Here is a 72,089-nt window from a genome sequence, read left to right on the forward strand (position 1 = left end):
TTCTGACCTTTCCTACACAATCTCCTGCAGTGAAGTCCCATACTGAACCTGATAGGCATGTCTCTAGATGATAGTAGAATTGTGTTGTGTGCACATTCATTTTCAATCTAGCAGAGACAGGAGAGGCAGGAGGGAACACAAGTAGGAATGACATATATGGATATAGTTATTTAGTTTTATTTAGTTATATAACTCAAGAAAGCTGTTTACAATAAGGGTAGGGAGGGGATACTTCCTAGGAATGAAAAGCTTGACCTAAAGTAGCAGGTACTAAGATAACTAGGGCCCATCATTAAAGAAATTCAGTTACTTTGTCAATTTTACTTATTTACAGGCCAGAAGATTAATGAGTTCAGAGACAACAGAGACAGTAATTAGGTTTCAAAAACATGCTATAGCACAATCAATCATTGCTTGGAAGTGTAATGACATTAGGGAAAACTCCTGCCATTATTAGCATGTGACTGGTAAAGACAGGGCTCAAGCAGAGAGCAAGCACTTCAAGGAAATGTTTGTCGAAGCACTCAGGTTTTTGCTCCTTTCTCCTTTGCATGAGTGTCACGCTTGCTAGTTACTTTGGAAATTTAAGAAGGATACCATCTTAGAAAAACTCTGGTGTTTGTAAGCAAGGAGACCAATATATGGAACACAGCTAGGATGCATGTAAGGATAGACAGAGCATTACAGGGGTGTAGCTATGAGTGGGACAATATGAGGACATTGTCCTGCCAATAAGTATCCCCTTCAAGATATCTTCTTTCAATCCCTTAATTTCTATCTTAGCGGGAACTTAAAACTTCACTTAAACATTTAGAAATACAGTTAAGGCATCCAAAGACAAGGCAATGATCAAGGTGATGTGAACACAACAAATATATGAGTTCTAGATGTGAATGATTTTCAGTGTCTCATTCAGAAATGCAAAAAATTCAGGGAAAGAACAAAAATTTTGGTGGGGGAGGCAATACTATAGGAGCTTCCTCACTAGCAGATCTGAATTTATTTATTTATTATTTATTTACTGTATTTATACCCCACTCTCAGAGCAGCTTACAAATAGTTAATTAGACATTTCCTTCCCTCCGGTTTACAATCTAAAAAAGACATGAGACAAAAGGAGAAGGGAATGGCAGTGGGAAGGAGAATGAGTCCAGCAGTTCTTCTCTCCCTCTGAGACCTGGAACATGGCAAATGGACTGGAGGGATTGCTCTTCTTCTTACTTTAGGCCAGGCCCAGTGGCCAGCCTTTCTCTCCCTCTGAAACTAGGTGATGTCAGATGGCAAAGAGGGAGGGCTCTTCTTCATATTTTAGACCAGGCCTGATGGAGCTGGCCAGCCTTTCTCTCCCTCTGAGCCCACCATGTATATACCATCACTGTTAGCTGCATTATTTTACTGAGTATAATCTCCCTGAGATCTGCTTATATACAGGGGCTTAAAATAAATAAAAATGAAAACACAATTTTCTGCCTGGGCTGCACAACCTCAGTCTACTACATATTGAGACCCAGATGGAAAATTAATTCCATGCCGGAGAGTAGGCTAGAGTAGCAAACTCCCCTCTCACTCATATTCTACTCTCATTTATTGTTTCCATGCTGGAATCCCACCATCTCTACCACAATGCAGTTTAAGACACATCATTGAGAACTAGAATTTGCCATCTATCTATCTATCTATCTATCTATCTATCTATCTATCTATCATCTATCTATCTATCCATCCATCCATCTATCTATCTGTCAGGAGCATCAACACGGAGTCTTCGAAGATTATCACATGGGAGGCAAGTGTCCTCCTCCTGTTGATAAATTGTTTCATTGGCACAATTGGGGGGAAGATTATCACACACCCCATGCACTTATCCCATTCTTATCCTGTCAGTAAATAGTAATGGATGTGTCATTGGGTATTAACAGAAACTTTCCTCTGATTGCACGAATGAAATGATTTAATGATGGGAGGAGGATGCTTGCCTCCTCCATGGGATAATCTCCTTCCACCCTGGAACTCATTGAGTTTTCACCTCATCTCACTCTCCTCCCTGCCATGTATGGGGACAGCAGGGGTTTTCTCTCTCCCACTCGTTCTCCCCAAATTTATTTTAAGACTTCATTTATTTTATTTATTCAGTTAATTTATATCCCATGTTTGTCCCAGTATGGAACCCCAAATTGCTTACAACAAAAGTTAAAACGGAACATATCTATATGCTATAATCAAACATACTATTAATGTAAACTGCCCAATTAAAAATAGCACTATTTTTTTAATTAAAAAATATTCTGGCCCCTGCAGAAGGAATCGTCTAGAAGTTCTGTGAAAAAAAGCACATCTTCCTTACCACCTTTCAGCCATAGGATAGGTTAGGGGCAACCAGGATAGGTTAGGGGCAACTAGTGTTTAAAGATGCCACTGTAGATTGCATTTGGATTTTAATTAGGTACAAATACCCCAAAGGCACCAGATCCTTTCTGATCTTGAAATCTAAGAAAGGTCAGCCCTTGTCAGTACTTTCATGGACACCACCAATAAATGCCAAGTGCTGTGTCCTATATTTCTGAGGAAAGAATTACCAAAGCCACCTCTAAATATTCCTTGCCTAAGAAACCCCTATGAAATCATGGGTTCACCATAAGTTGACAGGCAAAGAAATCTACCCAAATACGTGTGCATGTGTGCACGTGCGCACATGCGCGCGCACACACACACACACACAAATTAATTCATTTAGAAACAAGAGTAAATTATTACTCTTATTTCTAAATGAATTAGAAATATTTATTCCTAAATGTTACTCTTACTCTTAAGAGTAACATTTAGAAATAAGAGTAATCTGAGATGCTTACTCCTGCACCCTATTAGTATGTAGGGAGTGTTCTGGATGGGTAGGTTTCATGATCTCGCATCTAAGCTAAATTGAGTCAGAAACTCTTTTATTAGTACACATTATATTAAGTGTAATAATTGTCATCCAAAGTATTCCTAAAGATAATTATTAAAAGTAGTGTCATATTATGAATGCATTGGCACCTCTTTAAACAAATCAATTTATTCTGGTAAGGAAGCGAAAACACATTTTGTTTGCTCAACAACATATGACCAAGCAAGCTCTGTAACACGAACAGATATATTTCACACATGGATTCAAGCAATCTTAAAAATCTAGGCATTCAGTATCGAAGATCCAGTAGATTCAAATCATACCTAAAAGCATGGGGTGGGAAGTGGGGAAAGAGAAACAGCAAACAAAAGTACAATAAAGTGAGAAAACAGACAGGCAAGCTGGTCAATATAATCAATTGTGGTAACAACAGTTGCCAATGCAATTACATTTTATATAATCAATGCATCCTTTTGCTAGTCAAGCTAGGGAAGGAAGAATAGAAGACAATTTCCCTCTCAGCACCAGACAGTTACAGATATGCTTCTACCAAATGCTGCTAAATAGAGCAAAGGGGGGAAACAGTGTTTTGTTGTCTAGGAGCTGAGCAACATTCAGTGGCTCAAGTTTCCTAAATATATAGCTTTAAATGCTTGGGCCTACATGGAGTAGATCTCCCACATGGAGACAAATTCATTATCAATGGGACCTGCAACAAGGGATTGTACTGTCACCTATCTTCCCGCATAGGGTGTTTCCATTCATGTTTCTTATCTAGCTCTCCTCTTCAAGCAGGGCATTCCACAACTTTTTCCTATGCTCCATTTATTTTAATGGTCAGCTCCGTGTTCTGTGACAAGTTATTGGGCATTTCTTTGTGGTGCGCATTGGACTTTTCTTAGTGGTGGTGCGGGGGTCCATGTGCATTTTTTTAAAAAAAAAGTTTGTACTCTTGCAAACTTCTACATTCTCCAAAGATGTTGAAACCTTTCTCTCATTTCTTAGGACATTACCACATGAGCCCTATTCTCGTCACAATCATCTTAGTTAATACAAATGGAAACATACCAGTTTCACAACAGTTATTATCACACGTCTTGTCACTCACATGACTGGGATTGCTTCTGCCATTGCACTTTCTTCCATACTCCGTCTTAACCCCATCACCCTGGCCTTATGAACTAATCAGCCTGTTTTGGGTTTATTTTATTGTTATTTTTAATGCAATTCCAGAGTTCTGCTAATGTGATTTAAATTTTTAAAAAGAAAGAAAAAGAAATAAGAAAAATAATAATATAAAATTAGCCTGCTTGGGAATCGAGAGAAGGAAGGGGGAGAGGAGGAGACACTGATACCACATGACTACCAGTATCACAACTGCTGTGCCAGTGACATTTAGCACCTAAAAACTAGTGTGATTGTCAGCTTATTGCAGAATTTCCACCAACAATGAAAAGGGACACTCTAGCCACAATTCAGAAACACAGAAGCTAGAGGTCAGAGGTGTCATCATGCAGTGTGTATCACCAAAGGCGCTTTGTCTCAACTGTAGTTATGGTTTAAAGCTGTGTGTAGTAATCTTCTTAGTAGTCCTGTTTTACAAATAACATTGTGGTTGTGGTTGTGATGTGCCTTAAAGTCATTTCTGACATGTGGTGACCCTAAGGCATATCCTCCAATATTTCACAGATAGAAACCAAGAGTTATGTGGCTAATCACACATTAATGTGCCAGAAATAATGAATGAGGAAAAAGACACAAGCTAGGAGAATGTGAAGTCAACACTAGGAGAGTTTGTAGCAGTCTGCTTTTCCCTGAGCCTACTGGAAAGAGAAATGTTCCTCCTGTTTTCTTTCCCCTGCTGAGTTAAATGAGTGCAATCTGCTTTTGCACATTGAACTCGGTTTGCAGCAACTGATGTAAACTGAGGACAAAAGGGAAATGTAGAACAAAAGGGGAAGGAGAAACCAGGACTTTTTACAACCAGCTGAAAAAGTGCAACAACAGGGGATTGTCATCAGTAAAGTGTCCTTGCCAAATCAGGACAGCTGGAGGGTATGCTACAATTTATTTGGTGCTTGTCACCTGAGTTCACAGTTAGGAGTGGTAATATGTACAGTTCCGTAAGAAAACCAAAGAATATAATCATATACGTAATCTGTTTTGAGATGGAAAGAAAGGTGGGTAATCAGAAAACAGATTTTTAAAAGGAAGCTATGTAGCATTACCATGGGCTGGAAGGTTATATAAAGTTACAAAACAACATTGGAAAATAAGTGCAGTTAACAGTTCCAGATGTATGGTTATGTACTCATGAACTACACTCTGGTTTGTTGTAAATATATGATCACTGGCCTCCAATTGTTTTGTTTATTCTTCTTGTGATTTATCAGAAATACAATGCAGTACTTGGCATGTGATAGCAAGACCCTGGAGCTCCTTGCAAACACTTGCAGGGCACATCACCTCCTCCTGGAGCAAAAGATTTCAGCATTGTTCCTTTGAATCCATCAAATAATTTCAAAGGAGTACAAATTAACATGTCCAGCGTAGAGGCTATCTATAAACCCAACTGTAGGTTTTCCAGTCCCCCCTCTTAAAATACACCCCAACTAAACAACAACAGCAACATGATTAGAATCAGACCAAATGGTACACAGTTTGGTCACTAGTGACCTAGCATTAGTTCACTAAGAGCGAAGGTGGGGAGAAACTGGCAGAGTGGCAGATGTATATATTTCTATATTCATATTGAAATGAGCCTACATAGTGGTTTCTAAAACAACAAGCATTCACCGCAATACATATTTTCAGTATTTCAGGAAGTGCCCCTTCCCCCCTCTCATAACTGTTTCTTCATTGCCCTCTTTTTCCTAGATGTTTTGGCCCTCTCTGCCATTTAGACATATTGATAGTAGTGACTCATATGACCCCCTGTCACTGCAGCTATGGTCGTGATAAAAGTCGGTTTGATGCCATAGCCAGGAGTTTAAATGACAGAGCATATGAAGCCATAGGCAGTGCAGATAAGGAGCGGGGGAGGTAAGAGAAGGAAATTGTAGATAATTTTCCAGCCAAAAGAACGAATACTGATGAATACCATTGAACAAACACATATGTGTATATAGTTTGTCAACAAAAGTGCCCCAGATCAGAAGTTCTTCTCAGTATTCCAAAAAACAGACTGAAAAGAAGTCCGAGTTTGGTTACCTGAAAAAGAGATGGAAATCTTCACACCCATCAGGGAATGGTCATTCAAAACTAAAAGTGCAAGAAACTCAGAATCCTTGTCCTCCCATGGGTTTAGTATATAAATCCCTTCTAGTACAACTATTTGCATGTAACACCGTGAAATTCAGTCTGCTTGAAATGTTCTGGCAATTCTTTCAGATGTTTTATTAAAGAGGATGGAGAGAAAAGGGCCCTCAACAAATCCATTTAAAAATTAAATACCAAAAATGAATTTTAGTGTTGTTTACACATTTCCTTTTCATACATCAAGGCTTCAGCTTCTCCGTCATCACAGCCTGGCCACACCAAAAGAAAATGGGAAGCCAGAGGCAGCTGCTACATCATTTTTGTCTTGTAGAATGTATGGGTCCACAGTGCCTACTGAGCAGGAAAGTTAAATTTTGAAGTCAATATTTCCATTGCATTTCCTATTCCTATTCCATATCCCATCATGGCCCTTTTTTATCATCAGCATTTGCATTTGTTCCTCTAGCCAAGCAATAATGTGAGTGCACCATATGGGAATCCCTCATTTGATATCTGGCTACATTTCATGTAGCAGTTACACTCTGTTTCTAAAATAAGCTCGTAGCAGTGAAACATTTCTCTGAGATGAAGTAGCTCTAATAATGCCATAGGCCTGACTCTGCATGGCTTTAAAAAAAATAAATAAGTAACTGAAACACTGTCACTGAAGCATTGAAAGAACTGTGTGTTACAAATCAGGGAATGTTAAAAAGATCATACAGTTCTGTAGAAGGAAAAACCTAATAAATTTGGGGGGATGAAATAGACATTGCCCTTCCGCAAAATGTATCCTTTCTCTGCCCTTCTGCTCCCCAATAGAGTTGCATTTAATGACAAATAAGAATCAATTGCATTATACATAGTGGCATAGTGTTGTTGTATCTGGCTGGGGAGTAGGCCATTGCTGAACAAAGCTGGCTTGACCATTATCCAAAGTGAGCAATGTAGGATAGCCTTGGCAAAACTGGGGTCCTTTTTATGCCAAAGATAGTTTTAGGGTCTTCCTTGGTCATTGAACTAAATTTTTTCCCCTGAAATTTGCAACAGCTGACAACACAATGTTTGCTGTTTCATCATTAGCACAAAGAATGCTTGCAGACAGTGGTAGAATGAATGTACCATATCACTAACTTGGCCTGTTGTGATTTATTGCAGAACATTTTGGGTGCACAGCAGTGGAGGGCAGACAGATGAGTGTCTGTGCATGTGTAGATTTTCATATTAACCTTGTTTAGTATGAAAATAACAACAAAGAAGAAAGTTTTGTTTATAACATGAATATGTGGATACTAATAATATGTCCTTTGCCTTTTATCTTCATGTCACCTGAATCAAATATATACTTGAGACCTATATTTTCCATGAAGAGCAAACTGAATTGTTACTGCCAATTATAATAGATCCACTGAATCAACAGAACTTACTTGTCTTGACTTGTCCATTTTCTATTCGTTCAGGGGGTTTAATCTAACTGGAACTAATCACTGAGTTTAGACCCATGAACTTCTACAAAAAAAAAAAGTTCAGTTCTATCCAAATGAAGAATCCACTCCCATGTCCTCATTGTGCTTTTCCACCAATCACTCCAAAAGTATCTGCATCAGCATGGATGTATTGTATTATGCCTTGTCTGTGTGGTTTCAGTAGCATCTGGCTGGCACTGAAGACTGAATGATATATCAGGGAGACCAATAATAAGGAATGTGTGACCTTCCAGATGTTGCTGGACTGCAACTCCCCACATCCTTCACTGTTAGCTATGTTATCTAAGGATGGTGGGATTTGTGGGTAACCATCTAGAGCAGTGGTTCCTAACCTGTAGTCCTCTAGATATTTTGTACTTCAGATCCCAGAGCCCCCAGCCAATGTGGCCAACAATCTGGAATTTTGGGATTGGAAGTCGAAAACATCTGGAGGACAAAAGTTTGGGAACCACTGATCTAGAGAGACCTAGATTCTTAAGAAGACATTTCTCCAGAAAGATGATTCAAGTATTTGAGGACTTCTGTGGTTCTACAGCTACTTAAAGCATTGAATCCTCTATTTCATCATTGAAGGCTCTAAAGGGCAGTTAGTGTTCAGGTCTGGGCTGCACTTTTCCTTGGTGCTTCCTACATCAAAGCATACACATTCAAGAACCCTATTACTCATCAGGATAATCAAGAAGGTGATTCTCCTTGTCTCCTTTTTTGTGGGATGTGTAGCTTAACAAAATTAGAAAACATTTGTAGGGCATTCCACTAAAGCTGCTGTTTTATGTTTTAATATTTTAAGCCAAGTTTATTATAACAAGTCAGTGACAGTGCTTTTAGTAGGTTAATAAATCATGGACCTATCGCATCACTGGGTGACAACTATGCATAACTCAGGAGGAAATCTGATATTATTTCAGCAAAAGAGCCTCTTGGTATTGGCTGCAAATACACTCCAAACGGCTGGATTTTTTTTTCACTTGGCTAAGTGCAATGTTTCATTACATCTCCTGTTTCATTTGACAGCATATGCTTTGGGTCCACCTGCTCAGTGAGAAGCTGCAAAGACCCTCATCTGCATCAGACATTTGTAGGTTTCTTGAATTATCTAGAATTTTTGGCAGCATGTGATACTTTATGTTGTACTCACTCTTGTTCTGTTTCTTGACATACAAGGTATAAAAATGACCATCTTGCATAAGGGATACATTGTCAAAGAGCATGAAATGTAAGAAACCCAGTATGAATAAGATGAACCAACCACCATCTTTTTCCCATGCTCTTTTTGGAGCAGGGTATATCTGCTAGATAACTCTATAGTAGTTCCAGTCAGTGTTCCTATAATTTGGTTTAGAAAGAATGACTTTCTTTTTGAGAGCAGGAAACCTTCCCAGGGCAACAGGTGATGAAAAAAAGGAAGGAAACAAAAAGTTAAATTCTAGGATAGATGACAGTGCACTGATGGCTCTGCATGAAATAATAACTCAATATAGAAAGTTATATATTAGACTTTTTGCTATCAAACTGGGACTGGAGAGAGAAATGATGGCTACTTTCCATTGGATGATTCCACTCATAGAAGAAATTTTGTCAATGGAATTGGAAGGAAGAAATCCCAATGCCTTCTAGTCCAACAACATCTGAAAAGCCACATGCAGTCAGCACAAGGATTTCAAATAAAACCTAGCATTAATGGTATATTTGATGGTACTGTTACAATAGTCTGTGAAATACACTTTCACAGGTGAAAACAATATATTCAATAAACACGTTTTTCAGTTAGAAGAATAAAAATGGGTTTTCTGCAAGTGGCACAAGGTTTGCACTACCAGAATGATACTACTAGATAATTCCACAAGAGTAGCAAGCCATGATCGAAGATTAAAAATGGATTTATACATAAAAAAAAGAAATTGAGGTGATCTCTAAAGATCACTATGTGAATTTTGTGTAATATAGGGGTCATTCCTACTTGCAGTTTAAATCGAACTAAATTGATTTCTCACTGCGCTTTGGAATTTGAGTCCAAAAGGTCCCTTGTTCCCACTATGAAAGTGTTTCCCCCCCCCTTACCCCAATGAAATTGCCCACGGCTGTAGTGCCCACTAGTTGCCCCACTTCAAAATACATGTCAATCATTAATGACATAAGCAGCAGCCCAGACTTACAAGCCTATGCGGGGGGCGGGGGGGGGGGCTGAAATGGAAGGCATGTCCTGGAGAAGGAAGACCCATGGGCTCGATCCAAGCATGGGAAGGGTGAGGGAGACCCCCAGGGGTCCTCTCCAGACCCCTGCCATGCTTGGATTGCCTGAGCCAAGCATACAGAAGTCTTTTTTTTAAAACAAATTCATCGAAAATTCAGTTGATTGCTTTAGCAACTACATGCCTTTGCAAAAAGCTGCAAAACCAATCAATCAAATAGGTGTTCTATTCATTCATTCATTCATTCATTCATTCATTCATTCATTCATTTAAAAAACAAATACAATGGCAGCCATGAGAGGGCGGGAAATGGTGGATCTGTCAAAGACTGATGGGGGATGATAAACACCCCTCTACCATTTGCCCTCCCCTTCAGAATGAATTGATTCTGATCTGTTGTTCCCACTTATTGAACTCGCTTCCGAATTGATTCTTCTGAAAAGAACCTCTTTCAAAGTACTCTCTGGAAACACTAGGTTTTTTGCCTTTGCTTTGCTTCATCACAACAGGATTTGATCAGATTGTGACAGGAACAGGTTTCAAATGGGAACAAGGGCCATTTACACTGAATGGCTATTCGCTGTATTTCATAGTGGGAACAAGCCCATAGAGTATGAAAAGTCACACAGGGCTGGGGGAAGAAATGTTCTGAATGTAAAATGTGCATTCAGCAAAGAGTATCTAGAATTCTATTGGCATCTGTTCTGTTTTGACATTTTAACAGACCTAAAGGACAGACTAGTATTTGCACAGCTAAACAACAAGAAATTAACAGGGAAGTGGTACCAATTAAAAGGAAAGTATACTACTATGTAGTTTTTTAAAGTACATACATTTATTCAACTTTCTTTTCCTAATGGCATGTTTGCTGATGGCTAAAGACTATTGGATGTTAAAGACTAGCAACTGCACAGAGGAGGAAGCAGATGAGAGATAAGAGAGCAAAGTGATTCTTTGGAAATTGACAAAGGGGTGAAACAGACCACCCAAAAAGGGAGGATCAGGGATGCCCTGGTACCCTGGCAACCACATGTGTGCAGCCCCAATCCATCCCACCACCACTGTTTCAAACCGGTCTCTGAAAATAAGTGTTTTTTCCTGCTCCTTTTCAGACCAGTTCTTTTTGTTTAGAGCAGTGTCAAGGTGGCTTCTGGTGGTGTTTGGGGCATGCATTGTCTAAACACCACAGCCACAATTCAGCTCGATGGCGTCCCCTTTGACCTGTCTGTTTCAGGCCAAAGTGAGTATATGGCCTGACTGTTCACAAAGGAACAGAAAGAAATAGTAATACATTTCTCAGTTGTGAAAGAAAAACATGTAAGACAACTAAATGACTGAAAAACTTCAGTGTCAATAGTGACAGCACTCTAGAACTCATTGCTTACAAACATTGTTGATAAACATGATTAGAAAGAAAAGTTGAAAACAAAGTGGTTAGCACACAGTTTCCTCTCTACTACAGTGGTACCCCGGGTTACGAAATTAATCCGTTCCGCGGAGCCCTTCGTAACCCGAAAGATTTCGCAACCCGAAAAAGCCATAGGCGCTAGCGCTAAAAGCCGCGATTTCGTGCGAAATAGCGCCGAAAAGCACCAAAAAAATTTTTCGTAAGCCGAAAAAAAAAACGTAACCCGGAACAGTTTTTTCCTATGGGATTTTTTCGTATCCCGGGAATTTCGTAAGGCGGTGCTTTCGTATCCCGGGGTACCACTGTATAATACTGTTTGAGGCTACTATAATATTACAGCACGCCCGTGTTATATGTGGGTGCGCTTTATGCAGACTTGAGCATACGTGCTCAAGCCGCGGGGAGCACGCGGGGTGCAAGGGGTGGCGCATCCCATTCAAATGAACGGGCCGTGTGCCCATGGTGCCCCTCGTGCTCCCGCGCCACTGCACTGCCACGCATGAGCCCCATTCAAATGAATGGGACTTGAGCATAGGTGGAATTTGCCTTACGCAGGGGGGGTCCTGAACAGATCCCCGCGTAAGGCAAGGGGCCACTGTATTTAACAAATCATTGTATCCTAGGAATAGATAAGAAGAACAGGATATATGGCAGAGCTCATATTTAAGTAATCAAAGTAACAGTGCCTGAGCCATGACCATAAGAAACCAAAGAATCAAGAGTCTGACCCTAAAAATGACTTCATCCCAACCCTACAGTGTAAGAATCATAGAATCATAGAATCGTGTAATTGTAGAGTTGGAAGAGATCACAAAGGGCCATGCAGTCCAACCCCCTGCCATGCAGGAAATCTCAATCAAAGCATTCCCGACAGATGGTCATCCAGTCTCTGCTTAAAGACCTCCAAAGAAGGAGACTCCACCACACTCCGAGGGAGTGTGTTCCATTGTCAAACAGCCCTTACTGTCAGGAGGTTCCTCCTAATGTTGAAGTGGAATCTCTTTTCCTGGAGCTTGCATTCATTGTTCTGGATCCTGTTCTCTGGAGCAGCAGAAAACAAGCTTGCTCCATCCTCAATATGACATCCCTTCAAAGATTTAAACAGGGTTATCATATCATCTCTTAACCTTGTCTTCTCTAGGCTAAACATCCTCAGCTCCCTAAGTCATTCCGCATAGGACACAGTTTCCAGACCCTTCACCATTTTAGTCGCCTTCCTTTGGACACACTCCAGCTTCTCAATGTCCTTTTTGAATTGTGGTGCCCACAAATGGACACAGTATTCCAAGTGGGGCCTGACCAAAGTAGAATACAGCGGCACTATTACTTCTCTTGATCTAGCCACTATCCTTTTATTGATGCAGCCTAAAATTGCATTGGGATGAGCAACTGTGGTGCAGACTAAAATTGTATAAGGATGAGCAACTGTGGCTCTCAAGGTGCTGTTGGACTGCAGCTCCAAAAATCCCTTACCATTGGCTATGCTAGTGAGGGCTGATGGGAGCTGCAGTCTGACAACATCCAGAAAGCCACTACAGTTGCCCACCTATGGTACAATCCAGTGCAAAGGATTCTATATGAGGAACAAGATTCCCTTTTTTCTTCTCAAAAAGAAAGAAAGGACTTGTCAATGGGGGAGGCTTCAGTGTGGTAGGAAAGCAAATCAGGGAACTCTTTTAAAAATTGCAGCCATTACCACAGAATGAAGCCCATAGGGTGCATTGCAACTTCTGTGCATTGTGGATTGCAACCTCTGTCCGGGGACTTCCCTTAGAGAAATTTATGCACATGCACACATTTTGATGTGAAGAGGAATGGCAGAGGGAATTCCTGAAGGCAGTCCATGGATGGGGATAGGAAAGACATGGGGAGATGTCCAAAGCACAGTACTTGGAGCAAAAACGATGGGTCATCATAACCCACAAAGTGTGCCAGATTTCATTTCTCTAAAAATAGAGCATACTTGGAATAAGCCACTACTGCCTCATCACCAAACATAACAGCTGATAGGAATAACTCTCTGTTAATTCCCGCAAGCATGAGTGAGACACAAGTGTGACAAGTGTCTTGCTAGTCTTGTCCTCTTTCTCAAGCGTAAGAGAGCAGGGCCCCCTATCTTAGTGTTTTGGTGTGATGTGCCTAAAAGAGAGGATAACAGGGAGAGTGTGGCATAAGGAAAGACAAAAATATACACAAATCCTGTGTCTGGGGAGGGAGTATACAATTTATGTACTTTCTGTGGCATGAGCTCAGTTATGACCTCTCAGCTGGAAGCTGTCTTAGCCAGCTTCTCTCTTCCACCTGCCTAGTGAGAAAACAGCCACCATCTCTGTAAGCACGGATAAATCTGTCATACTGACTTACAGAGTGAACTCTCTGGAGGAAGAGTAAAGTAGTCCAGAAAATAAATCTAAGCTGCAGAAACAGAAGCCAGGTTGTCAGAGTTTACAACATCTCCCTTTAACCCCTTTGCTACAGGCCTTATTGGCTATAATTGTAAATGGTGCCTCATGACACCTTCAAGACTGTGCGCCCCTACGACATGATGAATGTTCAGATATTTAAGTAGCAGCAGAGAGGACTCATCAGAGGACCAGTGTTGTTGTTGTTATTGTTGTTGTTGTCCCCTCCACTGAGGTTGTGGAAGTAATGCAGCAGTTCACAAAGGACAGAGTTTGTTAAACAGTAAATATTAATGCAGTAGCTAAAAGAAGATAAAACTGCAGTCTTCCTAGAATCCTAACATCTGGATCATCCTTGTTTGGAAATGAGAGAGAGAGTAGTGGATCTTTCCTGTAGGGTGATCAAACAGGCAAGGCAGAAGCTGAATAACAACCAGTCCCACATCCATACTCATATACACAGAGAAAGAAAGAAAATTATTTTCTTTGAAAAACCGGTAAGTTATGTTTACATGCAAATCAAACGCATAGTCTAATGAAGAAGAGGAAGAGAAAAAGTAAAATGGCTGCAGATCAGAGTGATGTGGAAGAGAGTGTATGTGGAAAGCAAGCTAACAGGAAATCAGCAAACATGCAACCTAGCAAGTAATATAAATAAACATGCAAAGGTTGTGAACTCTAACAATCCTAAATTGATCTCTGCCATATCATTGTCATCAATTCCTGCAATCTGCATTGCATTTTAATCTGTAGGTCCCTATATATGCAGGGCCATGAAACCTCTTTTTTCCAGTATCCTAAAAATTCACATGTAAGATGAACATCTTTCAACACTCTGAAAAACTGTGTTCTTCATACACAGAGAACAGCTTCTCCTCCTCTTTCTTGCTCACTTGCAAGAAGTCATCAATTGCAGGAGTCTTCAGATATTTTAGCACTAGGGAGAAGAGCTTCCTTGGCAAGGCTGAAGTATTTCCTCTTCTAGAAGTTATACCTTGTCAGTCACATGGTAGGCCCTCCTTAACTCTAAGTCAAATTAAAAATATAGAAATACAAAGTAATGCAGAATAGCAGTGGGGGGGGGAGTATACATATACTCAAATAGCCAATTTTAGATATGTATATATAGCATGCCAACAATCTCATGAAACAGAGAGGTGCCAGCTCATGCTAGCAGTTACCTTGGCTGATTCCTTCTTCACTGGTTTGGCAAAGGTAACTATGGCCTCAGGCCCCATTTTGCTTAAACCATCCCTCCAGTTATTAGGTGTTCATAATACTTGGATGTACTGTAATTATGGTACCGCCCTTAATATTTATATTCCAATTTATCTGGCAGAAAGTCAGCACCAACAAGTTCAAACAACAAACCAAGCACAGCATGGAAATCTTAAATGTGCTTCAGCACTACTGTTTTGTCTGTATATTTTCCTTCAGATGTACCTTATCTTTCACTATTCTGTTGGAAATGGCCTTTTTGAAAGGGGGGGGGGGTGACTTTGTATGCTTTCTGGCAATCACTGCCTTGTTGACCTCACCCCATCAATCCCAACAACAGACAGGATCCAAAGTTGGCACCTATGTTTGGCACCTTGTAATAGAATCCTAGCAGCTCCTAATCCAAACCATGGAAGAAAGGGAGATATGTGGGAGTCATATGCAATTCCTGCTTTAGTATGCTGTTAACTCCCTTAAGGAACTAAAATCTAATTGTTTGCAAAGCAATAGGCTGACCTGATCACATTATAAAAATGAAAAACGATAGTAATAATAAGCAGAGGCAAAACGATCAGGATTCACACACACTGACTCAGAAGTGTCAATTTGATCATTGCAGTGAAGCCAGCTGAGATGAAGTAGATCCAGATAAGATAACACTGGTGATTACTGAAGTTAAAAGCAGCCACAGCTTGGTGCAGCCATGGGGCAAGGGTCCAGACATTGGACGATCTGCCCGGTGGCCAACAAACTCCCACCATCATTGGATGATTAGGGAGGATTTTAGTTTCTACTGTAAGGGTTTTAAAAATTAAAAGTAAGTTTTGAAAGAGGCTAATTATTTACTACTAATACTAAAAGTGCCTCAAAGTTATGACTGGCCATTTTCTCTAATATTTCTAACTTCTGATTATATGGTGTTATTTCAGTCTGCCCCTAGTGGAAATGCAATGCATAAATTATTTTCCTAAAATCATGCTGGTTCCAAGCTAGCCAATATTAGTACTGACCCAACATTTTAGCTTATTCTGTATGGACAATTATCTCAAGTGCCACCTAATTTTCTTTTGGCTAACCCAGAAGACTGTCTCCAAATTCCAAAACAATGAATGTTGGAATATTAAGAGCCCTGGTGGCACAGTGGTTAAATGCCTGTACTGCAGCCACTCACCCACAAACCATAAGGTTGCAAGTTCAATACCAGAAAAAGGGCTCACGCTCGACTCAGGCTTACATCCTTCCGAGGTCGCTGAAATAAGTACCCAGATTGTTGGGGAAAATTAGCTTACACTTTGTAAACTGCTTAAGTGCACTGATAAGCGGTATAGAAATGTAATTGCTATTGCTATTAAGGAGAAAAGCCTAAAATACCCTAAAGGTACCAGATTCCATCTGATGTTGTAATCTAAGCAGGTTCAAGCCTTGTTAGCAATTGGACTGGGGACTACCAAAGAATATCAGATGGTGTAGCTAAATTTAAGAGAATGGCAATGGCAGACTACCTCTGAGCAGAGACATCTAGAGGGGGCAGGAAATGCGGACTTCACTGGGTGACACCCTAGAGGGGGGGTGGGTCACTTGGTGGAGTGGTACTCTTAGAAGGACCTGGTGCTACTTCTCTTTCCTTGTCCAGCAGCAGCACCCATAAATGGGCTCTCCGAAGGCCGTAATGCCGCTCCCCCAAGCAGCGGTCTGTGCAGCCAGGAAGCTGGGGGAAGAGGGCAAGGAAATTCACACACACACACACACTGAATGACACCAACTTCAGCAATGCCATTACTGGTAAGCATTTCTAAGAAAACCCTTTGAAATTCATAAGGTCACCATAAGCCAATAGATTACTTGTAGACACGTAGACACATGAAGAACAGCTTCTTAGAAGAAAGAGTTGTCTAGGAATGGCATAGTCTGTAGTCTGAGTGGCCACAAATCCTGATACATCTATGCTGTAGCAACAGATTTCTTGTTATATGTTGCACTTTGGAAGTGATGGCCTTTAAGATGCCTTCCAGTTCCATGATTCTGTGATCCAGTACCCAGTGCTAGTGATACTGAATTACAATCATCATAATAGGAAAAAAAACTAAAAGTGGGATGGGGGTCTCTGTATAACTCTTTGACCCTCTCAAAGTCTGTAAGTAGTACACAGTCAATGCTTTCTGTCAAATTCTACAACACTTCCTCTTCCCTATTCAATATTTACAATATTTTCAGAATATTTTCAAGGGCAGTATTAAGAGGAGGTTAGGCACTTAGCAATGTGAGATTCTTAGCTACATAGATATTTATCTCTGAGTCCCTTGGATCTTAAGCCTGCAGTGCTCTCGCTTGTGGGCAGACTGAAGATCCAAAGCAGTCCACAATATTCTCTTTATTCTCAGTGAGATTCTTTTATCTTCTTTCTGTGAGCAGGTTAGAAGGAGCATGCTTCCACCAATCATAATAAGGGACTTTCAAAGAGTATCACAGAAACATTTTCTGCCTACAATATCCTTTTCATACTTTTTGAACTATTTATACAATATTCAGAAGCTTAACCAGAAATGAAAGAAATTCATTTTAGTTTATATGTAGTAAGAGACTCTGGGACTCCATTACTTCTCTGGCAGCAGTGAAAACATTTTTCAAGTCAACACAAGTAAATCTCAAAGATGGCTTGTTCTTCCTACCTGAAAACTATTTCCATTTTGAAAAAGATGCCTTCCAAGTACCCAAAGGTGTATAGGATTTATTTGGCCTATTTGCAAAAGAATTTAGTTCAAATGCACCTGGAACATCTGTTGCATTTCGGCTTGGTAAGTCCATAAATAACAGAAATACAGCAGCATCTGCAAGCTAGATGTGAAAAGGAATGCATTTAAGGAGGGGAAAAGAAAGGTAGCTGCATTTCTCATATCCAGAGCACTTGATCACCAGAAATCATTGTACTCAGGAAGCTTACTTGATTAATGGACTAGCATGTTAAGCCATCTGCTCTTGGGTACCCAGCTTTGAATCCCAGGGCCCCGAGCTGGGTCAGCACTTTTCTGGTGCTGAGAAGTGACTTTCTAAAGTTTTGAGCTTTTTCTCTTTCTTTCTTAACAGCTACAGTCCTTGATGGCTGGAAAGAAGAAATGATGCGTGCAGTCTCATTTGTCTTGGAGGGGGCAGGGATTCCCCTTCTCAGATCTTAAGGAATGAGCACTGCTTTGCAGCAAACAAAAAGAACAGGGAGAGCAAAGGAGGAATCCTATTTGTTTTCTTTAACTTCAGAGGCCTCCATTTGACAATTATTATTATTAAAGCAAACCTCCATGTAGTTGGGGGTGGGGGGAATTGCACAATATCCAAAAGAAGGCTATTGATCATATACAATGACACATGCACAGTGTCCAAACTGAGACATTAGGGAGTAGTCCTAGATGGAAGCACTCACCCCGAGCCTGTCAAGTGTTTGGCACAGCATGGAAAAACATAAGGCTATCTAGACAATGGAAGCTTGTGGCTCCCATGACATCAGGACAGTGAATCTACCCTAGATTTCAATTTGAACTTTAAATTGTATTTATTTTATTTATTTAAATGAGCTACTCAAGGTGCTAAACTGATTCTCCAAAACAGATTCAGCACCTTGGATAGCTCACTTAACGCTTGGACTCCAGACATTTTGGACTTCAGCTCCCACATTCCTTTACTGGGACTTGCTTTGTGGAGATGAGGGGTGGGGGTGAGGGTGGGATCCAAAGCATTTGGAAAAATACACGTTCTAAATAGCATCCTCTGATCAGAATATGATGTTTTATGTACAAAATGAATATGTGTTAATTTTGCACAGAATAAGCCCCCATTTTCTGCACAGGGAATAGCATTTAGGAGCTCTGGTAGCACAGTGGTTAAATGCCTGTACTGCAGCTACTCACTCACAAACCACAAGTTTGCGAGTTCAGTACCAGCCAAGGGCTTAAGCTTGACTCAGGCTTGCATCCTTCTGAGGTCACTAAAATGAGCATCCAGCTTATTGCAGGCAGTTATACATTGTAAACCACTTAGGGAATGCTTAAATGCACTGATAAGTGGTATAGAAATGTACTTGCTATTGCTATTGCTATATTTACTGTTCAGAAAATGCTTCATGTTCAGAAAATGCTGCTTTCTGTCCAAAATAGCTGCACATCAGTTTTCCATAGAATAAGTCCTGAACTACAAAGATTCTTGGCATTACCGGATTCTTCTCATCAGGGTTTCTCAGCACTAAACAAACATGTCTTTCAACCATTTTTGGAATATTTTTTAACATTTATCCCACTCCTAGAGAGGGGAGTAATTGGGGAAGATATAGGAAGCGCCTTCATCATTTTTACTTTAACACATTTTTTAAAAAAAATCTATACATTTAGATCACAGCTAGAGAAACTTCTTTAATCAGTGGTCTACAATAACCATCATACCTCATGTTTGGGCCATCTGACTAGGGCAGATAGAATGTTTAGCTCCATCTGACTGGAGCTAATGGAAACTCCCTCTTCCAGCACCGATATAGATCTAACCAAAACAATTCCTGCTGCTATGTTTCCTCTTTAATGAAAGCAAATCATACCGGGGGGAGGGGATCCCCGAAAAAATGTTAATGAAGCTACAGAGTTCAAAGGTATTGTTGGAAGGATATCCTTGTATCCTTGCACTGTTCAATATCTCTGCTGGACACTGTTCATTAAGCACCAGACTGAAGGCACAAAGTCAAGTATCAGTGCCCAAATATCAGATCAAGGGATGAGCTTCATCACATTCCAGCTTGCTGAAGTAATTATAGAGACTTTTTGTAGACCATCATAAATGCTATGCTGAAAAACAATGATATGGAAGGCTTTACCGTGGGGGAGGGGGTAGAGGTGGGGGGGTGTAGATGTAGCTATATTACAAAATAATGGATGCACTTTCCAACTTCCTACGTTCTAATTAGAAATGTTCCAGGAAGCTGTTCTCAAGAGGCCAGTGTGTCTATCAGAGGTTATTGTATGTATTACACTTGATGAAATTAGAGGTCTTTTCATTCCTTTTAAACTGAGCAAAGACATTAATAACACAGGTAAATAAGAACAGAAAATAAACCAGCATGAGCTCAAAAAGATCAGGGTAAACATTTTACAAATACATTCCCATTTTCAGTAGACAAAGAACAAATTCATTTTGTTCAGTAAATGAACTTCACCATATAAATAGTGGTGTTTAAAAATGCTGCCATCTCGCCTTTTGCCATCACAGATGTACAAAAACTTTTATCTAGCCAGTACAGTAGTCTTGAATAAGATTCTTAATGAAAGATATATGTTTTCATTGAAGACAGGACTCACACTAATATCCTCAGTCTTATCCAACACACTACACATGGCTGATTTCCAGTACAACATGTTGGGAATCCAAATGTCAGTAAGGTGCAGAGAGAAAAAGAAAAATGCTTGTTCATACCTGTGGCCAAATTGTATGTGATGGCTTTCATGCACCTAGCAACTATGGGCATTTTTATAAAAGCTAATAACAGATGCAGAGTTACCCCAATCTATGATAGACTCAGAAAGGCACACATGGTTTTATTTCTTTGTGTACTCCTACACTGCAGCCCCAATTTGGATTGGACTTCTTTTTTGCACTGGAAGGAAAGTTTTAATAAAAGCTAGCAAACGTTTTCCTTTTGCAAATGGCAGTTGCAGATCCTCCAACCCAGAAAAGACTACAAATAACTACAAATAGAAAAGACTACAGCTGGAAGAAAAAGGTGAACACATTCTGAAGACCAGATCCACATTGACCCGGCCTTCTTAAGTTATTTACTGAAAATAGGACTGAGCAAAAGGCAGCCCTGGTGTTTCTTGAAGTCCCCCTCCATGGTTTCTGAAGCTCTGAAGCCCCCCTTTTGGGTCAGGAGGGAGAGGAGGACAAGGATAAGGAGGAGGCAGACACTATTTCTCTGGAAGTCCTTTAGAAGTAGCATTTCACCATTTACAGAACTGCAGGAGCACACCACGTTGTTTCTTGTTGTGATGGAAATGTGCCATCAAGACTGTTTTGGATGACTCTATGAATGAGGGATCTCCAAGAGACCCTGTTATTAACAGCCCTGATTGTGGCTTGGAACATCAGGAAACTGATTTCCTTGATTGAATATCCACCTACAAACACAGTCTTTTTCTTTTCCAACTGCCGTCAACGTTTCCAAACATTTTCATATTTGAGTTGCGCGATTCCATGATATGTTCAAAGTACAACAGCCTCACATTAGTTAATAAAAATATTAGTATATTATTTTAGTATTTTATAGAGTAGTGTTTTATCGTTTGCTTTTTATTGAATGTGTTCTGATGTACCACCCTTTGGTAGAAAGTGTGTTATAAATAAATGTTTTTATTAGTCATTTTGGATTTTGGTAAGAGCCCAGGCTTTGTATGGTCTTCCAACCCAATTATTTGTCTTTTTTGGGGCCCATGTTATCAGTAGAACTCTCCTCCTCTATTTCAAATTGGTATACTTCTAGCCAGTTTTTATTGCCTCTTTAGCAATCTGTGTGCCCCCTGAAAATAGAAAATAGGGCATAGATCTGCCACTTGCTTATCCCTAACTTAAATAAAAACCATTCATAAAACTGTTAATTTCATTCATAGTAATACATTAAGTTTGGTTTCGAGCACCAGCATTTTCTCTTTTCTGCTTACGTTCATACTGAGTCCAAACTTTGGGATTCCTTATATCAGGCTTTATTTTCACCCCTGTTAGCAAAGCTTGACTGTCTTCTACAGCAGTAGGTTTCTAATTTTTTTTCACCACTTCTCAACAATAGTTAGGCCAAAGTGATGTGAACTCTTTTAATACAAATGTACTCATTGGCAATACTATTTCCCTCTGAGTTTAGAAAGATGTGTTTTGAAGCAAAATAATAATAATAATAAAAAAGCAGATTACAATACCATGAGGTGTCTTTGGATACTGAAATAGTTCTCACATGGAGGGCATGGTTGCATAGAGCATGAAAGTTATGTCAATATTTATTATGAAGATGTGTATTGATTGGATAATAAAATGATGCCAAATAGTATGGGCCAGGGTAAATCAAGCACTTTACACAGGTGGTAGGGCAAAGATGTTGCTGAGCAGAGTGAGAATTTCACAATATTGTTGTTGTTTTTTTAATAGTTTGCTTGCTATTCACACCCTCCCTGAATTTAAAAGCAGGCTGATTCCTTTTGTGGCTTGTGGCAGGGATATCCTCCAGTGATAATTCCTGATGACAGTGGGGCAGGAGTAAGGGAATCTTCAACCCCAGCCAACAGAGTCAACGCAGCTTAGTTTACAGCTCTCAGCCTAGCCAATGTGACACAGCAAACAATCAAAACACCAATAGAAAACAGCAGGATTGGGAGAAATCCAAACAATCAAAGGAAAAAGTGAATATGATAATATATAATGTGGAAACTATACAAAACAAAGAATAACCAAAGCCTAAAGGCAAATATATATGAGCAATAACTAACCACATAATACCATAGAGAAGAATACAAACACTTAATAATAATACGAAGGAGAATAATACCATATACTAAAAGTAAGCACTACGAATGTATATGTCAGAAGGCCACTTAATACAAGGCAGACAAACCAAATAAAGCCTACAGGCAATGAAATATAGTTTAATTTCATACAGTATAGCATGGGCAGCTGCCTAGTAAACAATAGTTTAAACCTAAATGTGGAAGTCACAAACACATTACAAAGAGTCACAAACATATTCCACTTTGAGTCCATGCTTGTATACAGAAAGGACAACAACATACAGTCTACAAGTCATGGATCGTTGGCAAAAATGTGATGAAGAGTTGTATAGGTTGTAAGGAAGAGCTGTGGTAAACATACTCTCAGGAACCTGGAACCTTTTCAATGAATCTTCATCAGTAGTTAGACAAAAATGGCATACTCCATAATTATCCAAGAGTAATAGATGGATGATGCTGAATGGGACAGAAATGAATTATATTAAACAAAGTATAACCAAAACTATATATAAAACAGAGATGTAGAGGTAGTTCGCACTGGCCAAATAAAGCAGCTTCTAGTCCCTTTGAAGCCGGGGTATTTAGACAACACATGAGGCAAAGCTGTACTCTGGCACTAAAAACCAGAGCAAAAGGAAACTGGGATACTCCAACTCAAGGCAGAAAATACACATCTTCACAGGGGCATATAAAAAGCTTGGCACAAGTATGGGACTGCAGCAAAGCAAAAACATTATTGCCAATAATGCAATGAACATACAGAAACTGAACAGTCCAAGAGAGGGGCAGGGGATGAAGGGTGATGAAGAGGGAATGTATGGAGGGACTCCATGATTGTGCTTTGCCAATGTATCACTGAGTACAGTGATGCACCAATGCACTGTACAGGCAGTGCATTGCATGCGTGACTGTGTGGCCGGTCAAACTCACAGGCATCCAATCTAATGGCATCTGAACAGGAAGAGTGTGGTAATTGTAAGTTGCAGGTGGTGTGGTTTGTGCAATGGTACACAGCTGGGCTTGACACCGTGACACTGCTTTCAGAAAATGCAAGATCAAAACACTTTTTCCTGTCCATTTTCTTCGGTCTATATTAAACTCACCACCTCACACATGAAGCAGTATCTGTACTTCTAACACCACATGTACAAGTGTGGAAGTTACCCATTTTATACACATTTTTTTACAAATCATCCTGAGTTGCTTATTGTAAAATAAGATGTATTAAACAAGGAACAACTAGAGAGGGGAGTGAAAAATAGCTAACCAAATAAACGAAAGTATAGCAGAACCATGAGCTGAGATCCATGCCTACATTTCAGGTTTTGTTCACAAGAGTACTCCTGTCAGTTATTCTTATGATGAAAATTTAAGCATGAGCAGTGTTCATAACAAGACTGCGTACATGCGATTAAACAACCACAATATTCTCTACCCAAGTAATCACATTTCTATGTCTGAAAAAACTGCAGCCTGCAAATTGTACAATCTTATATAAATCGATGGAATTTGTTTACAGTTAATCTGCTTCAACTAGCCAATAAGGTGAATTTTAGAAAGGTCTCAGCAGCAGATTATAAACAGATTATCATGAGCTCCAACGTTTCACAGAAGAAAACCGGAAGGTATGGCCAAGCAACAACAGGTGTGGTCAAGATGTCTAATATTTTTAATGAGATAGAATACATGAGCTAGGAGAGGTTGCCGGAGTTGCTTTTGCCTGAATCCACTGGGAAAAGCAAGATTCAAACCCCTCTTCTCATCTCCCCCCATCCACTGAGTAAACTGAGCACAAGTAGTCTTGCATTATGAACTCAGTTTGCATCAACAGCAGAAATCCGAGGAGAAAGAGGAAAAGCAGGAGGAGAGAGAAACTGGGACATTTAAAAAGTAGGTGAAAAAGTGAGATGACAAAGGATCAATCAGATCTGTCCCTAACAAACTGGGGCTGTTTGAGAGAATGGATTAGAAACATCCTAGAGGAGCTCTGTATGGAGTTTCAAAGAGATTCAAAGTGAATGTCTGTTGAAGGGCTAGGCAGAAAGCTGTCTTCTTTTGTACATAGAATCTCCACTCATTGAAAAGCTCTTCTGTATTGTTTTGTGCAAGGATACTGGCTGCATCGTCTATATGAGGCAAGTGGTTGTTGCCTGTACATTCATTATTTTGTAATATATCTACATCTACACCCCCCACCCACCCCGGTAAAACCTTCCACAACTTTCTTTTTCAGCATAGCATTGATAATGGTCTACAAAAAGTCTCTATAATTTCCGAGTGTGCCAGAAGCTGGAATCAAGACATGAACACTTTCTGTGTATCTTCTGAACCTGTCACACACACACACACACAAACACACACACACACCCCGCAGGCCTTACTTACTTACTTTCTTTTTAAAGTAGTTACAGCTGGTCTGGTGGATTTAAAATGATGCCCCGACCACCATGGTTGCCCACTCCTGGTGAAAACCATTTTGTAGACATGTCCTCCATTTTGTGGAGGTCAGCGATGCTAAAAGGATGGAGCCTGCTGTTATGGCCTCAATCTACCATCATGCCTATGTTTTGAAAATCATACAGAGGACCTGAGGCAAATGCCATTCCAATGAGGTTATTTGCATTTACAGGACTGGCTTAACACTTCATCCAAATGAATGGATATAATGTCACACTAAAAAGATATTGTGGTTGATGTCACAATACACAAGAGAGCTACTACTGCAGGACAAGGGACACTATAACACCTTCTTTTCTCTGACAGAGAAAGAAGGGTCAAAACTAAGGACAAACAAATTAAGTGTCCCTTTTGAAAAAGAGCAAATAAGAGCTTTTTCTGAACTGAAACTGGCTGTGTATAGCTAGCAGCTCTCTCTGGATGGCAGACACACACTAATGATTAATGATGTGCCAAATGGGTTAGAGACATTCAGTTCAAATCCACAGATTCGTTGGCACTTTTAAAAGAAGATTTGGGTGCATAGCTTCTAATTGTCCGTAAAAACGATTCAGGTAGCAAAACTCACCTGACCTTACTTTTATGTCAGGTAGCAGTTCTTTTTCCTGAAATGTTGCCTCCATTTCCCTAGAGAAAACAGGGAAAGATATTACAACAACATCTACAGCTTCTCTCCTTCAGTGGTTTCTCCAAACAATTTTCCAGATGATATTTTGCATTATGATGTGTCATTCCATGTTGTATCAATCTACACTGCAGATGTCACTTAATGTAACATAATGCAATATGATTGACACTATCTGAGATGACTTGTCACAACACAACACATCAGCCAGGCCATTTGTTGCAGATGCCCCCTCACTGGGTCCAACTCCAGATTCTGGTGTATGTTCCACAACATTAGATTTGCCAAGATTCTAAATGCATTATAGTCTTCCTGTTAAAGGCGATCAATAAATATTTGGTGCAAACATCTGATATATTCTAAAATTTCTCACAGAATGGTACAACACCTGGCAACAAAACCCCTGTCATTTATCAACTTCTCACCACATACAGCATGTAACTTGTCTGACACATGTTTCTCTGCCAAGGAAAGCTTTACACTGAAGGAAATGTTGTAATAGGGAAATGCTTATCTATCGTTATGTATTAGTGATAGAAGGATCTAACTCTGAATGAAACAGAGAGAAGATCATGGACTCCTAACAATTGATATGGAGTAAGTTTGAGAAGCAGTCCCTAAAGCAATGGCAGTATCAGTCTAATTACACTATTCATTGCTACAGTGGTTGCAATCTTAAATCAAGCTGTATAAGCATAAGGTCTGGTACCCAATGGAGAAATAGGAGAGAGCATGGAAATGTTACTTTTTAAAATAGAGCTCCCAGATCACCCTAGCCAGCATGCCTCCCCCCCCCCCCCCACACACACACTCTGGAGATAACACTACCTTTAACTACGATCTGCATGTTACAAAAGTCGCTCTTCCTGGAAGAATAAAAAAAGGACAGAAACCATGCTAGGAGTGAACATACAACATCCTGATAATGGGGGCACCTAGAATTATAGAATCATAGAGTTGGAAGATATCACATGGGTCATCCAGTCCAAGCTCCTACCTTGCAAGGACAGACTATTAAAGCACCCCCGACAGATGGCCATCCAGCCTTTGCTTAAAACCTCCAAAGAAGAAGACTCCACTGTCAAACTGCTCTTACTGTCAGGAAGTTCTTCCCAATGTTGAGGTGGAATCTCTTTTTCTGTGGTTTGAATTCATTGCTCTGTTTCCTATTTTCTGGAGCAACAGAAAACAAGCTTGCTCCATCCTCAATATGACATCCCTTCAAATGTTTAAACAGCACTATCATATCACCTCTTAACCATCTCTTCTCCAGGCTAAACATACCCAGCTCCCTAAGTCTTTCCTCATAAGGCATGGTTTCCAGACCCTTCACCATTTTGGTCACACAGACCCCTCTGGACACACTGCAGTTCCTTTCTGAACTGTGGTGCCCAGAACTGGACACAGCATTCCAGGTGAGGCCTGAGCAAAGCAGAATAGAGTGGCGCTATTACTTCCCTTCATCTAGACACTATATGTCTATTGATGGAGTGTAGAATCGCATTGGCCTTTTTAGCTGCTGCATCACACTGTTGACGCATGTTCAGCCTGAAGCAACTTACCACAAAATTTAGATTTCTAAAGATTGTGCCCTTTTAAAAATCACCCAGCACCTTCCTGGTCAACATGTGTTTGTGTGAGACATATATTAATAAATAATTTTCACAAAATTATCATTGTCTGTGTCTTTATTCATACCCTGCCTTCCCCCCAAGATTGGGACTCAAGGTGGCTTGTAAATTAAAATGAGCACAAGACCTCAACATTAAAATAAATATCTATTAACCAAATTAAGATAATTTAAATTACTGACTGGCAGTTTGTTGGTTGTGTAAGTAACTGATGGAAAAGAACTGGAAGGCATGGTTGAATGAGGAAGAATGGGTGAGTCAGAGCAAGGAAGGAGATTTCAAAGACTTGCATTTGAATTATGAATTATGAACATGATTAATTTAAAGCATTCATAACTCTCTGGCCCTGCTATAATTATTCTTATTTACTGTTTTGGGTTGTTGGTTTTTTTTTTGTTTTTTTGGTTTTTTTTTTTTTTTGTTTTTGGTATAACATACATCCTTCCACCCAATGACACTGTGACAATTACAGTACTGAAATCATCAGCCATCCGATACAGCTTACACACTCAGTATAAAAGCAATCAGAGATATATAATAGGCTTTTTTGTATATCCCATAATCAGCAGTTTGTAATGGTTATTTCTTCCAAGCACGGTAACATTAACAGCCCTGACGGTAAGGCTGTGTTTGCAAATATAAACATTGTGGGCCAGATCCTTCAATGGAGTAAACAAGCGCTGCACCAGTTACGTCAGCAATTTACGCCAGTGGGAAGATTTGTTTCTATTTCCTCTCTCACCATCTGCTATGGATGCAAGTTCAACCTTGAGGATAATTTTTAATTTAAACAAAACCTAGCCGTCCTGGATTGCTTTGCTTTTATTTATTTTTTTATGAAATAATTTCTTGCTGCAGATTGCTATTCAGTCCTTGGGTAAAAAGAAGTTGCTAGTTTATGCTCATTAGTCGGAGAAAGGAGGGGCCCTAGTCCTATTGAATACCTGTACTCTTGTACCTATGCACATAGTAACTGGATTTCGAATGTGGAACTCTTATCATATTGTACATCACAAAAAACATAGGAGTAGCAGACAAAATATAGCACAGAAGAAATGACATTGATGCAGATATCTGACCACCTATACCCATCTTTGATTTTTATTTTATTTTATCTTAGTTTTGTCTATGTGAAAGAGCCAAGCTGCATTTTCCTCCTCTTAGCTATTCAGAACACAAACCTTACAATTCTGCTGGGGAGACCTTCATCTGTCAAGCACAAACGCTCGGCCTTTTGCAACTCACCAAAGCACCATTCTGCACAAAATGGCAGAACTATACCATTTGATCTCATGATTTTCTGTTATAACTACAGAGAAATGTAAGCACTGTGTTCTAACAGCATTATCGCTTACAGATGGGAAGGAATAATGAAACATACAGGATAATACAAGGCACTCAAAAACAGCAGTTATTTTTGAGATGTTCTTCGATGAAGGCCATAAAGCTCTGGAGCATGAAAAAGCCCTTCATCATTTTTGTCCTTGCCCATCATCATCATCATCATCATCATCATCATCATCATCATCATCATCATCATCTTTATTTTTTACCCACCATTCCCCATAGATCAAGGCGGGGAACAACAACAGATTAATATACAACATACAATTTAAAAGAACAAATAAGAAAAATAGATATTAAATACAATCAATACATATTTAAAATTAATAATATAAAATTGTTTAAAAATCATTTGGCTAGGTCTGCTGGAAGAGACTGGTCTTTGATGCTATTTTAAATTCAAACAGTGTATACAGCTGTCAAATCTCTTCTGGCAGATCATTCCACAATCTAGGGGTAACTGAACAAAAAGTCATGAAGGCTATCTTTCCTCCTCCCATTAGTGTTAGGACTTTTGGTACATGTTGACACCAATTTTTAAAAGCCAATGCATGAAAGTGTATTGTCAGAAATGTACCCATGTGTATATGTTGGTGTTGGTGTGTGTGTGTGTGTGTCCATGTGTTTCAGTACTGTACCCATTATGAAACCTAGAATCTGGAATAAACTCATTAGTGAGTTTAGCATGGCAAAACCTTGTTTTCTGTTTACAAGTGTCTATACATTGTGTATTACCACACTACCAGATAGAACTAACCCTACTATTGAGGTTGCCACCTCAGGCATTAGATTTTGTGTATCTTGAAATACAGCAAATTGTTGTATGATCTCAAATTACAAATAGATTAAAATGGGATAATACAGTTGGGCCTGAGCCATATAGAGCTTTATAGGTCATAACCAGCACTTAGAATCGTGCCCAGAAACAAACTGGCAGCCAGTGGAACCGTTGCAACAAGGGAGTTGTGTGCTCTCTGTAGCCAGTTCCAGTTAACAATCTGGCACCTTTTTGGACTATCTGAAGCTTCCAAACAATCTTCAGAGGAAGCCCCACACAGAGCATATTGGAGTAAGCTAAGCAGGAAAAATCAAGAGCAGTTAACAGGAAGCAACATTGGTAGCAGACATGATCTGGATTGTACCTAAAGCAGAATGGGTGCAATCTTCTCCAGCTGGAAATGAGAAACTAAAATAGTTCCATAGATTCTTGAAAGTATATCCATGAAAATAACATTAGTCAGCAAGTCAAAAGATGGAGGAAGAGGGATAACTCTTACTGCTTTGTTTTATGATTCATGTATATGCATAAAGTTCATCAGTGGATGATTGGATTTATTTCAGCCCTAGATTGATAATTTATTTCCACACCAATATTGGCTGATCTAATAAATAAGAAATTATCTGTCTAAAATTTATGCACAAACCCTAACCTGAGAAATATATTCACTGAAATACAAGTACAGAAAATTGTAATCTATGATTATATATTTATATATGTGAGAGTTTAAAGAGAAGCGTATCAAAGGAACATCTTGATGCTACTACTCCAAGCTTTGAGAAACTTGTTTGACATATACAAGAGCTGATGTGCAGGGCCTCCAAGGGCTACTAGAGGAATTCATGTCCCCACATTTAATTCAGGCCAAAAAATTTTTGCTCGAGTTGGCTATGCTGAACTTTGTCTTAAAATGAATGAGCCTGCAGAAATATGGGCCCAAAGATATCCATGAAAAGGGAAATTATGTCCACTGGTATTGCCTGAGCACATAAGTTTCCCAGCAGCCTTTGTAGCCCATCTTTCTTCTACCCTACAACTCTTTGCCTGGCACCTTTTGCACTTATCTCTGGACAACATCAGAGGGCAGCTTTCAGGCTTTATAAGCTGATTTTTTTTCCCAGTTCAGTCCATGAAATGCTGATGCAGTGTGTCATTTCTATGACAGACATTATTTGCTGGGAGCGGTTGTTTGCTTGCATTCAACCAGTTCTTGGGGCGGGGAGAGATAACCTTAGTAAGGAATCGAACTGAGAAGTCTTACCACTTTCATCCTTTCAAATGAGGGAAATACAAAGTCCATGTTTTATTTCTGGGGAATCAGAACACAAAAAAAATCTGTCACTAGTGGATGGATGGAACTGATTGGTGTAAAACGAGGTGAGCAGCTATGGAATGCTAGGTGGGCACACTATCCTCCAAGGAGATCTTGGGGAGCTGGACTACCCCACCACATCTGCTCCTGCAAAGAAATGATTTGCCCCGAACACCCTCTGAGGTTATGGGGAGCATTTTCATTTTGTTTTCGAGGACTTCCTGGGCCATTTTAGGCCTAGGAGCTGCCTCTTTTAACAATGGAAAGTGGGGAAAATTAATATCCTGTTCACTTCATGTTTCAAATTTTCCTAAATTCTTCCAGGACGGTGCAAAGCATGGTGGAATTATGCGCCATGCCCCCTGGAAGACATTTTGGGGAATTTCAGGGCATCACAAAATGTTTGGACAAACTTTGAAAAAATTGTTTTTGACCCCTGGGGAGGTCCCACAGGCCCCCAAACATGGTGGAAATGTCCTCCACATCCCCTGGAATGCATGGGGGGGGGCAATTTGGGGAGTGGCTGAGGTGCACACAAATTGAGGTGCATATGTCCTGTGGATTACATTCTGCTCATGCCTAGTGTAAAAAACCACCACAACTCTCAACTCCATCCCATTACCACCACTACCAGTACAATCTCATGTACAACACCTGGGTGACAGAACATTTTTTTAAATATCTATATTACTCCCTAAAGCTGTTGGTGCCACCAGAAAACCAGTCTCAGATGGCTTCCCAACCCTTTAGACCTGGTTTTGGTGATATATGGGGTAGATTTGTAGTGGGAAGGGCCAGTTTCTCCCAGCCCATTCCAATGGCAGTAGCAGTTCCATTAGCAGAATTTTCCCACTGGATTTATCCCTTAACATTCACAAATTCCAATACAATCCTGTCTTTCAGACAGAGCAGCCCTGATTGACGCAGAGTGGAATCGAGTGATGGATCATCTATTATTCCCAAAGTCCTACCAGCTCATGACAGCCAGGAGAGGGGAAGGGAGATGGTCTCAGCATTTCCTTCCTGGAATAACTTTTTGTTGTTGCTGCTGTTTCATTTTAATACTTCCACTAGCTCCAGGCAGCAGGCTAGCATAGACAATGAGGCTTCATATTGGAACAACTCCACTTAAAGAACATTCCACTGACTATAGATCTGCTCCTGTGGAGCAAATGCTGCTAGGGTGGACATACGAGCAAGGAGTTGATGGAGTTTCTCTATGTTGATAGATGGCTTGTCCATTTTATTCTTAAACTTCTGTGATCTACGAATTAAGCTTGTAATTATTTTGTGTTGCTGTTGTTGTTGTCTGATGTCATAAGACTCTGGAACTGAGTTAAATCACTCACCTACTCTTTCATTTTTACTGCAAGTTTTCTGGTGAATACTGACATCAGCGCGCAATCAGATATAGCCTTGTTAGCTGGGTGTAAATCTCTTAACTGGTTAGCTAAAAATAAAGTTGTATTTGGCCTAGAAAATTATCTTGAGTTGCATTTAACACAGAGCCAGAGAACATCCTTCACCAGAGCTAGATTCGAACAATTGAATTCAATGGTAAGAACAGGACAGTTTCAAAAAATACCTTATCATGAAAGAATATGTATTTGTGGAGCCCCAGCAATTGAGGATATTCCACATATCCTGTTTGACTGTTGTCTTTATGATAAGGAGAGATCACACTTTTCACAACCATTTTTGGTTAGAATGACCTACTGGGATCTTACCGCAAAATTGTCTTATCTTTTCTCTGGAGAGAACATATATACAGTGCAATGTGTAGCTAAATTTGTAGTTAATGCTACTCGCTTGAGAGATCAACTTATTATGCAAAATGGGGTTTCATGTCATGGTGATGAGTTCATTTAAACATTTTTATTATCTCCCACTCTGTTTTAGCCAGTTTTATTTTAGACTATTTTATTTTGTATCCCATTTTATTAAATTTGCTTTTATTTAGTGTGTATTTGCTTTAACCCCCTATATGAGTTTTAAGTGTGATCCAGTTGTATCTCTGTATGTATGCGGATAATTTGATATTTTTATCTTGTTTTTTATCTTGTATTTTATATATTGTATTTTGTAACTGTATTTTGTATTCCATTGATATGGTCAGCTGACTAATCAATAAACTTGTTGTTGAAGAGAAAAGGTATGATAAGGATTTTCTTTTGTCTCTTTCATGCTGATTTCTCTTTAGAGATCTACAGAACAACTAAACATGATCCATCTTTTTCTTTTTCTTTGGTGCACTTAATCCTGAATGTTGGTTTCAATGATACACACACTGTAAACAAAGGGAATATTTATTTCAGAGCATAGCCTCTTTGCCATGGAGGGAAGGTCACTTGCATTTGGAGGATTAAGAGAAGACCTGTAGAATGTGGTGCTGATGGATAGGCTTATTAAAAAGTGTACCCCTGTGGAAGGACTGCCATTGATGGCCTTGACATGGCAGAAACTTCAGAAAGAAAGGGATACAATTGGAGAGCTGTGTTGGAGAGGAGGGGGGACAGTCAGGGAAAAACAAAAGGCTGCTCTAATTTGTCAAAGTTGTATCTAGTTCCACTGAACAAAGTTAGCAAAGAGATGAGCAGAGCCACAAATTAATGCTCATTCACCAAGCCCTGATGAAGCGATAGGCCAGCATACAGCATGGTCTTTGTAGGGTAACCTGACCTCTACCAATTGGCTTCAGATAATTCTCCCTTGTGGGCATAACAGTTTCCCTTGTTTCTTCTTTAATAGGATTATGCCTTCCAATATTAAAAAGATAACATCAGTGTCTTTCAGTTTTCATATAAACTCTTTGCTTCCCTCCATCTGATAGAACCTCCCCTTCACATAAATGTGGGAAAGATAGACAACTTTAGAACAAGTTCTTAGATGTTCTGGAAGTAAAATGAAAGCCCAACTTTTCTTTTCAAGAAAAGGAGATGTTCCCAAAAATCCAGCTCACTTCTAATGTTAAGGAAAAATAAGACATTTACAGTTAATCAAATATTAAACAGGTTTTTTTGCTTTAAAAAGAGATAGCTAAACCAGCTGCATCTAACTCTATGTCCAAAACCAACATGTGCAAAGAAATGCACTGACAAATGAAATTATATATGGAGTCTTGATGAATGCCTTTTCCCACAGATGTTTCTGCCTAGGTGCAGCTGAGGTTATGTTCCTTTGTCCTAGATTAATGGTTCTGTTGTGGAGTTGAAGCACTAGGAAGGAGTAATCCAAAGCCAAATTAGGGCCTAGCTGGATGTGTTTTAGAATCATAGAATCATAGAGTTGGAAGAGACCACAAGGGCCATCCACTCCAACCCCCTGCCATGCAGGAACTTCAAATCAAAGCATCCCCAACAGATGGCCATCCAGCCTCTGTTTAAAGACCTCCAGGGAAGGAGACTCCACTACTCTCCGAGGAAGAGTGTTCCACAGTCGAACAGCCCTTACTGTCAGGAAGTTCTTCCTAATGTTGAGGTGGAATCTCTTTTGCTGTAGCTTGCATCCATTGTTCCGGTCCTAGTCTCTGGAGCAGCAGAAAACAAGCTTGCTCCCTCCTCAATATGACATCCCTTCAAATATTTAAACAGGGCTATCATATCACCTCTTGACCTTCTCTTCTCCAGGCTAAACATCCCCAGCTCCCCAAGTCTTTCCTCAGAGGGCATGGTTTCTCCGTGTTTAATTTCATTTTGTTAGCTTTGGCCCAGCTTTCTAGTCTATTCAGATCCTTTTGAATTTGGATCCTGTCCTCTGAGGTATAGGATGGGTGACACCTGGCTGAAGGAGACTACATGTGAAATGGATCTGGAAGTCCAACTAGACCACAAGTTGAACATGAGTCAACAGTGTGATGCAGCAGCTAACAAGGCCAATGCGATTTTAGACTGCATCAATAGAAGTATAGTGTCTAGATCAAGGGAAGTAATAGTGGCACTCTATTCTGCTCTGGATGCATGGCTGAGTAGACCTTGGAGCCCCTGGGATTGAACTCACAACCTTATGGCTTGCAGTACAGTACAGTACCGTGGCTCCACCAGGGCTCCTGATTCTTTTTGAATCTTTTTGCTGGTGGGAGTGTTCTCCCAAGAGTGCTGATATATTCCTCTTGTATGCAGATGGTGCAATTTGGCTACATTAGGATCCATGCAGAGAGAATGGGTTTACATTTGCTATAAAGGATTGTTGTTATTGCTGTGTAACTTTATTTCTGACTTATGATAACTATAAGGAAACTTTAACATGGGGCTTACTTGACAAGATCCATTGATGTGGGGGGCATTGCCATTGTTTTCTTCTGAAGCCGTGAGTTGCCCAGGCTGACACACTGGATTTCCATGAAAATGTAAGGATTCAAATCCTGGTCTACTGAAGTCCTAGACAAGCACTCAATCCACTACATCACTCTTATAATATATAGGATAATGTGCAGTGATCAGATGACGCCAGCAGCCAAGAAAGCATACCAGTAGCCTAAATTAGGCAAACATGACTGTGATACAAAAGGTAAACAATGCAATAAATTAAATTAATTTATTTTTATTACTAAATCAATACCAAAATGTTTTATGAAAATTTAAATAAAAATTAAAAAATAAATCAATAGTAAAATAAATGGATTTTCCCTGGTACCTTAAAGATGATAAAACAAGTGCCAGGCAGATCCTTCTACTGACGAAGTTCTGGTAAGTGCAGTCACAAAAGAGAGCAGCTGCCTGGTTCTGCAGACATGGAGAGCTGACAAAAGTGTCTAATTTTTATCTCAGCTACTAATCACCTTCATAGAAAAGAAGCCAAAAATGCAAAGGAGGTGGAGATACTAGAGAGCAGATTTTGCTAGGAAAGTTAATTCCACAATGAAAACGTTTGCGCAAGATGCTGTACAAGTGGTGGAAGATCCCCCTCCTTGGAACCATAAAACATTTTTAGTCATGCATTTTTTATATTGGTATTCTTAATGTATTTTTTATTATTAGCTATTTTAAATTGATGTCATCTCATTAAATCAGGAAAGAGGCTGGACTAGAAATTAAAAGAAGATCTGGATCACCTAATGAATCTTTACTGATACCAAAGATAGATATCAAATAATATCTGAGTCTGGAAAATATTCAGAAGATACCATATGGCCACTAACACAGCCGTGTGTCTGTAGCACATGCTTCTATTACCTATTTAAAATGTGAACATACGTTAATAAAAAATTGCAACATCCTTTGGGATTAGATCTTACTAACAACATAAAGGGAAAAAGTTTAACTAGTGGGTAATGATCAGGTAGATATCTTGTACTGAGGGAATAAAAGAGTGTGCCTGAAGCAAATCAAGCTATGTTGTTGACTACATTGAAATAAGTTATTTGAGATGGGTCAGTATCTTATCCATTGCTGATTTATAAACAAATATAAACAATTATAAACAATAATAACAGAAGTGGCAAATATTTAGTCAATGTATTTGTTTACACAGCAACATATTTGTTCCCACCCAGCCAGGGAGATCTGAATGTAGAAGCAGGCTTCACTTGTATAGTGAATAAAGCATGTTAGTCTAGATCAAACCTTAACAACTTGGTAGTAGATAAGGGCCAACATTAAAATATGTTAAACTTCTTCGGGCTGCAGATAAGTTTTTAGTGGCTCACTTTCCATGTAAAGGTATAATTAATTAATAAACTATTTTGCAAATAAACCATATTATAAAATGGGGAAATTCACTTAATAGCAATTAATTATGCTTATTATTTAAAGATTATTATTTATCATGAATGTTAAAAAATCACTTTGCTAAGCAGTACAAGTTTTAATACATTTTCCAGGTTTTCTTACTGTTTACATGTAGTTAATGAGACACGTTACACTTCTTGTCACCAGTCAGTTTATCATATTTGGGAATCATGTTTGAAATCGAAATTGAAACAGTTTGAATGAACATTAGAAGTTGAGCAGCATCTGTGAAATCAGTGCTTTCATCCATTGCAAAAGAATAATAGCTGAATTCATTTGCCTTCTGATTTAACTGACAGTTAAGTTTTTTGGATATATCAGCTACTCTTTGCTTCATGGTCACACAGGACAAACTTTTATTCTCAAGACCACTTTTTTTATCAGGACATAATCCAGAAAATGGAATCGGCAAACAATTCTTTGTGAAGCCACTTTCAGTAAAAGACTTCCCATCAGCAGCAATTTCTTTTGCAATCTAAAAACTAACCTTAGAAGCCACTTCGTTTTCTGACTTTACTTTAAAAAAAAAAAAAAAAAGTTGTTTCCCGATTTTCCAAAAATTTGGATGCTTTAATTTGTTTTTCATTGGTATCCAATTTAAGTTGGGATGTTTTGATTCAAAATGGCAATGGAGATTGCATTCCTTCAAAATGGCTATTACTTCTCAGCAAACAAGGCACAATATTTTGTTTCTCACATACGTAAACATGTATCTGATTGTCCACTCTGTGTTCTGATTCGATCTTCCATTTCTTTTTATCACCCATTTTATAAAGTCACCCCAAAAACTTTAATATTAGAACAAAAAATTCTCCACATCACCTACTCACATACAAAGAAATATTGAACTGAAAGTCTGACCTTGGAGAGAGCCCTGACACTCATGTAACTTGGGGGGCAGCCATGTTGCGAGAGAGGAAAAGAAGCCCTCGTGTTGTTGCTGCTCATCACATAGTGGGTTAGAGCTGCATTGATGCATGGCTGCACTCACTTAGTCCCTGTTCAATGTCAGTAATGAAGAAAATCACAGCAAAAAGATACCACTCTCGTTCCTCTCAGACTAGAGAGAGACTGGAGATGGTTGGTTGTTGTGGATCATGTGACAAACATGAGCGAATGCTCAGTGGAAAGCCATGGTCAAGTTACATGACTGGCACAATAGTGGCTAGTGGTAGGGGGTTAAGTGGAGTATGGAGAAAGCATTCATTACATCTTTACTTTCTTTTACATCTTCTACATTTTCCATGGACTGCCCGAAATCCTTTGGCAGTCTGTAAGTGGCCCATGAACCATATGTTGTGCAGTCCTGGGCTACATATTCCTTTCACAATACCATTGTTGTCCTCACCAAAGCAATAAATTCTGATGCAGAAAGAGATGCACATCCTCATCTGACACCACTGTTGGTTGAGTGAAGAGCACAGAACATTACAGTCTGCCCACCCCAACTGTAGGCTTGCCATCTGTGAATCTGAATATCTGCAGATGGCCCCACCTCATTAACCTCAATGGCAGTGCATGCATGCTGCCACATTGTCAGGGCCATGCACACACAACACACCACCATTAAAATCAATGCAGTCCCATGGTTTTTGGAATCTACTAGGAATGGAGCCCCTGTGGATATGTAAATTTTGCCTGTTTCATTGTCTCTTACAAGGATTAATAATTTCAAGTTTTTCTCTATGGTACAGAAGAAAACAAATATTTTTGCATGGTATTCTACCCATATTTGCAAAGTGTTCTGAGGAATTTTTTTCCACTGATATATATAATAGATATAGATACACACGTGTATACACATTAAAAAGTAGTTTGGGGTTTTTTTTTGACACATCAAACATTTTTCTGCACAAGAAATGTGGTCACATACACCCAACACTCTAGCTAGCAGCCCATTAGTAAGTTCTACAGAGATAAGGTACCTCTTTGTATCTCACTTTTTTTTGTTCTTGTGGAGGTTGTAATCCCAAACTAACCACCAATATCCACTTTCAGCTGCTGTAGCCCCCCCCCCCCCCCCAAATTGCTATTTACTGGCTGGTGAAGAGTGAGTAACTTGATGTACAGCAATAGCATTATCCTCAGGGACCGCCAGTGGAATCCTAAGAGGTCCCAGAAGATGGCAATTGCAGTGGGTCCAGCTATAGGAACACAGATGAATGTATTTCTTGCATCCCCTGTCACCACTGGCCAGTAAACAATTGTGTTGGACAGGACTGCAGCAGCTAAAATTGGGTTGGGGAAAATAGACGAGTGTTGTAGTTCTGGATGTACAGAATTTTGTATCTCCCACTGCATGATTTCAGCCACCATTTCCTGTGCTCTATCTATCTATCTATCTATCTATCTATCTATCTATCTATATTCTGCACAGATTAATTCCCCAAAACAGTTTGGGATGTGCAAAATCTGTACAAAAATATCACTGCTGCATTAGTTTTCCCAATGGTATTCACTGAGTTTCTAGAAACATTTTTGCAGTCAGGAAATGCAAAATGGTTTCAATCTCTTAATCCTAAAACAGTTTTTTAAAGGCAGGTCAGATCTTTAGCTTTGCGTTGTAATTCCTTATTCTAAAACTGAGGTTAGCAATGGACTAATTTCAGTCAGATACCTACCTCACTTACTACTTGCTAACTATGAGGCAAAAAAGATGTGAATAATGTGATATCTGTATGTGTTCATAAACAACCAGAGAGGGCATCAGTACCAAGGCTCTGACCACCCATCCCCCTTTTCAAAATTGCCTCTTAAGAAACTAGTTGCCAACTGGGATTCCAAGATCCCTGAACTCCACAGGATAAAGGGTATCCCTCATTCCTGCACAACTCATTTCATGCTTCCAAAGAACATGAACCCTCCATATTTCACATGCCAAAGCCTTAAGTTATTTTTGAAATTGGAGGTTTACAGATGTTCTGTCTGCACCTAGGGCCTGATGCCAATATTGTTAGACTTCAAAGATGCAAGCACTGAACACTGAACATTTACTACTGTAAATATTTCCTCCTGGTATGCCGTATCACAATGCAAATCCAAACAATTTGCAATCTAGCATAATGTTTTGCTGCAGTCTCAAGAAATCTTTCAATTGCTTCCTTTGCATTTAAACTGTGATCATTTAGCTAGACTTACGAAACGTGTATTAACGATTAATGTCTCCAAGATTCCATATTGCTGTCAAACTGCTAATGCATCACTTTTGATAGTCTGATTTGTCCACAGACTAAATATATATATAAAATACAAAGCTGAGCAAATAGTCTTCTTCTGTGTCTCTTTCATTTGATTTACTTTTACTTCACTCACCACTAATAATAATAATAATAATAATAATAATATTTATTTGTATAACGCCCTCTGGCAAACCAATCCGGGCGGTTAACAACAGTAAAATATAAAATATCACAATTAAAAACACTTTATCCCTCCCCCCCTTAAGACAGTATTAAATAGTATAACATATTAAAAATACAATATCAAGGATAAAAACAGCAATTAAAACTAAAAACCCTGATATCCCTGTTGATCCTCAACCATCACTAAGATGGGGCCACGGGAGGAATGAGGGAATCAGGGAACCTGGGCCGGGATGGTTAATCTGGAAAGGCCTGCCGGAAGAGATCCGTCTTGACCGCTTTTTTAAAGCTGTCTAATGATGTTATCTGACGGATCTCATCCGGCAGGTTGTTCCAGAGTTTGGGGGCGACAGCAGAGAACGCCCTCTGGGAGGTTGCCGCAAGCCTAGATTTTAGAGGCTGCAGTAAGTTCCTCCCAGAGGACCGGAGAGTGCGGGGAGGATTGTACGGGAGGAGGCGGTCTCTAAGATAGTTTGGACCCAAGCCATTTAGGGCTTTAAAGGTGATAACCAACACCTTGTACTGGGCCCGGAAGCTGATAGGCAGCCAGTGGAGGGACCTCAAAACCGGAGTAATGTGGTCCCTCCTAGATGTACCTGACACAAGCCTGGCTGCCATGTTTTGAACCAGCTGTAATTTCCGAGTCAAGCACAGGGGTAGCCCCATGTAGAGTGCATTACAGAAGTCAAGGCGTGAGGTTACCAGTGCGTGCACAACCGTCTCGAGATCCCTTACTTCCAGAAAAGGGCGCAGCTGGCGTATCAGCCGAAGCTGATAACAGGCACTCCTGACCGTCGCATTTACCTGATTTGTCATCAGGAGCGACGAGTCAAGGAGCACCCCCAGACTGCGAACACAGTCGCTGGAGGAGAGTGTGACCCCATCCAGGACTGGAGGTTGCAACCCAATTCTTGGTTTCGGGGCCGCTACCATGAGCACCTCCGTCTTGTCTGGATTCAGTTTCAATCTGTTTTTCCTCATCCAGCCCATTACCGCCTGAAGACATTCATTGAGAGAAGAGATGCCATCGGAATTCGAGGCCGACGAACGAGATACGGAGAAATAGATTTGGGTGTCATCAGCGTACTGATAACACCCAGTACCATAACTCCGTATTATCTCACCCAGCGGCTTCATATAGATGTTAAATAACATCGGGGACAAAATAGCCCCCTGAGGAACCCCACAAGTGAGGTACCTCTTACTGGAGCTACAGTCCCCGAGTAGCACCCTCTGAGACCTGCCCGAGAGGAAGGACTGGAACCACTGCAAAGCAGTGCCCCCAATACCTAACCCCTTCAGGCAGTCCAAGAGGATGCCGTGATCTATAGTATCAAAAGCCACTGAGAGGTCTAAGAGCACCAACAGGGTCACACTCCCCCTGTCAATGCTCAGACGCAGATCGTCGGTCAAGGCAACCATGGCAGTCTCAACCCCAAAGCCTGTCCTAAAGCCAGTTTGAAATGGGTCTAGATAATCGGCTTCATCCAAGACAGCTTGGAGCTGAAGGGCAACCGCCCTCTCAATCACCTTGCTCAAAAATGGCAGCAATGACACCGGCCTATAATTCCTCATATCCAGGGGGTCCAGGGAAGGTTTTTTCAGGAGCGGCCTAACCGCCGCTTCCTTTAAACAAGATGGAACATGTCCTTCCCTGAAGGATGCACCGATGATATCCGTGAGGAATCTCATCAATGCATCCCCCCCTGGATGGCCAGCCATGATGGGCAAGGGTCAAGAGGGCAAGTTGTCTTCCTCACCTTACCAAGCAGCTTGTCCACGTCATCAGTACTCACAGATTGGAGCTGATCCAGTATGACTACATCGGCGGAGTCACTGGACGCCTCGCCTGTCGACTCTGTTTCAATGGTGGCATCTAAGTCGGCTCTTATCTGAGAGATTTTGTCTGCAAAGAAGTTGTTAAACGCGTCACAGCAGGCCGTCGTCGGGTTAAGTAAGGGATTTGGCGCAGGGGTCACCTGCGTCATTTCCCTCACCACCTTAAACAGCTCTGCTGGACAGGACTCTGCAGACGCAATACGTGCAGAGGAGAAAGCTCTCTTCGCTGCACGTATTGCCTCCCGATAGGAACAAAGGAAGTTCCTATGGCGAGTTCTGTCGGATAAGAGTCGAGTCTTCCGCCACCTGCGCTCTAGCCGTCGTCCAAACCGCTTCATCTTCCTCAGCTCTGGTGTGAACCAGGGCCTCCAATTTGGGGCGGGATGGCAAGGGCGCTTGGGAGTGATCATGTCGATAGCCCTGGTAAGATCGGTGTTCCAGGTATTGACCAGAGCATCGACCGGATCACCGGCATTCCCAACCATTAAACCCTCTAAGGCTGTCTGGAATCCAATGGGCTCCATCAGCCTTCGAGGGCGGACCATTCTAATGGGTCCGCCACCCCCAGTGGGGCAGATATTGGCTCTAAGTTTCATCTTGACCAGGAAATGATCCGTCCATGACAATGCGGAGGTACTTACCACCTCCGCCCACGGATATTCCTGTTCCGTACTGAAGACCGCATCGAGTGTATGACCTGCACAATGTGTGGGCCCTTTGACCAATTGGTATAGGCCCATGTTTGTCATGGTCTCCATGAACTCCCGAGCCGCACCTGTTAAACTGGTCTCGAGCGGAATGTTAAAGTCTCCCAAAACTAAGAGTCTGGGGGTCTCTAACAACAGCTCAGAGACCAGCTGTGTCAGCTCGGTCAGGGAGTCTGCCAGACAACGGGGTGGCCGGTAGACTAGCAAAATCCCCAAACTATCCCTGGTCTTCAGGCTAAGGTACATACACTCGAAATGGACTGTGTTCCGGACAGGTATCCTGGCCAAGGTCAGATGGTTCTTATAGACTAGAGCCACTCCGCCCCCCCGCCCACTTCCCCTCACCTGCTCACTGACAGAGTACCCAGCTGGGAGGGCCTGCGCCCATATGGCAGTGCTATCCTCTCCCAGCCAGGTCTCTGTGAAGCAAGCCAGGTCGGCATCTTCATCCAGGAGGAGGTCCTGGATGATATGGGTCTTGTTTTTTACTGACCTGGCATTGCAAAGGAGCAGAGTGAGGTTCTGTGGAATGGTTGGTCTGCTCTCCAAGCCATCCTGAGAAACAGAGGGAACTGAAGACGGGATAGCTTTCAGACAGCGATCCCGTCTTCTTTTGTAACATCCGTTCCCTCTATCCCAACCATACCTCCCATTCCCCAGCACAACTCCAATGGCCGCCCCTGCCACATTCCCGGCCTCAGGTGAGATGGTGAGAGGTCAAACCCCACTGAATTGGGAGGGTGGTGGTGTTCCCTAGGCCCTCAAGGGAACCCACTGCGTCCACAACTCTCCCTCCGCCACAACCGCCGAGCTCTGCTTGAGGAGTCCCAATGGTGTGGGGAAGCTTGCTGCTGCTGCTGCTGCTGCTGCTGCTGCTGCTGCTGCTGCTGGCTCTGGCTTCTGGCTTCAGGGCTGGAGTGGTGTTCCTGAAGGAGTGTTTGGGGAGGGTATAACTATCTCACCCAAGCCACGCCCCCTTTCCTCAGCTGCTGTTGCCTCTGCCTTTGCCTTGCCTCTGCTTAAGTCCCAATGGTGTGGGGAAGCTTGCTGCTGCTGCTGCTGCTGGCTCTGGCTTCAGGCTTCTGGCTTCAGGGCTGGAGTGGTGTTGCTACTGCAGGCTACCAAGATCTCCAGGGTGACCTACCTTTTATCCCAATGATGATGAAAGACCTTGAATGTAACTTTTTACAAATGGCTATTTTAAAAAGTTATTTGCAGTTACTTCCTCTTCCCAGTAACAGACGCATAGCTAAGGTCCATTTTGACTATTTGTATTAATAAGTGTAACTTTTATGTACTTTCTACTAGTACAAGTTATGTACTTTCTACTTTCATGTAGAAGGCATGGTCTCACAACATGGTGATGGAAGAATATCAAATGGTTCAAGTGTTATCTCGTGTTTTAACATGTGTTGCTGCATCCAGATTTGTTTAAAGTAACCACAAAGGCGGGTTACAGACCGCCTGTTTGGGGCGGCCTGCACCCGCCCCTTTCCCCGGGGTATCGGGGCCTCAGTGTCCAGAGCGGCAGCCGCTGAGGCCCCGATCCACCACTTTCCAGGCTGCGGGGAAGCGGCAAAAGGCCCCTTCCCCGAAGCCTGGAAAGGAGTGTCCTTGGGGCTTCAAGCCCCAAGGACACCCCGCGGCGGCGGGGAGGAGAAAGGGGCCACTTGGCCCCTTTCTCCTTTGGTCTGCTGGGCGCAGCCATGTGAAGGCTGCGCCCAGCGGACCAAACCAGGAAGGAGCTCCGAAACGGAGCTCCTTCCTGCTCCACGCTAAGGGCGCACTAAGCGCCCTGGCACGGAGCGAGGACGTCACATCCGCGCCGCCCCGTATAGAGGCGGCGCGGTCGTGACGTCCTCATGGTGGCGGCCGTGTGGAACGGCCACTGCCATTTTGTGCACGCAGAGCGCGCACTAGGGTTAGGGGGGGCGGAAGCACCGCCCCTTTCTAACCCTAGTACGCGCTCCGCGCGTACTTTCCTGCCCGTTTGTAATGGGCCAAAGTATCTATTTTAGTTCCTTTCAGAAGCAGGAAAAGTAAGCAGTTAGAGTGGGCCTGCTATCCATTGAGGTTTAGTTCCAGGATCCCCTAAAGATACCAAAACCCATGGATGTTCAAATTCTATTAAATGTAATGGATAGTAAAATGGTATTCCATATATAAAATAGCAAAATCAAGGTTTGCAGTTAGGAATTTATAATTTAAAAAAAATAACTTCAAGCTGTAGATGTTTGGTTCAAGCATTATAACATGACCCTGGTGGCACAGCGGTTAAATGTCGATACTGCATCCAAAACCTTATGAGTTCAGTCCTGCAGGGCTCCAGGTTGACTCAGCCTTCCATCCTTTCATAGATCAGTAAAATGAGTACCCATTTTGCTGAGGGCAATTGGCTAACACATTGCAAACCACTTAGAGACTGCTCAGCACTATAACACAATATAGAAATGTAGGAAACTACTATTTATTATGTTTCCACCCTTTTAAAATCATGTTTTTTTAAAAAAAATGAGGGCCAACTGTACTTTTAACAGTTTAACTATAACACTAATTAACTGGTGGTTAAAAAAAAACAAAACCAACAACAAGCCATACTGTTTATTTAAAGTAACATCTCAAGCACTGGGCAGTTTGTTTTGTGCTGCCACTGGACCTTAGCTAGTGCCAAATCAGTTTAAGCAAAGACATGATGCTGGGCACTGTATTGTAAATGTTTCCTTCCTACCTGTCTGGCTGGCTTCAGAAAGTGTTAGTGAGTGAGCATTCTTCCTCTCCATAGCAGTTGTCTGTTATGGAGTACCACAGAACTAGGGATGCTAATAGTTGTAACAAATTCAGCTATGAACTAACATGATTCTGACCATCTGGGGCCAAAGGGCACACCAGAAGATAGTTATCCACCCATTTTTCACACATTTCAAATCTTACAATATTGGGTTTAACACAAAACTGGTTTGTGGTTGTGCTTTTTTTAAAAAAAACACTGGCTGAAAATACAACTAGAAATGTGTGTTTAAAGAGAAAATATGCTTTGAAATGTGCATTTTGTGAGAAAATACATGAGAATATACAGTCCCCCCTCTTAATGTGCAGATCTGAGATCCGTGCCATTGTATATATGAGAAGGGGTGACCTCCATTATTTGCAATGGCACACGCACCCTTGCCATGTGCACGGGGGCATACTCCATTCAAGCCTATGGGGCTTGAATAAGCACAAGCCTCCATTTTCACAGGGAGGATCTGGAACGGATTCCCTGCATAAACGGAGGGCCAACTGTATGTAGTTATGTATTCAAATCCATCTAGATTTAAAAATCATAGGTAGATCAACTTGGAAATGGGACACAGCAAACTATTGGTGAACATATATAAAAGTGGTGTAAACTTGAAACAGGGTGATTTGCCCTTTGCTTCACAGGGCCCCATCTTCTCTCCACTCAGTTCTCTTATCCTTAACAAGGAGTATTTCAACATACTAAATTGCACCAGTAAGAAAATGGTTAACCACTGTGAAATTTTTCACATTTTCAGAATGTTTTATGGAAAATCTATTTGTGCAAAACCCTCAGCTCCTTGTTAAAAATGCCCAAGATATTGCACACATGGATTTTTCATTTTCACAAAGCACAGCAGTTATTTTGTGCAAATTGCTGTGCTTTCCATGCAAAAATAAACTTATGGGGGGGGGGGAGGGGGGAATCACAAAAAAATCCTAAGTGAGAAATCATTGGAAATGTGTGATAATGCTGACAATTTCATGTACTATGGAGAAATCTTTTGAAATTATTTATTCTTGCACATGAGAACAAAATAGAAAAGTATGTACAGTCCTAGTTTTCAAAGCTCGTGTGTGTGTGTGTGTGTGTGTGTGAGAGAGAGAGAGAGAGAGAGATTGGTTGTCAGAAGAAATTATCCAGTAAGAAATGTAGTCTGCTGGTGATACCAAGCAACACTTTTCTTTTTCATAAAGTGCAGTTGTATATGCTTACCCAAATTTTCAAATGCCCTTTGATTTTAAATCAGATCTGGATAAACAAGGAAAGTGGTCTTTTATTTTAAATCAGATCTGGATAAGCAGAGGGAGTGGACTCTTCAGCACACATAGGCGGGGTACAGACGGGCAGGGGAAGACGTCTTGGAGGTGTATTCTGCTGAATACGGAGCCTCCAGACCGCCCGCCCCGGGGGCGTGGCTCAGGAGATGGGGCTTCCACATGGGGGGCAGTGAAGACGCCTCACCTGGGGCCGTTTCAGACCCGGAGTTTCCAAACCGCCGCCTCGGAGGACGCTGCAAAGAGAGAGGCAGCTTCCTCACGGGCGGCCAAAAACGGGGCTTTTTTTTTCTTTTGCCGGCTGGCGGGTGCGCAGCTGCGCAGCTGCAGCGCTAAGCAGCAGCGGCAGAAAGCCTATGGGCACATTTAAAGTGCCCAAGCCCCTTTAAAACTTTTCCCCCGCTCTGCCCAAGAACAATGGTGGTCTCCTGCCAGCTGGTGATCAGCTGGTGTTGGCATCCTTGTCCGCTTGCACTTTGCCAGTGTCACCAGCATCATAGATGCCTCCTCTCCTTTGGTCCCCGCGCTCTTGCTGAATCTGCAATGCACAGCCACAGCTGTCGCCGCTGCCACTGCTGTCCCCCTGCCATCCCCCATCACCTCCCTTGTACATATGTAAATATTTAAAGTTTTAGTGTTTTTTATTGTTAGGTGAAAATGGCACAGGAATGTGTGTAGGGGTTCACTTTAAAGTCCAAACTTTCCCCAATTCTAGCAGCGCATGCGTACATGTTGCTCTAGGGTTAGGGTTAGGGTTAGGGTTAGGGTTAGGGTTAGGGTTAGGGTTACGAGTCTTAAAATGCGCTGCAGCTGTGCTGCAGCTTCCACACCTGCATGGCAGCTGACACTGCAATTAAAGCCTGACTGCAAACTGCGCATGTTCCAGGACCCTGACTCATTATGCGACGCAGCAGACACGGAGCTTTTAAATGGGCAACTTAAATTAGCGGCGTAGCAATTCTGGCGTACCGGTGCAGCAGCTTACAGACGGAGCTGCGCAGCTGCGCATCAAACGGAAAAGAAGCGGAGAAAAGCAGCACCTTTTTAATGCCGCTTCTTCCCGCTTGGGGCGTGCGGGGGGTGTGTTCATGGCGGCATTCAGGTAAGGGCCGTCTGAAGGCTCTACCTTCATGACGTCATGAATACACCCCTTTTTACCCGTCTGTATCCCGCCATAATGTGTTCGAAGGTGTTTTGTATTACAGTCTACTGTTTATTATAATGTTAAGAAGTTTTAATTTTATAATTTGTTTTGCTTTTAGATTGCACACCATAGGCAGGTTTTTAATTGTATTTGACTGTCATTATTTAACGCGCTAGGGATGTATAAATAAACTTTAATAATAATAATAAAAATAATAATAATAAACTCTACCATTAGGCAGAGAGTGGCTATTGCCTCAGGCAGCAGATGCCGGGAGAAGGCAGAAAAGTATTGGTTAAGAGGTCTGTAAAGATTGCAGCCTGTTCTCTGCCCCTTTAGCAAGCCTGCTGCCTTCAAATGCAGTGGAGGAACTTATTTGTTGGATTCCTTTTCCAGTCCAGTCCACTTTTGCACAAATGGAATGTGCACATGGCAGGGGAAATGACCTTGTTCTTTGCCTCAGGAAGCAAAATGTCATGAACCAGCTTGAGGTGTGTGTATGTATGCATGTGTGTGTACCTTAGTCAATGATTATAAGTTTAGGAATTGGATGCCAGCACTTCTCTCTGCTCATTGATGAAAAATGTAGGGGATTGTTTAGCAGTCCAGAAAAATGAAATTACAGCCATGTGCATAACTATCCTTGAATTTTGAATCTAGGGATAACAGTCATGTAACAGAATATATTATTTTTTAAAAGTTAATTTAAGTCACTGGTCTTAAAAAAAAGATACTGCATAAGAGGTTTTTCTATCCTCCAGATTTCTCTCTCTCCCTCCCCTCATTTTTCTGATCTTCTACACGATTAGATTTGAACCCTGCTTTCTTACTGCTTGGATCATCCTCAGTGACAGATTCCTTCTTTATTTTTGATCATCAAAATGTTTACATATTGTCCTCTTTCTAATGATACCACAGCAGCTTAAAATAAAACCAACATGACCAGCCTAAAATGATGTAAACAAAAAATATTATTTAAGAAGGCTGAAAACTTAATAAATAATGTAAAGAATGAAATTATTTTTAAAAGATAAAAACATACTAAACAAAACTGATTAAAATAGTTTAAAATTATTTAAAATCACGCACATGTGTGGATGTGTATAAAACCAGTTAGGACCGAAAGGCTTTAGTGAACAACCATATTCTTACTTGGTGTCAGAATGACAGCAATATTAGCACCAATCAAGCTTCTAAGAAAATGGTATTCCAAAACTGGGAGGCCACAGCAATAGCAATTTACATTTCTATACCACTTCATAGTGAACTAAGCAGTCTCTCTCTATAAATATATATTCTTTATTTGAAAATTTAAAATTAGTGTATATAAAATGGTTCATATATACAATTCTTATTATAAAGCAAATGCAATTCATTTCCCTCTCTCCCCAACCCCTTCCTCTAAGGGTCATAAACAGTTTTAACTATATCATATACTCAGCTATTCATTTTTCCTCCATTCTTTTTCAGCTTACCAACCTCGTCTCCCATCTTATATAGTATTTCTTTTCCTTAAAACAGTGTGTGATATTACCACTATATTTATTTTATATTTCTTAACTCTATACATATCATAACTATATTATATTATTATTTGTTTCCTTTACAGACTACTAGCTAAATAAAAGAAGACATAACATAACTATTTCAAACGTTCTGTTTCTAACCACCTCTTCTCACAGAATTTAAACAGCAGTTCCCAAGTTTGTTCTTCTCTTATATCTTCCTCTTTCATGTAAGTTGCTAATTTATCAGTTTCAGTGATATCTAATGCCTTAGCTAACCAGATGTCAATATGAGGAGCCTTTCCCTCTTTCCAATACCTTGCTATCATCATCCTTGCTGTAGTTATTAAATATATTATTTGTTTCAAATGTTTCCTTGCAGTACCATCAACTATCATATTCAACAAACATAATTCAGGTTCTAGATTAATTTTTACTTGATATATTTCTTGGATTATTCTGTGCACTTCCTTCCAATACTTTATTATTTCCAGGCAAGTCCACCACATATGATAAAAGGTGCCAGGTTGCTTCTGACATCTCCAACACAGACCTTCTTCCTTTTTACAGATTTTTGCTATTCTTGAGGGAGGTAAATACCACCTATGTATCATTTTAATTAGGTTTTCCTTTACATGAACTAAGCAGTCGCTAAACAGTTTACAGTGTGCAAGCCAATTGCCCCCAACAAGCTGGGTACTCATTTTACCAGCCTAAGAAAGGATGGAAGGCTGAGTCAACCCTGGAGCCCTCAGGATCAAACTCACAACGTTGTGGCCACAGTACTGGCATTTAACCACTGCACCACCAGGGCACAGCAGAGAAGGCCCTCTCTCATGCTCTCCTACAGCATATTGCCCTGGCTGATGGGACAACCATGAGACGTCACAGGGTGCCACACTCCAACATGAGGCTTGATATACTGGAGACAAAACTAGCCATACCCATACTGACATACTGGAAATTCTAGAATTATCATCAGTCTCAGAAATGTATGAGTCTCTTCCCTACTTTTCAATTCAGTTGTTAAATGGAGGTGGGAACCATTTTGCCCTCCAAGGCCACATGGATTGATGCTGGGTTGAGAGCCACATGACATTGATGGGTTTGCCATATGGGTGAGCTGTTAATAGGATAAGATTGTGATTCATTTTAATATTTTTCTTGCTCTCTCATGCACAGACAGAAACAGAAAAAACACCTTCACAGCCTTTCCACACACTCACCCAAGTCACAAATGCCTTCTTCTCACTCACACGCACCAAAACAGTACCAGTCATCTGGGAAGTGGGGGAGAAATGAGCTCTTTAAGATCCCATCATATGTCCCTCTTCTCTGCCATCTACTTAGCCTGGAGAAGAGAAGGTTAAAAGGTGATATGATAGCCCTGTTTAAATATTTGAATGGATGTCATATTAAGGAGGGAGCAAGCTTGTTTCTGCTGCTCCAGAGAACAGGACTCGGAACAATGGATGCAAGCTCCAGGAAAAAAGATTCCACCTCAACATTAAGAGGAAGTTCCTGACAGTAAGGGCTTTTCAACAGTGAAACACACTTCCTCGGAGAGTGGTGGACTCTCCTTCCTTAGAGGTCTTTAAACAGAGGCTGGATGGCCATCTGTCGGGAATGCTTTGATTGCATGGTATGGGGTTGGAATGGATGGCCCTTGAGGTCTCTTCCAGTTCTATGATTCTATTTGTATCATGTTCTCCTCTGAAGAGCTCAGGACAATGACATAAAATATTATCATATTCTGTCTCAATCAGAACCCCATGAAGTCGGGTTAGGTTGAGAGATTATTATAACTGGCCCAAAGTCACCCAGTGAACTGTGCGGCTGAGGGAAGATTTTTACTTTTCAGCCTTTGTTTGCAATCTTTTAATCCCTAGTTTTATCAGCTTCAGCACACTCTGCAGACAACTCTTGAATATGTATGTACTATGTATGTATTTTCTGTAGACCTCCATGTAACAGCAAGGAGCCTTATTGCATTAGAAAAGTGGGGCACGTTACAGAGTGCCCAAGAAGAGCACTCTGCCACCGCCACCGTTTGCTACGTCTGGGAACCGCAGTAGCCAAACCGCGAGGTTCCCGGGCGCAGCAGGAAAGAAGCACCAAAATGGTGCTTCTTTCTGTGACCCAGAATGGCGCCGCGAGGCGCTAGTCACGCACTCGTGGCATCACTTCCGCCGTGCGACATCCAGACGCTATGCGTCCGCGACATCAAAATGGCAGCCCCCATGTGGACAGGCACCGCCATTTTGTACAGACTCGGTCCGTATTAGGGTTGAGGGGTGTCCAGAAGGGACGCCCCTTCTCAACCCTAACACACCCCTTCGGCACGTCTGTAATGCACCTAAGTCAATATGTGGCAGCAGAGAAGCAGCTGTCTGCTTACCTCTGTTACCCTGGGTGTGGACCTGTTCTGGGTGGGGACAGTCCAAGACAATATGCTTGCTTAGGAGAATTATATTAGCTCAAATGTAGTGGCTGGATAACTTAGCTTAGAGGACCAATCCCTATGTATAGCAAGTCCAGAGGTATATAGAACTCCAGAGACAGATGTCCAGTGATAATGAGTTTTATTTAAAGGCGGAAATCAATACATACAAATAGAACAAACAACCACGCATACACCCAAGGACTAGAGAAATCAAGGTGTGTATAGAGCAGTGGTTCCCAACCTTCCTAATGCCATGACTCTTTAATACAGTTCCTCATGTTGTGGTGACCAAAACCCATGAAATTATTTTTGTTGCTACTTCATAACTGTAATTAAATAGGTGTTTTCCAATGGTCTTAGGTGGCCCCCATGAAATGGTCATCCGACTTCCCAAGGGTTCCCGACCCACAGGTTGGGAACCACTGGTATAGAATAAGACATCACTAACAGCAATACTGCACCTGAATGGATCTTGTCTTCAATTGCTGGGGGGTCCTGGATGAAATGGAGGACTCAAACAGCTCCCGCTGCATGAGGGATGGGCAAGCTGTTCAGATGACAGCCTGGCAAACCAACAGAGATTCTGCATGCTTGCTGAACATGCTGAAAAGCACTGATATTTATATGCCTTGGGGCAGATTCCAAGGGGGTTAGAAAAACCAAATGGTTCTGGAATATTTTGATATGGGTTTGAGATGTCTGAAGTTACTTTGAAGTAATTCTCCAAGGTGGTGACACTGAGGTGTGAATAGGCAGCAATGGACATGCATTTCCAGGCAGAGAGGATTAGCATGCAAAGTTGCCAGTGCTTTGTTTATATTAAATCTGTAGCCCATTGATCTATAGTCTTGAATTCCCTCACCTCCTCCAAATGTCCAGAATCGATCAATCAAAGCCAGGGACCTTCATGCAAATCCTTATGCTAGTTTACATACCAAGGCTGCTTTATAGTAATGGCATCTGCATCAGGGTCATGGAAGGCTTACACAGCCTATGCTTTATTAAGTTTCTGATATCAAAAGAGGAGAGGTGATTGGAGACCCCCCCATGAGTCTAACACCTCTCTGCATGATACGGTAGCACTTCCATTTTCCTTTCAGAGGGAGACAGTCATAAAAGTGTGCCTTCTGTCAAACAGATTTTCTCAGCATGACAAAACATGTGCTTTTACAACCATCTCCCTCTGGCAGAGAACAGAAGCATTTTGAGGGCATAAGGAGAGTTAAGCAGAAAGCTGCTTCTCTGCTGCTTGCCTCAGCTTATTTTTGCAAAAAGGCTCATGGTGTTTCTGATATCTCCAAACTGAGATGAGGAAGTTCCCTGTCTGAAATCCTGAAAAGATGCTATTAGTTGTATAGTCGAAACCTTTCATTGCCGGCATCCACAGTTTTTTGTGGGTTTTTTAGGCTATGTGGCCATGTTCTAGCAGAGTTTCTTTCCTAAATTTCGCCAGCATCTGTGGCATCTTCAGAGAATGAGAACAAAGTCAAGAGATTCATTCTCTGAAGATGCCAGCCACAGACAGAGGACTTCCTCATCTCAGTTTGGAGATATCAGAAACTTGTAGCCCAGATGCTGTTGGACTGCAGCTCCCAGCATGCCTCACCATTGGCTATATTCAATAGTGTTGCTGGGAGCTGCATTCTTACATCATCTGAAGGTCTGCATGAGTCTTATTCCAGAAGCATAAGAAATATATTTAAAAACTAGTACATTCATACAACTTCCCTTGAAGGTAAGCAAGACAGAGATAATTCATTGCCGCAAGTGAGGGAATCAAATTGGTCCTTCCAGCAGGCAGCATAAAGTGATCATAATGTGCACATTCAGATTCCCCATCATTCCTCCTTCCAATAGTGCTGAAGGAATATTTGTGACTACTGTTCTTATTTTCAAGCAGGCAATATTCACAGCATTTCTTAGAAATGCTCTTTTTGAGAACAAAGTCAAGAGATTCAGTCACTCTTCCAGTGTAGTTCTCTTAGTACTAAATCCTGCTTTCAAGAAAATTCTTGCCATGGTTCAGTGGTGTTTAACCTATCATATAATATCCAGGTTTACTGTGTTAGAAGAAGCAGAACAGTATTAAGCTTTTCCCACAAGCCTGTGATTGTGTTTGACCCAGTAACCTGTATTAGATTAACATTTATTCTACAACTGCTCAGCAAGCTTTGGACCTTGGTGAGCTGCAGTTTATAGAGGACACTAACCATTTTTACAAGTGGAGCAGGAAAAGGGAATTGAATCTGAGGGAGTAATTCCAAGCAAGTATGTTGCCGCAGCAGTTAAATTGTTTATACGAGGAGTAGGGGAATTACATCTGACTGACCTCTCTTTTTATCTGCTTAAAAGACAAAGTGCAGGTCTCCATGGCAAGTACGAACTCCTGGGGAATGCAGTTTAAAACAAATGGGCACAGATGCTAGAGCACTTTGCCATCTACCAAGAAGGGAGACTTTCAGAGTGGAAAGGAATGTAAGCAAGGCAAAATTGCTGGGATTAGAAATGGTTTCAAGTTAGCCAACCTACACATAATAGGGTTCATAAGCATTCCCAAAGCAGGTCCTTCTGAGACCTACCTGACAGCCAGGGATCCCACACTAGCATATAAGCAGCAAAGTATTTGCCATTAACCTTAACCCTTTGCTCCTTTAAACAGATGTTGTTCCCACATTTTTCTGCCATTTGTAAGGGCAGGTCTATCACAGATGCAAAGTAGCATGACTCCACTGACTTAAGTGAAAATAAAGCAGAATAACAGAAAGTGATTATTTGATAAGTAAAATAAGTACTTTAAAAAAAAGAACATGAACACTATGAGCAAGCCACTGGCTTGTGGTACAAAACACACTTTCCCCTTGTTGGCTTTGTCATCACTACAAGAGAACAAAAGGCAGCAGCATACGCCAGTCCTTGAACCATGGGATATTCTTTATCTACCATTTATTGAGCCCACTTGTGTGTATCAATGGAGTTTATCACATGGAGGCAAAGTGCCCAAATCCTGTGGAAAAGGCAGTTTAAATCCCATGAATATCCCGCACAAGCAGGATTGTTTTCAGACACGTCAGGGCACTTTGGCATTAAGCTAACATTAACCCATGCAAAAAGTGGCAAAATTGCACCACTTTAAAATTCAAGACTTTGTGACTTTTTGCACAGGTTAATGTCGGGTTAATGCCAAATTTGTGTGATGTCATCTAAAAACAATCCTGCTCTTGTGGGATATTCATGGATTTAAACCCTGTTTATCCACGGGATTTGGGTGCTTCCATCCCATGTGATAAACTCCTAAGTAAAAGAAAAAGTTAGTTATATCACATCATCAAAAAGAATGGAGATATCACTCAGATAGGAGAAAGGAACATCAACAATCTAAGATATGTGGATGACACCATACTACTAGTGGAAAATATCATAGACCTGGAACAATTACTAAGGAAACTCAAAGAAGAGTTCATGGCTCATTCAGAAACTGGATATATGTTTTATTTTCAAAAATCCAGTAGTTGCATGCATCAAGAACAACAAATGGATTCCAGTGACTCAATTCTGGGTTAAAATCCAAAGTTTCAAAGAGGTTTATGGGTGATGAATCTTTTCTGGGATTTAGTTTTTAGCACCTTGGACAGATCCTTTCAAGTCTGGGTTAAAATCAGGAACAGACTGATTGATTGATTGATTGATTGATTGATTGATTGATTGATTGATTTTTGCATCCCTCCTTATATCAAAACATCTCTGGGCAGCATGCAATAAAATCAGTTTAAGACAATGAATACCAATAACAGTAATTTTGTTCACCATCCCAGTCTCTTGGAAGCCAGCAGTGATACAATCTGGAAAAACAAGCAGATTAAGAATGGCAGTAGAGTTGCCAGATTGACAACTACAGAGGTTTCCTTTAATGGTTGTGCAGAAGTGGGGATTTCACTAGGAGTTATTTGTCATACAACCAAGTAACATGCACTACCTGGTGAAATTCCCTCTTCTGCACAGCCATTAAAGGCCATTAGTGTGTGTTTTTTAAATCCCTCTCTAGTTTTCAGTCTGGCATTACTACTTGGCAGCATGCAAAGGTGAGAATAAAATATAGCCATAGTCGCTTTACTTTTCTGGTTGCTTTTTTGCTCCCCCCCCCCTCTCTTTTCCTCCCTGCTTCTTGAATACACAGAGATTCCAGGCAGTAAGGACTATGAGTATATTTTATTCCTCATGAATTCTATCACTGGATTAAAATTGTGTTTGTTTATGAGGAATCTGCGTCTTTTTAAATTAAAGAAGCTATCTTGTTTTCCTCACAGTCTAGCCAGCTCTGACCCTGTTCCATTTAGAAACTGGCTCAATTAAAGGTTGATGAAACATTCTCCCTTACACCACAATCAATACGTGCAATTCTGCAGCTGTCAATGATGCACTGAAAACTTGGCACTGAAGTCACTGTCCCTGCTGTGTGTCTTCAAACCTATATTACAGTGAGGGCAGGTGGATCCTAGAGGCTAATCCTGTAAAGCTGCTGCTCCTTGTCCTAGATGCTATCAAGGATCTGGCCTTCACATTTCATATATTTTGCTGCAAACAAACAACAGGAGAGACAAAAGAAAAGGATGAAGAAGTAATCATGGAAAAGAGAGGAGATAGGAGGAGGTGGAGGAAGGGGGAAGGAAACAACAGCCAGGAAAGTGGAATTTGAGTGCACCTGGGAGATGTTTTAAAACCAATAATGGAATAAGGCCCTGGTCTTGGACGAGAGTGGAATCTGCCCTGAGGATGCCACCTACAAACAGGCCTGAGCACATTGATGAAATTGTTCAGTTGAAGCAATGCCTGTCAATATGATGAGCACTCAGTGGAAAGAACAGTATGTACAAATGCCCTACTTTAAGCCCCGTGCTCTAGTCAGTAAGAGGAATATTTTTAATACCAAAAAACAGAGGCCAGCCACAGCCCTTTCTTCTCAGCTCTCTCCCAGGGTCTTACTGGACAGATTTCTAGAATATTTCCTCCTCCATGGTGTAGCTACTCAGCTGCTGGGGAGAATCAGGAGTATGTCACTTCCATGAGTGCAACAACAATGGGGAAACTATATGCATGCGAGGGTAATACTGTAGAGAAAAGAACACACCTAGGTGAGGGTTGCAAATTCTTTCAGTTAGTCTCAAAGGTGCTGCAAGATCTCTCTACGTGCTGAAATACGATTAGGGATAAAACAGATGCTTGGGATGCCTTCTTGCCAGACCCCCACAATGACAATGGTAGCCTGCAGCTCTCGGTTTGTTTATCCTAAACAATAGTGGGAGAAGAAGAGTTGTAGATTTGGGCAGAAGATAGTTGCAGAGCTCTTGGACATGCAGTAATAACAGAGCATCTTGAAATTCCAACTGAAGAGGAGATTGTGAAATATCCTTCCCCTCTGAGCAGAAGAAGATGGGAAGGCTGAATTATTCTTATACAGAGGTAAATGCTGGCTTATAGTGATTTCAGTCAGAATCATCATAGGCTACAAATCACTAACAGGAAAACCTACCCTCTTCAGCTGAAATCTCTGTCCTATTGTGCAGAAGGAAATCTCTTTCCTATTGTTCAAGGGAACAAAGGGAGTTCCACAGCACTATCTCCCAGGTGGGTACCCTCATTGAAGCACAGTGTAAGGGCTACTGCCTGTTGCATTCTCAGTTACAGAACATAGACTTCCTGCTGCCATCTACCAGTTGGAGTTTTTATTACATCATACCTGAATAATTCATGGGGAAACCTATCACAACCACTCATAAGCGTCCTATGCATCTGATGCATCCTGCACTAACGGTGAGTAAGGACAAAAGACAAAGACTTCCCATACCGCCTATTTACTTAGGAACAGAACATTGAACTGATAAATAATATTTGGGAATTTCTCTCTTTTGTGCCTTAATTGTTGGAATTGATTGAAGAAACACCATTGCTAATCAGATTTTCAGATTTAAGGAAGAAAGCAAAGGAAGAAAGTGCAAATGTGGCTTTACAGTTGAACATAAAGAAAACAAAAATAATGCCTACAGATGACTTAAATAATTTCATAACAGACAATAAAGATATTGAAAGATTTTCCATACTTTGGCTCAATCATTAATCAGAATGGAGACTGGAGACTGCAGTCAGGAGATAAGAAGAAGACTAGGGAGATTATCAGACGGGGGGGGGGGGGGTAGAGACATACTCCTGGCATAATTGCTCGATCTTGCTGAAGATTTTCAGACACATTGCACTCATCCAGGACTTATCCCCTGAAGATCCAGGAATGCTCCTGCAATGAAACTATTCCTGGGACTTCCCTATAGGGTCGTCAAGATGACTTGATGGCAATGAACAACAACAACAACAACAACAACAAACTTGAAGAAATAATGCTACTCATACTTAGAAACTGGAGTCTGAATATGAGAAGGGATGGAGATAGAACATATGATGATTGGTTAGGGGAATTGTCACTATTAAGATCCAGCATGGTGCAGTGATTTGATTCTGGAGAGTAGGGTCCAATTCCCTGCCTGGCCATGAAACCCACTGGGTGACCCTGGGCAAGTCATATGCTCTCAGCCTCAGGGAAAGGTAATGGCAAACCTCCTCTGCACAAATCATGCCAAGAAAACCCCATGATATGTTTGCCCTAGGGTCAGAAATGACTTGAAGGCATACAATAGCAACAAGCAAGAGCCACTGTTACACACACATCATTTAGATTGGAGTTGAAGTGCCTGTTGTACATGACAGAAGTGGCAAGGGAGCTATTTTCTAGTGTATTCATTCTATGTTCATGCTGTAAAAATTAAGAACCAGCCACCATAGTTGATGGGACCAGTTGTGAAGGTCTTTACCACCCATTCATCACCCCAAGCTTGGCCAGATAACAATTGTGTAGTAAAGGCTTATATGTTTAGACCTGTCTTTCTGGCAGCCATTCAACATTATGGGAGGACTGCGGATGAAGCTATGGAAAGGCAACATCCACATCACCACTGGAACATCTGGAAGGAACCTGAGGAGTTATTGAGATTGAGGACAAAAATCTCTGATCCTTCTCACTCTCCCTGCACACATACATTTCCTTTTAAAGAAATAGTAAAGTAACTACTATTTTAGAAAAAAATATAGAAGTTTTAATAAACTAAACTAATAAACTAGCAAACTAAATTAAACTAGTAAGGAGAAAACCAGCTATTCCCTCTCCTCCCAAAGAGAGTCCCCTCCTCCATTTATAGATATCTTTTCCCTGCATGTTTGGGAGATATGCTTAAAATATTTAAACCCCAGTAAATTTGATACTCATATTGAACTTCAGCAAATTGTTTTGCCTAAGAAGAATGTGTTTTAAGGCCTTGGATAATTTGGAATTAATTTATTCCATTTGCTTCACTGGGAAAGTACCAATAAACAAAAAAGGTTTCAGTTTATTTAAGTCTTGCCCATTTTGTAACTTTGTATTATTAAGACAGGGAGACAGTTAATGCTGTCATAAACATCATTCCAAATATTTCAGGCTATCCTTTATAGGATGGGATGTCAGTTTTCCAAAAGCATGTTTCCTTGGCAACCCATACCCTACACCTCTCCCTATTACTCTCTCCATCCTGGGATGGAAGATCTCAATTGTTTGCTCCCTCTTGCTTTTAAAACCCAATGCAATTCCAAATCCCTTTGAGAGCTCAGCTTTACCCTCCCTTGCTCTCTCTTCATCAAATGTGTGGAACAACAATGTGATGTTTATGTACAACTTAGCCAGCAAAATAAGCCTAATATTTCTTAATGGTGAAATGATTTGACCTGAATTCTATTGGAATCTCTCCCCATTAGAAAATTACAGCATGCTTTCATGTTAATGTTTTTGCTGGGTACTCCCCCATCCAAAGGAGTAGCCCAGGCTTTTTGTTTGTTATTGTGTGCCTCCAAGTCATTTTTTACTTATGGCTACCCTAAGGTGACCCGGTCATTTGGTTTTCTTGGCAAGTTTCTTCAGCAGGAGTTTGTTGTTGCCATCATCTGAGGCTGAGAGAGTGTGACTCAAAGTCACCCAGTGGGTTTTTATGCTTGAGCAGGAATCAAACCCTGATCTTCAGAGTCATAGTCCAACACTCAAACCACTACACCACACTGGCCCTCTAGCCCAGAGAACTCTACTTCTTTTCTTTACATGGAGACAGACTCCTGATACTGGATGGCATTAGCATACATCATGTTAGAAATATCATGTATTCAAGCTCCTTGAAATAGCTGATAGTTAATATTTTGTCTGTCATGTCCTACTGTTAGCATGAGAAAGGGATCTCATCTGACTCTGAGAATATTTTTTGCAAGAGGGGAAATTGTTTACTCCTTGGGAATATTCATTTCTTTACCTTGCAGTCTAATCCATCATAAACCTTGGCAAGTAACAGCGGGCAGTGAGTTCTGCCACCCTAATTCTATGCCCAGAAAAATGGAAATGGGAAAGATGTTGGCAATCTACCATACTTTGCTTCTGCATATGGCCCAGGGACAATAAGATTGCATGAAAACAGTGCTTAGTGGAATGCATTGTGACAATCCTGGGATTTAGACTCAGGAGATGTTTCTTTTGCACTGAGTCATGTCTAATAAGGTTACATTTCCAGCTATAAAGCTGCTCTGTGTGTGCACCCTTATTTCTGAGCTCAGTGCATTTTAAAATGTCCACTGCTGCATATATCAAAGCCAACAGTAAAGCAACAGACCTCATAAACTGGATGCATTGTGGGGATGGTGATAGATGCAAATCGCCATCCTGGAAATGAGTTGGAGGAATTGGATCTGAGTGTAGCATCCATGGGAGCCATAAAACATAAGGAGGAAGTTCCTAGCTATATATTGCGTGTAGAATTGAAAGTTCCTGTTAAGAGAAAATGTGCTCAGGTTGCAGGGGTTAGTAATATTAATTACTGGTGGGAGACACAATGAAGCATGATGCAAAGCTTTGGATCCTATCCCAGCCAGCATTTTTTTTTAATTTGTAAGTATTTCTATTTCATTGTCAAAATCTTTCTCATATCCTTTGTTCACTGTAAATGACCCTGTGTGTATTAAGTGCCATTGAAAATATTTACTATTTTGCTCCTTAATTTTGTCCTCCCTGAGGTTGGTTGATGCTGTGACCTTTCCCTGACTCATGCCTGACTTCATTCTCCGATCTTATTAAATAGACAAAATTATCTTCTGAAAGAGCACAACAGTAATGAGCAAGGTTTGTCTTTGCTTTTCCTTCGGCAGAGCAATAGTAGGTGCTTTGATATAAAATGCCTTATGGATGAAGAGAGAAGAAGGGAGAAGTTCCTCTGGCATGAAACAGGTGTATCTAATAGGTAGTGTTTTTCCTGCTTCTTTTTGGAAACACTAACATTTAGGGCAGCATCCAGCAGTTGCACCTCTACCAGTGTTATAGTGGAGACAGGGTTTTCAGGCTTGAAATCACCAGATCTTGTTGATCAGTAGAAACTATGGCAGCATCTGGACTGCTGAAATAATCCAGTTTGAGACAACTTTGCCATATTATGGAATTCTGGGTATAGTAGTTTGTTGGAGCACAAGAGTAGAGCTAATTCCGGACCCACTCACCCCACATAAGGGAAATTCTGAGGATGCTCAAGCCCTACTTAAAACAATGGGCGCACACACCATTGCCTTTTATGGCGAGCAGCTTTCAGCATAAGCTGAAAGCCACATAAAGACAGCTCAATGATGTCTTTCCACATAATTCCAAGGAAGTTATTCCTGTGCTAAACTAGTGCCTGGCAGTTGTAACAGACTAGATGACTGGTTTCCAGCTACTATTTAACTAAAAGCTCTGTTTCCAAATCAAGGTGGAATGAGCGGATTATTCCTTTTCACTAATTTAGGGAGAAGGGATAAAGAACTTTTAATGTAGCCTACTTACCTCTAGCTAGAATATGGATGCAGAGCAGAGTCCTGGCATCACCACAACCAGGAGGGGAGGAAACTATTTAAGGAAATACACATACCCCCTGGAGAGACTTTGTAAAGTGCAGCAACAATCAATAAAATCATGCATGTTGTAACAAGCTGCTGGTCTACAAGGTGAGCTGGAGATTTGGACACTGCTCTTTCATCTGCCTAGAGAAGAACCCACCAGACTTGGAGAACTGGCATCCTCATCTCCCACCTGCAGATGATTCATGAAAGCTGGAGACTCAGGGTCAAGCCCTGCTATCTAGTAACCCTAGCTGTTGTTGTTGTTGTTGTTGTTGTTGTTGTGTGCTTTTGTTCTCTAGAATGCATTTTGGGGTGCAGAGGGAGATGGTGTAGTGGTAAACTTTAAAGCTGTGTCCCTAACCAAGACAGTTATTATAGCAGCACTGCACAGAGAATGCTTCTACAGAGTGGCACCACATTTCTGCAGAACTAAGGGCATGTCTACACAATTTAAATACTCTCATTCTATTCAAATAGACAACGATCTAGACACATGTAATTTGGGGGTTTTGCAAGGGAGGCGAAAAACTCAATAAACTGCATTGAAAAAGGATTTGTAATTTTTACTGAAGTTTCCACAAATATCCAAGAGGGTGCACATTATCAAATGTGTGGCCTTCTGTCCACTTTGTATGGGCTTGCGTAGCTGCATGTTTTCAGCAGGGAGGGTGAATTGATGAGAATTTGTGCATAAAAGTGAAGACAATTTAGCATTGATGCAAATGTGTGAAAAACCACAGCTATCTGCATAATGCCCATATGTGTAGATTAGCCATGAATGACCACTTCCACAGATATCCTTCATTCTCACTCTTCATTAGGCAATTCTTTCAGTGCAATGCCAAGATTTGCATGAATCTTCTAGTGCAGAGGAATTCTTTTTTTTCCTCCTTCATGTGGTCCCGTGAGCTTTTTATTGCAAAAGAAGAAATGAGGGTGTATGGTTAAACCTTTTCTTCCTTCTTGCCCAAATTATCTCTTTAAAGAACCACACACACAAACAATGCTTGCATGATGTTTATACTTTGTTTTGCTTACCTGTTTGGAACCGTTGGCAAGCTGGACCCAATGGGTTCCAAGAGTTTTAGAATGCCTTAGATACCAACAAGGCAAAACATTTAAGGAATCTAAATAAACCTAGAAGGTTCCCTTGATCTCCTTTGTATTTTTGGCAGGCAGAATCTGCCAACAAAGTCAGTTTTCACCCAAAGCAGCTTGAATCTGTGTTTGCCACTCCAGAATGATAAAACAAAACCCAAAAACCTCCAGTATTAACTGTTCCTGGTATATTTCTCATTTCAAAGGACACAGTGGTGCTTCTGGCTTTATCCGTGGCAAAGTCTTCTTGTTCTTTTTCCTGTCTTAGATGCTCCAGACCAGTTGCCTATGACCTTTAACAGCAGGTGAATTGTTTTAACTGCCTCTTTCTTTCATAGTAAAAACAAGACATCACAGCTGTCAAAACAGAAGATATGTTGCTTTACACCAGCTGAGAATCTGACCCTGTGCAGTGAGGTTTGCTCTGGTATTCATCACCTTTACTGATTCACAACATAGCCTTCACTAAGTCACAAGGGCTAAACACTTGTCCACGCTCCCAAAATAACCTATTTAAACTAGATAGCCGCACTTTTTAAAAAATCTTTCCTGATTGGTTATTTCTGTTCCTCTTCCATTGTGCTCAGTACTACCTACCACATAGAGTGATTTCAGGTGAATCTTTTATCACAATTTTTATGGGGATTTCAGACATCATTGGCCTCCACTTGCAATCCTCTCTTTTGTCTCCATGACTTCTTTCCTCCCCCCCCCCCCCCACCGTTTTAGCCCAGAAAATGTGCTGAGGAATAAAGGAAAAGCTGCATAATATTCTCTAATGGGGAAGTGGGGAAAACCACTGAATTTTCCATTGGAAACATTCTAGGTCAGAGTGGGGAAAGCAGGGCCATCTGTAATTCCCATCAGCCCTAGATAACATATTGGACTGTAGTATGACAACATCTGGAGGGTCATGTATCTGCTTTCCCTGATCTAAAAATTCTTGTCAGAGATGTATAGCATAATTTAATTTTCTGTACGGTTACTTCCCAAACTGCTCAGCATATTTTAAGACAGGAACTATAGAACTGGAAACCATTCTGACTTTTTTTTTCTGTGCAATTTTACATTTCAAGTTTTGTAGATAGATAGATAGATAGATAGATAGATAGATAGATAGATAGATAGATAGAGTGTTTGCCCCACCACTAAGCACTGACATTATACCAGTAATTGTCCATATTCCAGATAACTGTTAAGCTAAAGATGGTAAAGCAGTGATTATTTGGTTCTACAGTGCACTGTGTAATCTAGTGAATTAATTGGACTCCCACAAGAAAATGCAAGATGGAGTTCTTTACCAGTGACCTCAAAATGCTGTGTGAGGATTTTGTGAGGTGATGGAACAGAAGGATGTGGTGACAAAGTTTAAACAAATCCAAGATTATACTTGCAATATCTGAGTCAAGTGCAATTTTCATGATGGGCAGTGCAATCTTGACTCATAGATCTGCAGGCCACAGTTAGGAATAAGCAGAAGCCACTTATGCTTCTTGAACTGGCCTTATGCCAGCATATCCCCACCCTTCTGCTGGTTACTCTCAGAGACCTGAGGCTCTTTCACACAGTACAATTGTTGCTCTGTCATTTTACTTTAAATGCCATGGCTCCATTTTGTGGAATCCTGCGATTAGCAATGTTTGTTGTTAACTGCCCTTGAGTCAAACCCAACTTATGGTGATCCTGTCGATGAGGCATCTCCAAGCCCCCCTGACTTCCCTTGCTCTACTCAGGTCCTTCAAATTCATGCCCATGACCTCCCTGACTGAGTCCATCTGTCTAGTGTGCCTTCTTCTCTTTCTTCTGCCCTTTACCTTTTCTAGTATTATTGTCTTTTCTAATGAATGATGCCTTCCCATGATATGGCCAAAGTGTATACTAGCTTGTAATTGAAGGGCTTGTACGTGTGGAGTTGGTAAAATGCGGACATATTCTGAGGACATTTGGTGGGCAATGGGCATTATCAAGAGACCTTTATCTATTTGCTATATTTGTAAAGGAAGGTCTTGAAGGCTCTCCAGCATAATATTATCTTTTGGCCTACTACTCATTCACTTCCTCGAATTTTAGATCTTAAAACATTAAACAGCGGTTTGATCTTGTTAAATCCAACTCCATCCATTAAAAATGTAGATTTTAATCTTACAGTGAAATCAGCACACTAAAACTGGAGCTGAGCAAGTAACAAGATCATCCAATAGAGGTGGTGGTGGTGGTGGTGGTGGTGGTGGTGGTGGTGGTGATGGAGGAGGAGGAGGAGGAGGAGACGGAGAAGCAGTAGCCCTGTGAAATCATGATTACTTTCTACAGCAGACTGAAAAGGGACTGAATGAGTAGAGGGAATAAATATATACTGGCATGACTTGCATTTTCACATGGGTCAAAGTGACCCAGGCATACACCCAACTGTGAAACTCCATTGCACTCAGCAAAGGTCACAAATAATGTGTGGTGTCAAATGCCATTCCAGTAGTCTATCTGTGACAGGATAATCCACCGTATTGAAATTCACTCGAAGTGATTTGGGGTTGAATCTTGTCCATGCAGGGAAGAAGTGTATACAATAGGCAAAGACAAAAGGGCAGGATTACAGCATGACCTGAGCAATAGTTGTATGGTTGCTTGGGCCAAAGCATGATAGGATCAGTGCTCAACATAGGACAAAAGGAGAAAACGGGTGGTTTTAAGGAAGTAGGATAGGAATGGTGAGAAACCCCCATCACATGTTTGCTCCTAACTAGTGAGGCACTGATGAAAGAAGTTTTCTCTAGATCATATAAATGGAAATGCTAATGTGATAATCGGGAGCTGACCTGAACATGTAAAGCTCTGGATAATATTGAATGAATACATTGGACACAATGCATATTCCCCACAGGTGGCGCTATACCTGCCAGGATCAGGGAAGAGTCATTTATCCTTCTTCTTTTTTCTTTTATAGTAAAGCCTATATGTTCTCAGCACAGGAAAAGTATAGATGTATTGGCACTGGAGTGCTCTGGCCATTAATTTTTAAGGGAAATCTATACAGATTGCACAGTTCTTGCATCACCAGACAGACAGTGTGAGGAAAGAGGCAACTGAATGTTTCACAAATGAAAAATGAGACACATATGGGTAAGCAATATTAGAGTAAGGTCAAGGTGGCAAAAGAAGCCCACACAAGCTAGGAGAGGGTGTAGCAGTTTACTTTTGCCTGAGTCTACTGGGAAGGGCAAAATTATGCCTCTTCCTCTCCCTTCCCGTCTGCTTAGTTTATTGAGTGCAAACTATGTTTGCACTTTTGAATTCATTTTGCTTCAATGGAAGTATCCTGAAGACCAAGGGGAAAAGTGGAAGGAAGAGAGAAACCCTGGGACATTTTGAAATAAGCTGAAAAAGAGGGAAGGCAGAGGATTAATTGGGATTGTCTCTACAGTTGGAATGTATATTATATAGGGTATAAACATGCCTGTGTTACTTTAAAGGTAAGATTCAACTAAATATAGGCAATTTTTAGGCATTACACACCCCATACCTCAGACTACAAAGGGATGCTTGGATTTCTTCTCACAACTTCTAGCTTTAAAAAAAAAAAAACCACAGAGCAAACTCACCCCTTTGATGAAGAAAAGCTTTTTGCTTTGTTTTAGAAAAAAAACTGTCATTTTCAAGAACATACTGTAAAGAGCTAGGAGAGGCAGGAATGCTCAGAGAGCCACAAAAGTGGGACTGCTTGTGGCCTGTGGTCTCTCTATTGCTCTGTATTTAACTGTTTGAAGCCTTGGGGCAGCTGAGGAAGAGCATACCAGAAAGAGGGCCTTCTCTTCCCCTCTGCATCTATGAAGTTTTTCCCCCCATCCATAAAGCACCACCAATGAGGAGACAGATCATACTTCTGCAAGCAAGCATTGTAGCACATACATAATACTCAACCATTCCGGCTTGATTTACCCCATATTGAGCACATTCCTGTGTTGCACAAATGTTTCATGTTATCACCCGGTTTGCTTTGGATGTTTTTCTGTGGTTGCTGCTAGCCATGTAGCCACTGGAATCAAAGGGGGGAGATATGAGAAACTGGCAAAGGGCCAACTACTGAGAGGAACACGGTCTTCATTTGCACGGATTTCAGAATAGCTTTATCTGTTGGTGCTAAGCTCAAGAATGTTGCCATTTATTGTCAAGTTTGTCATTCAGACCTTCTGTAACATATTCCTGCCAAATATAAAACAAGCATACCTAGTAGGTAAGTGGATAAGAATAACTCCAGATATAATCTTGGAAACAAGCAAACCCCTATTTCAACTGGATCATCATTCTATTATTGTTGTTGTTGTTGTTGTTGTTGTTTTACAAATAGTCCTCTCAGTGTTAAGTCAAAGGCTTTCATGGCTGGCATCCATAGTTTTTTGTGGGTTTTTCGTACTATGTTCTAGAAGAGTTTCTTCCAGACGTTTCGCCAGCATCTGTGGCTGGTATCTTCAGAGAATGCTTGCCTGGAAAAAGTGGGCCTATATATACTGTGTGAGCCTGGGAATACAGGAGTGATTTGCATGTGTATTGTTCTGTGCTGATGGGAGGCTAATGCAAAAGAGGATTAGTGTCTGCTAATTGGTGATCTGTGGCGGGATACATACCGCCATTTAGTACGTCTTCTATACGTACTAGGGTTAGGAAGGGGCGGTGCTTCCGCACCCCCCTAACCCTAGTACGTATTCTATACGTACAAGATGGCGGCGCCCCTTCCACATGGGCGCCGCCATCTTTGCGTATCGGACGCTGAGCGTCCGTACGCGTCGCGCCGCTTGTGACGTAGCGAGCGCGCCCCTGGCGCCTCGCTACGTCGCAAACGCGACGGTAAAAGAAGCTCCATTTTGGAGCTTCTTTTTCGGTCCGCGCGGGAGTCGGGCCGTCTGAAGGCTCCGGCTCCCCCGCGGACCTACTGGCGGCGGCGGCAGACCGCCGCAAAGCGGCGGTATGTACCCCGCCATTATCTCAGTAATACTTTAGCAACCAGACCTATTGATTCAGAACCAACCAAGGCAAAGAATGAATTGAATTGTAGTTTCTAACTGATGGACATTTAGCTAAGGCTGATGCATATTTCACAAAACTTAGGAATAGAAGTGGAATAGAATTCATGTAGATTCTGACTGCTGGATATAAGGAAAATAATTTTATTTTCTCCCTGCACTCGATGCATCTTCACAACTTCAGAGCAGCATCTGGGTTTTATATTAGCTATCAATGGACTACCCTGTCACTCAGCCTTTCATGTGTTAGTACAACAGAAAAAACAACTGTTGTGCTTTTTAAATAACAGATTAATATTGAACATGAAGGAGAAAGGGGAAGAATAAAAAGAGAGAAAGATAGAGAGATCTGTACTAAATCAGGAGAGGGGTCCTTGTTAATCAGGCTTATGCTGTTAGGGAGTCCATTTAGATTTATGTCCCATGAACAAAAAATGTCATGGGCCAGCCTGGACACAAAGAGATAATGTAGAATCATCCAGATTTTTGTGAGAAACAACCAATAAAATGGAAGGATCAGGGGTTCATTAGAAAGAAGTCTCTTTGGTGGATTAGCAGAGTTCAACAAACTCTAGAAGGGCTTGGACACAGCTATGTGAGCAAAAAAAAGCAGAACAGTTAAATTCCTCCTTTTTTTCAGTGAAGTCAGTAGAACTGCAGTGCTCACTTGTGTGAAAGCCAACTTGCTGTGTCCAGTTGGAAAGCTTCATTTTGTATGGAAAGTGTCTTGCCCGAAGTTACATAGGAATATCATGCCACTAATTTTGCACTATCTGCATTGAAACAAGAGCTTCTTGAAAATGTTTTGGCACATGTGTCTGATCTGCTTTCCAAAAAGGAGTCCCTAAATTGGGGGACAATGTGGCATAGTTGTTTAAGCATTGGACTAGCACTCTGGAGACTAGGGTTCAAATCCTGGCTCAGCTATATAAATCCACTCGATGATCTTGGGCATGTCATATTTCCTCAGCCTCAGAGGATGGCAACAGTAAACCCTTTCTGAATACATCTTGCCAAGAAAATGCTATGGTAGGTTCACCTTAGGGTCACTGTAAATTGGAAAGGACTTGAAGACACACAACAACAATAACAACAACAACAACAACAACAACAACAACAACAACAACAAGAAGAAGCTGGATTTATGGCAACATAACTCACTAATAGGATACCAACCATACATAAATTTCTGATTATTCAAATCAGGCTAAGTATTAAATATATACCATGTCTTACTTAGGTTTACCATAATTAATAGTTTAGTAGCTGGGGAGGGAGAAGAGGGGACATTCATGTTCAGTGGAAATGTCAATGTCAATCTAACACTGAAGGCCATAACTGAAGAACAGGGCATAGATATAAGTAAAGAAATGCAGCATACATTAATAAGAAATGAATATATTTGGATTGTCTCGTTATATTTATTTTTTTGACATTTATTTTAAAAGGTAAAAATCCTGTCATTCTCCTGCTGTGAGAACAGTCAGAAAATTCTTGTACTTTAAATGGGAAGCAATCCTAAATGCAGATAAGGATGATATAAAACTCTGGAGTTAAACATGGCTATCATTTTTTTATGCTAAAGGCAAGTGAGAAATGGATTAAAAATCATCTTGTTTTACTTCCTCTTGATTTATTAGTATTATTTTATGGTTTAGAGTTCAAAATGTTCCTTTTTCCCACCCTGGGGAAATGGAGTCCATTGGGAATGAAACTGAGACAAGAACATTTAAGTGTGGGCAAAAGCAGTTTCATAAATCTTAAACAACGCGTATTTACACACTTAACGTGTGACCTCAGTTTTTCCATGTAAATAATGTCATATTTGGGAGGAAGGGGCCCTTTGCAAAAATTTCATGAATAGATCCATTATGTTGCACCTGACCCGTAACTATTTTAGTCACTGTGATTTGTATGTAACCAAATGTTTTATAATGCTAAATCACATTAAAGATACTTCATTTCACAGTGAGTCACAGTGAAATAAGTTTAAGCAACATGCCCTGACTCTCCTCCCCTCTCCCCACATGCATTCAAATAATCCCTTCATGAAGACTGAAGTATCAAGGGATTTTCTTGCTTTAAGCTTTTCAGCAGGGGAGACCATACCATAATATTTGCAGAGCCCCTTCGTCTTAGAGTCTAAAACAGTGATCATTTAGGATTTGTTTTATCGTAACAGCATATACTTTCTGACAGGAAAGAACTGTGTTAATGGGGGGTAGAGGGGGAGAACTAGACTCCAGAGAGATCTTCTGGAACAGTCCAGGGAAGGTCTAAGTTACTTGAGGGCCATATCTGTCTCCAAGAAAAATACTCAGGAGAAACTTAAAATCCTCTGAGGGGAAATATTAGCTGATAGCCATGAAAGGGAAATTGATTATTAATTATGCCTCTCCCTCCTAGTTTTATTTTTCAATTTAATATATCCTGTATAGTCCGACATTGATAAAAATGACAGGAAATGTTCCTGCTCACTTAAATTACTTCTAGGACCAGCCTCACATCTGCTTCACAACCCCTCATGAAATGTGAGCCATTAATATTTAATAATGCTATTCATAGCTTGGGTTGGCATTGGAGACATTTCACACTCGGTTCAGGGTGTTTCATATAATTATTCTCCGTGGACTTTCACTTCAAGCCTTACAAAAACATAAACTTCAGTTGGGTTTTAAAACATTACAGTTCTTCTTCTTGGGTATGTCCTCGAAGGAAGCTAAGCTGCTTTGACTTTCCAACATGACAAATATTTTCACCTCGTTGTACAGTATATAATTCCCCCAACCCAACCCTCGTGGTTATATGGCTGCCAACCTTTTCTGGCAGACTCAACTGTCCTTAACAACTGCCTGAAAGGCAGAGATGTAACAGGGGAAATTTTTTCTGGCATGAAAATAGAGTGGAGGAAAGTTCACCTGCTAAATTTTTGCAGCTGTTAAAAGACACTGGAAAAGAGATCTGTCAGTTGTGAACTCAGGGGGCCAACACCCCAATACTAACTCTGTAGGGCCATTTTGTTTGTCTTGTGTCCAAGCCTGCTTTTCTTATGATATGTTCTGCATACAAGTTGAACAGATAGTGTGAAAGGATACCGCCTTGTCTGATCCCTTTGCCGACTGAGAACCATTCTGTTTCTATGTGTTCTTTTCTGACAGTAGCCTCTTGTCCTGAGTACAGATTCTTCATCAGGAGTATCAGATGTGTTGAAACTCCCATGTCTTTAAGGGCATTCCATAGCCTTTCATGTTCTATGTAGTCAAATGCTTTGCTATAGTTTATAAAGCACATGCTGATTTTGTTTTGGAATGTCCTGGTGCACTCCATTAGTCATCTTATGTTTACAATGTGCTTCCTAGTGCCTCTTCCTTTCCTGAATCCTGCTTGAACCTCTGGGATCTCTCTCTCCATGTATGGCTGGAGTCTATGTTGCAGAATTTTGAGCATGATTTTTCTTGCATGGGAGATCAGTGCTATAGTCCTACAGTTGTTGCAGTCTCTTGTGTCTCCCTTTGTGGATGGGGATGTATATTGATCGTTTCCAATCTATTGGCCATCATTTTGTTTTCTATATCTGTTTACATATGTTGGTTAGCACTAGAGTTGATCCTGTCAATGTAGACTGCAGCAGTTCAATTGGAATATCATCTGTTCCTGGTTCTTCTATTTCTCTTATTGCAGTTTCACTTTTTAGAATTTGAGGTTCATCTTCATATGGCTCTTCGTTCCATGTGTCCTTCATTTTGTCATCTCTTTTGTATAATTCTTCTGTGTATTGCATCCAACATCTTTTTATTCCCTCCTGGTCTTGAATTGTGTTATTTTTATTGTCATGGAGCATCCCAGTCCTTGGTTTGAATTTTCCTTTGATTTCCCAGATCTTGTGAAATAGATCTCTCGTTCTTCCCTTATTGTTACTGTCTTCTATTTCTCTGCATTGGTCACTGTAGTAATTTTTTTTTATCTTTCCGCACAAGCCATTGTACTGTTGCATTCATAATTCTTAGTTTGTTCCTATCTCCCTTTTGTTTTTCTTCTCTTCTTTTCTTTATTGCTTGTAGTGTTTTTTCTGACATCCATGGTTTTTTCTCTTTCTTTTTGTTTATTGAAAGTGTCTGTCTGCTTTCTTCTTTTATTATGTCCCTGGCTATTCAGACCATAGTTCATCTGGTTCTTGGTCTATTATGTTTAGTACTGCAAATCATTTTCTTATGTTGTCGGTAAATTCTGTTGAGATATTTTTGGTATAATCACTGGTTTTGTTTTCTTCCTGAGTCTTATGTGTATTTTTGATATGAGTAATTCATTATCTGTGCCACAGTCGGCGCCTGGTATAGAGTTCTGCCATCTTTTACTTCTAATTATATAATCTATTTTATTTTTCTGTTGGCCATCTGGTGATGTCCATGTGTATAGCCTTCTTTCTGGTTGTATGAAAAATGTGTTGGCAATGAATAGGTTGTTGACTTCACAAAAATCTATCAGCCATTCACTTGCTTCGCTTCTTTTGCCTACTGTTTTTGATTCTTCTTTGTGTCCAACTTTTGCGTTCCAATCTCCCATGAAAAGCTTGACATCCTGTTCTGATGTGCTGTCAATTTTTCCTGTACTCCATCATAGAATCTATCAATTTCTTCCTGTTCTGCCTCTGTGTTTGGCACATATACTTGAATTATGGCGATATTCATAGGGTCACCATG

At 40.8% G+C, this 72,089-nt stretch overlaps 1 protein-coding gene and 1 pseudogene across 1 annotated transcript; both read right to left on the reverse strand.

Annotated features, from left to right (window-relative positions):
- Positions 1–22,769: 22,769 nt before the first annotated feature.
- Positions 22,770–50,132, reverse strand: LOC149313498 (uncharacterized). Its single transcript, XM_089522962.1, has 4 exons — positions 50,079–50,132; positions 41,771–42,843; positions 25,392–25,450; positions 22,770–22,822 (listed from the first exon to the last, which is right to left on the reverse strand). Exons 1-4 carry the CDS (start codon positions 50,130–50,132, stop codon positions 22,770–22,772), a joined length of 1,239 nt encoding a protein of 412 aa, XP_089379088.1.
- A 21,466-nt stretch (positions 50,133–71,598) lies between these two features.
- LOC149313499 (protein CFDP2 pseudogene) overlaps positions 71,599–72,089 on the reverse strand; it is a 794-nt pseudogene continuing 303 nt past the window's right edge.

The sequence above is a fragment of the Sceloporus occidentalis genome, unplaced genomic scaffold (genome assembly GCF_023333645.1).
Source record: "Sceloporus occidentalis isolate IW3139 unplaced genomic scaffold, rSceOcc1.0.p SCAF_4, whole genome shotgun sequence".
In the NCBI taxonomy this organism is placed as follows: Eukaryota; Metazoa; Chordata; class Lepidosauria; order Squamata; family Phrynosomatidae; genus Sceloporus; species Sceloporus occidentalis.

Bases quoted from the DNA above. Each gene is read 5' to 3' on its own strand.
- LOC149313498 (XM_089522962.1), bottom strand. From the start codon at position 50,132: ATGACTGGTACTGTTTTGGTGCGTGTGAGTGAGAAGAAGGCATTTGTG. The intron at 42,844-50,078 runs GTGAGTGTGTGG...ATCTCACCTGAG, and splicing joins AGAAGGCATTTGTGACTTGG to GCCGGGAATGTGGCAGGGGC. The intron at 25,451-41,770 runs GTTTGGACGACG...TGTTTTCTCTAG, and splicing joins GAGCTGAGGAAGATGAAGCG to GGAAATGGAGGCAACATTTC.